The sequence below is a fragment of the Dipodomys merriami genome, unplaced genomic scaffold (genome assembly GCF_024711535.1).
Source record: "Dipodomys merriami isolate MVZ:Mamm:240054 unplaced genomic scaffold, mDipMer1.0.p SCAF_7, whole genome shotgun sequence".
In the NCBI taxonomy this organism is placed as follows: Eukaryota; Metazoa; Chordata; class Mammalia; order Rodentia; family Heteromyidae; genus Dipodomys; species Dipodomys merriami.
Window position 1 is genome coordinate 13904399 of NW_027206290.1, and position 72089 is coordinate 13976487.

At 39.0% G+C, this 72089-nt stretch overlaps 3 protein-coding genes and 1 non-coding gene across 5 annotated transcripts; 2 read left to right on the top strand and 2 right to left on the bottom strand.

Annotated features, from left to right (window-relative positions):
* Positions 1 to 6421: 6421 nt before the first annotated feature.
* On the bottom strand, positions 6422 to 45844 carry LOC138817052 (uricase). The gene is made up of 8 exons (XM_070007453.1): positions 45714 to 45844; positions 31974 to 32192; positions 29347 to 29463; positions 29172 to 29250; positions 12871 to 13057; positions 11248 to 11371; positions 9139 to 9222; positions 6422 to 7635 (listed from the first exon to the last, which is right to left on the bottom strand). The coding sequence occupies exons 1-8, from the start codon at positions 45741 to 45743 to the stop codon at positions 7561 to 7563; spliced, it is 915 nt and encodes a 304-aa protein (XP_069863554.1). The 5' UTR covers positions 45744 to 45844; the 3' UTR covers positions 6422 to 7560.
* LOC138817381 (small nucleolar RNA SNORA51) lies at positions 42401 to 42527 on the top strand. Its single transcript, XR_011368838.1, has one exon. It is a non-coding gene; the product is annotated as a small nucleolar RNA SNORA51 (small nucleolar RNA).
* An 818-nt stretch (positions 45845 to 46662) lies between the features above and the next one.
* Positions 46663 to 60211, top strand: Dnase2b (deoxyribonuclease 2 beta). 2 transcript variants are annotated; one of them, XM_070006731.1, is made up of 6 exons: positions 46663 to 46899; positions 50804 to 50981; positions 52525 to 52606; positions 56585 to 56746; positions 58152 to 58349; positions 58919 to 60211. In XM_070006731.1, the coding sequence occupies exons 1-6, from the start codon at positions 46688 to 46690 to the stop codon at positions 59266 to 59268; spliced, it is 1182 nt and encodes a 393-aa protein (XP_069862832.1). In that variant the 5' UTR covers positions 46663 to 46687; the 3' UTR covers positions 59269 to 60211. The 2 variants fall into 2 exon arrangements, with proteins under 2 accessions (XP_069862832.1, XP_069862833.1); XM_070006732.1 differs by having other exon boundaries at positions 56639 to 56746.
* Positions 53191 to 53904, bottom strand: LOC138816710 (deoxyuridine 5'-triphosphate nucleotidohydrolase, mitochondrial-like). Its single transcript, XM_070006730.1, has one exon. It carries the CDS (start codon positions 53750 to 53752, stop codon positions 53258 to 53260), a length of 495 nt encoding a protein of 164 aa, XP_069862831.1. The 5' UTR covers positions 53753 to 53904; the 3' UTR covers positions 53191 to 53257.
* Positions 60212 to 72089: the final 11878 nt, after the last annotated feature.

The window sequence follows — 72089 nt, forward strand, 5'->3', positions numbered from 1 at the left end:
GTCTCCAAAGACCTAGAGAAATGGCATTGATTAATTCTGTATGCACCCTGTCTCTATTCAAAAATGAGTATTCAATGGCATTCAAAATAGTTGTGGGAGACTAATGAAAGGGAAACTCGTGATACTTTCCTATTTTAATGAAGAAGGGTATGGGTCAATAACAGCAAATAATAGTAGAAAATAAAGTTAAAAAAATCTGCGGCTACATTCATTAATTTGATCCAATTAGGTTGACACCAGTCTGCTTAATTACCTATCTGGGTGAATTTCCATAATGAATTTTAATGCTAAGGTGACTTCCTCTGGCCTCTAGAATGTGTGTAGGTTTTTCATCAGTATTTGATATGGTGTGGGTGCAAAATGCAGAGGAAATTAACACAGCTTACTCAACACGTAGTTAAAAGGACAACTTTGGAGTTATGAATCCACAGTGGATGAGGAAGAAATTTTGGTATGGGAGACAGCAGAAGACCTGGATTCTGAATGACTTGTGCAAATTTCTTCATGTCTCCTGCTTCCACTGATGCCCACCTACTACAAGTAGAAATTTATTTCAGCCAGCAATTTCTATGATTTCCTACGAATGCAATAATTTGAGCTATTGGTTGAGTGATTTGAGCTATTCAGTTATCTACAACATCATTTCCCCTTCATGAATGTTCTAAGATTTTGCTCTGATTATGGTTCTCATTGCACCGTACTAGGAGCAGCTGTTTTTCTTGAGACTTCTCAAGTTTGAGATTATATAAGCCTACAGCTCCAAGTTTAAACTACTCCTACCATGTCCCTGGTGGAAGTGTCTCCTAGGGACAGGACCTTAGAGTTGATGGGAATTGAGAGGCATACAGTTCCCGGGTCACTGAGAATGGGACCATTCCTGTTTCCACCCTTTAGTTACCAGACTCCTGTGTCTGTCTACTTGTGCCAAGTATTTAAGAGAACATTGCTCCCGTGATTGGCACTTCATCATCCCAGCATTCCAATGAGTTAGCAGCTTTGAGATCGTTCAGTAAAGGATAGGACAGCTGGATGATATATATGCTCCCTCACTGTGCTGTAAAGCAGGTCTGCCTTGTCTGAGTTATATTATATGGAATGCTGTTTACTGTGGGCAAGAATGGCAAACTCATATCCAGAATTTGTACTCATTTTAGTCAAGATGAATCATTGTCCCTTTCAGAGAAAAAGGGATGTAGAGCTGGGGGGACAGGTGATTCAAGTGACAGAACTTGTATAGAAAACATGATGCCCTAAGTTCAATCCCCAGGACTGAAAACATAGGAGGTGAGGTGGGAAGAGGAAGTGGCAAGTGGCTCAAAGTGAGTGTTAAAACTAGGCTAGCCTTGAGCTCAGGGACAGCGTATAGGCCCTGCGTTCAAGCCCCATGACTGACAAAAATATATATAGTGGATCAATATTTTCAGCATACTGTCGAGTAACTGGCTAGTCCTTTTGAAGATCATTGCCATATAAAGATCTCACCCAATATTGTCTGGAAGCTTGAGTACTTTCTAGGAATAGTTACTGGTAATGAAAAGCCAGAACCCTTACTTCTGGCCCCTACTCCTATTACCATAGCTATTTTATTCCAGAGTTCAAAGTGCCAGCATTGAGATTGCCAGTGACAGAGGCTTTGGTGTATTTTCTAAAGTTTTAGTCATTGAAACCATTTCTCCTTTACTGCCATCCTAACACCCACCCTCCCCTTATAGCTGTAAGTATGAGAAGTGCTAGATAGCATGGGGATTTAAGTCATTTGAGTCACCTAGCCCCTCCTTGTACCTATCCCTTGTCTCTTGTTTCCATCTTACAATAGATTGCTGTTGGGTCCACCAGATCCTAACACTTAGTGGATTTGGTAGAACCCAGATCCCGATGAGCAATTCAGGCTATGGAGTCTGTTGATATCTCATGGCCAAACATGTGTCTTTACTGAGTCCTTGTAATACACCAGAAGCTCTTTCTCAAAATGGCAAATATTTTTCAGCTACAGAGAGCAACAATCAGGAAAATTAGAACTAGATGCCTAGTATGTCTTGTCCTGTTGAATCTTGTCATAAGCCTTATACAACATATTCTCCATTCAGAGACATTTCTAATTACACCGAGTCAACTGATTGTCTCAAGCAAGAAGAGTGTACTCACTCTGCATCTACTGTAGAGACTTTTACAGCTCTTGGTCAGACATAAAACTGAAAGCCTTCCTTGTCAGCCAATAAATAGTAATATTCCAAAGTATAGAATATGATTCTTCTGCAACCTGAATAATACTACCAGGTACTGCATTTGAGGGACAATATTGTGTTCTTTATATTGAAGGAGATATCTGTAATGTTCTAGATCAGGGGTCAGAAAAATAAAGAACAGGCAAGTAAATATTTTACACTTTGTGAACCGAATAGTCTTTGTTGCAACTACTTAACTCTGCTGACAGTAACCACAGACAGTACATAAACAGATGGACTAGAATATCTATCAATAACAGCTTATTTACAAAAACAGAGAAGATTTTGTCAATCCCTTTCTTAGACCATTGGTTTCCTAAAAGTTTCACTAATGGGGTGAATCCTTTGTGGGTACACATGTCACTTCTTCGTCATCCAGTGCAATTCACATGTTATTATGAATGTAACAGACCAATGTGGTGGGATGTCCAAATGATACAGGTCCTACACAAAGGCCATGAGAGCTGATGCATTTCTGGAGCTAGACCCCAAATGTATGTAACTGCCCATCCCATGTGAATAAAAGCTACTTTCTTTCCTCTTTAAATTGAAATACTCATGGCTACTATTCATACTGTTGCATAGTCTTTCAGATAAAATATATAATTGCTGGGCCTTTTGGCTTAAGGCTCCTTCTCTCCTTTAACAAGCCCAATATGTTTCTGGCTGGTCTACCATGTAAGTTTAACCTATTTACATGTTTCATGACTAGGAAGTTGAGATAGATCATAAACATTTGTTTCACTGTAGGCAGAAAGCTATGCATAAGTAAGGGGTGTGTTAGCTCTTATCAAAGAAGAATAAACCAGATCTGCAAGCCCAGGGAACTCAGGAAAAGCTGAGGATACGTGACTTCAAGTGCATCCCTTAGGACTCTCACCTTCGTGTGAAATGCTTGTCAGGGTTGAGAATTTAATTTTCCTTGGTGCTCTGTTCTTCTGATAATAAAAGTCTGGTCCCAATCCTAAACCTTTGCAGCCATGTAGATGTAATGTCTCTTTACAGGCTTCCAAAGAGGCCGTATTGCTTTTATGCTTTGCTTTATAATGGTAATTAATCACCCTTGGCTTTTCATTGTCCTTTTTTTAAAAAAAAAATACATTAGTGGTTCCCAGCACTATGTATCCAAATGGCATGGTCCTAATAATAGCTAGTTCTTTTAGATTTCTCAAATATCCCAATCCAATTCACCTCTGGAGAAAATATGAACAATTATATCGTATTCCAGGGGTTCATTGTAAGCTTGCCAGAGATTATCAGGTTCCAAGACCCCACTTTAGAATCTCCTTCCTAGAACTAATCCTAGTATCACAGGTCAGTTTCCCAAGAAAAATACAGTGAGATCCTAAGATTTTTCACACAAGAAAGTCACCAAGAAGCATTCTCTGAAGCACTGTGGGGAGTGAGAGAATGAGATTTGGGCTGAGGGAGTAGCTGAACAGTTGTGGTAGGGCCCTCAGCCAATCAGAAGTCCTTTGACTGAATTGGCCCTACAGAGTTGTTCAATGAAGGCAAGGAGATCAGAACTTTGCATCTCTCACGTTGATTAGATGCTAAATATGAGCTGCTCTGGGGAGCAGCTATTAGCTTGGGAGAGACAGCTTCCTTCAGTTAAAGACAATTCCTGCACAGGGATTCAGCTATAATGCACCTGAAGGCCAACACTTCCAGTATATGAGGGACTAAGTGCTCTGGGTCTCAAGAACCAACACAAATGTCCATGTCTTTTGCCAGAACCTGCAAATGTGACTTTGTAAGGAAAAAAAAGGCTATTTCCTTTTCAGATGTCATTAACTATCCTGAGATTAAAAAGATTTTGAATGTCCAGATGGAGCCTGAATCCAATGGTAAGTGATCTTGTGAGTCAGATGGGAAGAGAAGAAATATGACCAAGAGATAAGGATGTTGGAGCCATGAGCCATAAAGAACACTGGAACAAAATCTCCCCTATAGAGTCTTAGTAGAAAGCATAACCCTGCCAACCATGACCTTGAGTTGGACGTGTGGCCTTTAGAACATATATTTCTGTTGTTTTATGCTACCAAGTTTATAATAATTTGTTATGGCGGTCTCAAGAAATGACTACACCCAAGATTATTCTCTTGTGTTCTAAAAATATTCATTTCTCTTTGTCTTCACAGGTGAGCAGTATACTTAAATTCTAAGTTTTGCTGCATTTTCTGTGTGGCAAATTTCCACTGGACTCCTTTAGATTTTAAGGATATGGGGTAAACATTTTCTTCAGTAGAGGTTGAGGGACCTGGAGAGACATGAATACATATTTTTCTGGGAAGAGTGTTCATAGCCATCTATTCTCAACAAAACCTTAATAGGCTTCAAAACCCTCTAAGAAATTCTGAGTGTAAGTTTGGACAAATGAGAGGCACTGAGATCTAAGAGAAAAGAGAACAAAGACTAAAACATACAGAGTTTGTGTTTAGGCTTTGGGAGCAGGAATGTGTTAAGCTAGGAAGCTTGAAATGCATGTTCTTGGAATTGAGTTTGGCATTCTCCCACATGCAGGTAAGGAAGCATAGGTTAACGAGGCTGAACAAAGGCTTCCACAAAGGCAAACTCCACCCAGCACCATCTGAAGGGCAGGAAATTCGTTCTGGACAGCATATAAAATTTTTCTTAAAAAAGGATTCTAAAAAAGTTAAATTTTCTGCAGGTAAAACTTGCAGGTGAAGCCAGGCGCCAATGGCTCATGCCTATAAATCCTAACTCCTTAGGAGGCCAAGACCCCAGGATTGTAGCTCAAAGCAAGCCCAGGCAGACAAACCTAACAGACTCTTATCTCTTATTAACTATCAAAACATAGCAAGAATTTGTTCAAACACTGATGGCTCATGTCTGTAATTCTAACTGCTCAGGAGGCTGAGCTCTGAGGATTGAAATTTGAAGCCACCGTGGGCAGAAAAGTCCCTGTGAGACTCTTACCTCCAATTAACCACTCAAAACCTGTGCTGCGGTTCAAGTGGTACAACACTAGTTTTGAGCACGAAGAGGCTCAGGGACAGCACCCAGGCCCTGAGTTCAAGCCCCACAATCAACAAAATAATAACAACAACAACAACAATAATAATCCAGACGTGGAGCTCTGGATCCAGTGGTAACTTTAAGTGAAAAAGCTAAGGGACAGAATCAAGGTTCTGGGCTCAAGTCCCAGTACTGGCATGTGTGCACACGCACACACATACACACACACACACACACACACACATAAATTCTCAATGACAAGTAAATAGCTTAAGAGGGAAGAAAAAAATCAGTTTACAAAATACAGAATGGTGGCTCATGCCTGTAATCCTAGCTACTCAGGAGACTGAGAACTGAGGATTGTGGTTCAAAGCCAGCCTGGGCAGGAAAGTCTGTAAGACTCTTACCCCCAGTAAACTACTCAGAAAAAGCTGGAAGTGATGCTGTGGCTCAAGTGGTAGAGTGCTAGTCTTGAGTAAAAAGAAGCTCAGGGAGAGCACACAGCCGCAGAAATGGCAAAAAATAAAAAATAAAATAAAATAAATAAGGAATAGGATGAGCACAAGTATGATGTAGAAAAAGAAACAAGATATATTTTCAGAATATATTTCTTGCTCTGAATTTATGGGATGACAGATGGGGAGGGATGGAGGGAAAGTATGATCAGAGAAATTCTGCTTCCCCAGAAACTGGGAGAGAACTACCCCAATGGCCTTCTAAAGCAAAATTCCCAAGTGTTTGTACAAATAACCTCACAGATGTTTACAGTTCAGGCCAACCAGGATTGTAGAGCCAAAAGCAGGTGAAACTGAAAGCCAGTGTTCAGCAGTTTATAATCCTATGAGAAATCATCTCTTAAAGAACAGGAGAGTGGTACCTGACCGTTTGCCAGACTAAAGGCTTCCCTTGCTGCACACTTGGGATGCAACATCCACTGGCTCATTTGTAATCCATCACAACAAATGTGCTGAGAGTTCAGGAGAAGCAAAACGCACATGTGTGTGGAATGGGCCAGACTGTAAGGTCTCTGTTCAAACAGGGATTTCTTTTCTAAAAAAAAAAAGTGTTTCATAAACAAGAGTACATCAAATAGGAAAGGCCCAATGAGATATGAGTGTGTGTATGTATATTATATAAAATATAAAGTATATACAATATATATGTTATATATATATAAAAAACCTTAGCCAGTTGATATAAAGACAACCTCTCAAATATGTATCTATAAATCAATTACATTTATTTATCTGATTATGAGAGCAGTAAATGTTCAATATTTGAAAGATTCAGAAAAGTACATGGCAAAAATAAAAATCAGTCATACTCCTATCATTCAGAAATTATTATTGCTGAAGTTTCATATATGTATGTTCTAGTCTTCTACATGTGTATTCACCCATTTGTCTATTCATGTAACATTGGTTCTTTGCACCAAAGAAAATGTACTATTTAAATTAAGACAATTTATACACATTTAACATCCCAATGTGTACTACTTTCCAAGGACTATGAAACTGATAAATCAATACATAAGGATCACAAAAGTATTATCAAGATAGAATTGCTAATGATACATATGCTATAGACCTTTTTATTTTTTTCTGGTTGTGGGTCCTTAACTCTAGGCCTGGGCACTGTCCATCAGCTCTTCAGCTCAAGGTTAACACTCCACCACTTGAGCCACTTCCAACTTTTTATGCTTATGTGGTGCTGAGGAATCAAACCCAGGGTCTCATGCGTGCAAGGCAAGGGCTCTACCACTAAGCCACCTTCCCAGCCCCAAGAACTTTCGAAAATTCCAAATATCTGCTTCATTGTGGCCACAAATGGTGATATTTTCATATGATTTTACCATATTTTCCACATTATCAGAAGCATCAGTAAAGTGAATGATTCTGAAAACTGTTCTCAAAATTATGTGTTATCCTCATTTATCCATGATGTTTTTTTCTTAATGGATTAATTCTAAATCTTCCTTAAGATAGGAAGTCACAGTACCACTGATGAGAAATATTTATGATGGATTGATTTACTGTTGAAGGAATTTTGACAATATTTTCTCTTGGCTCAAGATAACAATCCTGCAGCAGTGTAGTGATGAAATACTTTAACGTTTTCCTATGTGTTCAGTAAAGAAGTATTAACTTTCCATTGTTCTAATGCTGCTCAGCATTCTTAATGTAAACTACGTTCACAAAACCTGTTCCAATTACTAATAAGGTAACCTCCCAAATGGTTTGCTGAACACTAAAGATCAATAGATTGAAATTCCCATGTCTAACACAATCTATCCTACATATCCCAAATGACAAGGAATTCTTCAGCTGATGATGGCATCCTATTGGTGGCCACATTGTCACAGCCTTGAAGCCATCTTCCTCTTGACTGTTCCAGTAATTTTGCCATATGGATTGTCCAAAGGCAGCAAGACCTGTAGCAAAACCACAGACATTAAATAAGCCCTCTTCTTCCTCTGAAACAATGAAGATAAAACTTGTTACACAGGAAAATATGTGAAGGTACTTCAAGCATGGGAATGTCTTCTTTTCCTTGTGATCATTGAAAGGTGAGTTCATTTTTTCAGAAAATTAAGAGTTTTTTTTAAAAAAGATATTTGATCATTGGGATAAAATGCCTCTAGAGGAATGCATTACATATCACTGCTTTTTGAATAGTGCAGTCAATACAACTGAACCTTTTCTTGATGACTTGCTTTGTATATCAACCGTTGGCCAATGCCATAATCCAGCCATCGGATGCCCTCAAGAGCTCCATAGAGCTATTAGGACAATGCTAATGGTTCTAGACAGCTGTACTCAAAAATGTATCTACCTTTCCACTCCATTATTGTCAGTCTGTCTCTACTCCCTGTTTCTCATGTTGCCTTTACTTTGTACATACCCAGGCAATGGTCTGCATGTAGCATCAACCATCCCTGAGGCATTTGGATCAGACACTCAGACTTTTATGCAGTGCCTTTCAACCTGCAAGCCTCGAGGTAAGATTTAGGAGCAGGCAGGCTGTGGGTTCTGACTTCCTTAAAGCGAAGAAAAACTGTGATTTCAACTCACAGTGAGGTCCTGGAAGTGATCAGTTCAGGTCTGAGGCTCATGAGGCCCAGAGAACCTCCTATCTGTCTGGGCCTTGAACTAAGCACTATGCTAGTCATGATAACTAATCCTTTCTTTGTTTGAGGCCCATTCACTTTGCCTTTAGTGGAGAGCTCTCTCTCTCTCTCTCTCTCTCTCTCGCTCTCTCTCTCTCTCTCTCTCTCTCTCTCTCTCCCTTTCTCTCTCTCTCTCTCTCTCTTTCTCTCTTTCTCTCTCTCTCTCTCCCTTTCTCTCTCTCTCTCTCTCTCTCTCTCTCTCTCTATATATATATATATATATATATGTATGTATCTGTATCTATATCTAATATATATACATGATTCCTTTCAGGTCTCTCTCTTGCCCTACACCAAGAATTCATTGTAAAAATGCTTTCCATTCTAACTAAGGGAATGTGATAGGCACCATCCTTTCCTCTCAAATGAACAGTGCTTGCTTACACTGATGAGCAGTGCATGGGACCAGGTTGCCTCCTCTGCAACTCAGGACTCCAGCCTTTCCTTCCTCCACTCTGTCTCCCGATGGGAGAGTAATAAAGCTGAGGCCTACTGTGGCCCTCTTCCAAGATCTCAAAGCTATTTTCTGGGGCACACTTGGTTCCTTGTCTTTATTCTTTCTGCAACTTCCAACATCCACTTCTGTGGGACTTCAGCCTCAGGCATTGAAAGACCCTAAGTCTATGAGATCTTTAATCACTGCAACTATACATATTTCCTAACACAGCCATTGTTAAGATTGGGCAATGATATTATCATTGCAAGTTTACAAGATTTTGAGTGAATGAAGCAGAAATGTGCTTGGAATGTTTTTTAAGGTTTTCTTACCTCTTCCTTGTTAATCAGTCCCATTTTGGACATGTCTATGTTAAAGTAGTGAATGTTTGGCAGGCTGATTTCCATATCTTCGATCTGGAATCCAAAATAGTATGTATCATAGGAGGCACACGAGAGTCTGTTTCTCTCACTCCACCCACTCTTCACTCCTTCTACCCACTTACCAAGTACTCCAGATCCTGCTCTGTCTTTGAGACACCTTCTCATCCACCTCTAGTGTCCAATGCTGTGCTCATCCTATCTTTACATAGTAAGTCCATTCCTCTCCCCTTGTATCTCCAATAAACCACTGAGAAAAAGCTGGAAGTGGCTCAAATGGTAGAGCACTAGCCTTGGGCAAAAAGAAGCTCAGGGACAGTGCCTAGACCCCAAGCTCAAGTCCCGAAAGTGGGGGAAAAAATCACCTGACTCTTTGGAGTGTTGTGCCAAGTCATGTATTATGTGAAGAGCTGTCCCCAGCCCATGGTCCATCCCATCTTTCTGTCTTGGGCTCTCATGAGTACATACTGCAGCTTGCATGTCAGTTCTCATCCACACCATACCTTCTACAAACATCTCCCCTTTTGCTGTTTGGAGGCCAAAGGCTGTGTATACCAATTCACATGATTTTCCTTCTGGAGAGTGGGTCTCCAGAAGTGGTTTGCCCAGTTTCTGGAAATAGTTGCAGGCTATTTGGACAGGAAATGCTGGAAAATGAGCCAACTTGTTTTTGTTTTTGTTTGTTTGTGTGGATTTTTTTGCTGGTACTAGAGGGTCTCATGTTTGCTAGGCAGTTGCTCTATTTGAACCATACGTCCAACCCTTTTTACTTCAGTTATTTTTCAGAGTCTTGTGGATTTCCCAGGCCAACCTGGACCATGATCCTCTTATCTGTAGCTCTCATATAACTGGAACCACAGTCATGTACCATCGTGCCTGACTTGTTAGTTGAACTGGAGTCTCACTAAAGTTTTTCCCAGGCTGGTCTAAAATCATGATCTTCAATCTCTGCTTCAAATACCTGGAATTTTAGATGTAAGCTACTGAAAATAACTCTTCCACCAACCCTAACCCTGTGCGGCTGGCACTTTTCTCCTTCCCCTGCATAGCCATGGCCAGATTTCTACAATAGTCTCCCACAGATCTCCCCACATGTGATCCATCATCCTTTTTGCTCATCACACTACTGTCAGAGATCTTCCTTGGGAACAAATATGGCCAGGCCGCAACCTGTTTAAGTTCCTCCATGGTTCCCAATGCTCTTAGGATAAAAATGCAAACATTAAGCCCAGAAGGAATGCTTAGCTGGTTGCTGCTTCATGTCTAAGCTCACTTTTGAAGATTCAACGGGTGATTGACCTTTAACAGAAAATAACTACATCATACATGTAATTTTTTGTATCTATATCTACCCTGCAACCTCAATTAAGAGTGTAAGTTTAGCTTACCCACACACACATACACACACACACAAGTGCACACATGCACACATGTCTCTAAAACCTTAATGCACACACCTGTCCCCTCCAGAAAATCTGACTGGCCTTTTTTTTACCCTACCCAAGGTAGACTCTTCCTTTGTATTTCTATAATAATGTATAATCTACTGGATTGTTTACTTATTTTCTTTCTTCATTGAATGATGAGCTCTTTGAGGGCAAAGACCATGGCTAATTTATCTCTGTATCCCTTGTGCACTGCCAGAGAAATAAGAACCAATAACATCAAATAAATGATGGATGGATGGGATGGATAAATAGAAGAAATCTGTGTACATTTATCTTTCCTTCTCTGTATCCCTTGAAATGTAGAACTTCCATATAATTATCAATCAAGGCATTTAAGTGTCTAGAGTTTGAGGCTTAAATCAGTGGCAGGTTGAAGGAACTCAAAGAATTTTCAACAAAACTAAAAATTGATAGCAGTGGCCTGTGTTTTTAGGTTGAACAGATTTTTCCCTTTTTTCTCTCTCTTCTCACTTGCTATAACAAGCTTTTGAACAACAACAGATGTCATTTCTCATGTGTCTTCCACTTTCTTATTTTAACTCTCAACTCCTTCTCAGAGCTGACAGGAGACACAAGTTTCTTAGTCCTCACAATGGTAAGTGACAAAACATACCTCAGGAATCTGGTTCAGGGAGAGCACCTGTATGTCATAGAGGGTCTTCTGCACAGAAGGAGAGTATTCACCTTTGTCAAAGGGACCAGCAAATTTCTCTAGAACAATGTTCCGCACTGTGTCCCTGAAACACACAGAAGGAAGCCGAGCCTTCTCATAGAATGGTATTTTAGGAAGACATTATAGAGCTAAGAAGTAGTTACATTTCTGTCTCCCAGAAAACATTTCTCTTGATGGTTGTAGAAAGGATTATTATCCTGTAACCCCAACCACCTCCTCATCTTCCTCACCCCTCTCCCCCCAAAATAACTTCCCATTTCTCTCTCTCTTTCCTCTCTCTCTCTCTCTCTCTCTCTCTCTCTCTCTCTCTCTCTCTCTCTCTCTCTCTCTCTCTCTCTCTCTCTCTCTGTCAACACACATACACACACACTCAAAATCATTGAATGGCACTAAGCTATTCTCTTAGATTGGTTCTAAGGCCAAATGCCATTCATTTCAGGGCAAATTCCCCACCATGTTTGAAGGAGGTCCTAATGAAGAGACACCCAACCCGGAACCCTGTCACGACTCACTGGCTGGTTCCTGGAACTGTTGCCAGCCCCTGTGCTATGCAGTTTATGTGATTATGTCATTAAACTCTCAATGTAACTGGGACAGGTAGTATTGTTATCTTCAGACTAGAGATGATGAACCTGAGTTCAAAAGTTAAACAATCAACTCTGAGTTCCTTTCTTTCTAGGAATGGCCCAGAGGACTCCCCCAATGCTGGCATGTTAACTCATGCTCTTTTCAATATTTCTCACTGCCCAGGAAAAACATTTGAAATAAAATAAAGGGAATAGAGGGTTGAGGAGAGGCTCTCTGTAAGCATTTAAAACCTATCACACAATAAAAAGATCAGAGCAAAAGTGGGAGGAAGTTATGTGAGGGAGGAGATAGGGGGAGGGGAATGGATTCCAGCTCATCGCAGGAAAGAAATTTCTGGCAATTAAAGCTTCAGCAAAGGAATAAGATAACCTAGTCAAAAAGCAAGCTCTGGGAGTTCAGAAGCCTAATTATTCCTTGTCAAAGACAGAATAATCATCCTCATACCTTTTGCATTTGTCGTTTACAAAGTACTTCTAATGAACACCATATCATTCTGAGTTTAGTCTGGGGTGACCAATTTTCCCAGTTCGCCTGGGACCAAGGGATTTCCTGGGTCATGGCAATATCTGTGAGAAAGCCACAGGTCGGCCCCCCGCATTTAGCCATCTCCACATCACAGTGAGGTACAAAGGCTGGTTTCTATCTTCATTAACGTGTGCCCCTGAATCCAGCAGACTGAGCTGGGAATTTGTTATAACTACAAATCCTCAGGGCGCTGGAGGTGGGCTCGGTGAGCTCTAACAAGCTCTCGAGTAACTCCAGTATATACTAATTCTATACATTCTAGTTTGAGAACCACTGATTTAGTAAATTGAAAAACAGAAGGGATTTCTGACTGACGAGGATGAGTTGAATGGCCTCTAGGATTCCCTTTTAGAGCTAAGACTCCACAACTGTGGGCACCTGGGAAGAGAGCAAATACTACCTGTCCATAGGTTAACCTGACCACAGGTTAGGTCCTAACATCATTCATACCAAGCAGCCTCAAAGTCCACATCTTTGTTCTGGTGATAGCGCCATTTGCAGTACACTTGGGTGGCAAAACACCGGTCCTTCACTTCAGGGAGGGTGGTGAACTGGTCCTTGATGAATCCTTCAAATCCAGACTGGGTTGTTTTCAAGACCTTGAGGTCTTTGATTCCAGAATGGATGACTGGAGGCCCTGTTTCAAATAGGAGAAGGAGAGGCTTTAACAAAGCAGTGTCTTCTTATGAATGCTGAACACAATGCTGAAGATTCTGGCCATTTAAATATGAAATATTTCAATGTTGCAGCCTGGTGCCAAAGGCTCACACCTGTAATCTAAGCTAGTTAGAAGGCTGAGATCTGAGGATCTCAATTCAAAGTCAGCCTTGGCTGGAAAGTCCATGAGACTCTTATCTCCAATAAACTACCAAAAAAAAGAAAGGCAGAAATGGAGTTATGGCTAAAGTAGTAGTGCTAGTCTTGAGCAAAAGAACTACAGGGACAGTGACCAAATTCTGAGTTCAAGCCTGAGGACCAGCATACCCACCCACCCACCACTACCTCCTCCATTATACACAAAAACCCATAGTACAATGTGCTTGCACAGAAAATTATACATCTGTATTTCCTGACCTCCTGTGTCCTCTGAACTCTGAGTAATGAGGACGCTGTGCCTTCCTACCTAAAGTTCATGACTCTCTTTCCTCTCCTGATTTAAGAAACTGAAGGTCTAAGAATAAATTCCCATACAATTCTGAAAGATACAGAAATTTTAAGCTTCTCTCAGTCAAATATACCATAGCTCTCAGTCAACTACCTTACATGTTTTGAAATTCATCACATTCAAGCGGTAATCATATTGAAGTGTGTTAGTAAGCTCCTCACAAGTAATTCTCTTTGCTATGAATCTTCTATTGGGGTAGCCCTCGGTTGGTGACTGATGACTCCAGTCACCACTAGACCCTGATGCCAGCTCAGTGTACTTGAGGTTATGAGCTCAGACAACCTCATGAATGGTTAGCAGTGTGGGCCTGGCTGAGCCTAAAAAAAGACTGCGGAGATAAATCCGGTGACTCACAGGCCCACATATACCTCAACTGATTTCCATAAAGGCTTCTGTGTTATAGCTGAAGACTTGAGGTTTGGACTGAAGTTGCTTTGGACTCAAGAAAAGGAGAGTTAAAAGCCATGAAGGGATGATATGGCTCTGGCGCTTCTTTGGGTATCTTCTTATAAAGTAACAGAACTACAGGGAAGGTAGTAGGTGGCAGACATAATCTAAAGAAGCTACTTATTGTCAGGTGCTGGTGGCTCACACCTGTAATCCTAGCTACCTGAAGGCTGAGATCTGAGGATCCCAGTTCAAAGCCAGCCCATGCAGGAAAGTCTGTGAGACTCTGATCTCTAATTAAACACCTGAAAACTGGAAGTCTACCCAAGGAAGAGAGAATCACTCCCTAACTTTATTTTTCTATGAAGCAGACTATGCTGCAGCTCCAGCAGTTTAGTGGAATCTGAAGAGAACTTGCACCTGATGGCACACAGAGAAACTCCAGGTATTCTGCTCCATGGAGATGTACTCTTCCCAAGGAGAAGAAGCAACTGATATAACATGTAGACAGAGGCATGGCACACTCTTTCTTGAGTATATGCAAGTCAACCTCTGAAGGCTTTCAGAGATGGGAGAAATTGGCTGGACAAGTCAGAAGTATCATAATAAGAAAAATCACAGAACCCGGAAACTCTGAAAATGAACATCACCTTGAACTAATTTGTATGTCCAGGTTAGTGGGACAGGTGACATTCAGGGAACACGTGGAAAATCCCAATAACAAATGTCAGGTTGATCAAGGTCATCTATTTGTAATTTCTAAGTTGGTCCTGACAAATATCTATCCTTCTTGGCCTGCTTAGTCTCAAAGTTATGGGTCAGGAGTGTTAGACATCACCACATCCATCGTATGAAAAACAAGAGTATAACTCATGACCCTCAACTAAAGTCAAAGGAAGTTCTTAAAATCCAGTGGGTAACATCACCTATGTGGTTCCAATTGCTGCGGTTTATTTAGTAGCTGTAGAGTTTCAGAGCAAGGTAAATAATGACTATATTTTGGTATTTTCAAAAATACCACCTACCCAAGAAAGCAGTACCCAGGGGTTAGCAGTAGATCTTCCAATTAAATATGTGCTGATTAAATCAAGTGCTCTGTTCAGTATTTCAGGACAATGTGGTAAAATAGAAAATGTACAACAATTATGTTTAACTTTCTAAAAGTCTTATCTGAAGAATGATCAAAAGAAAGATACCAGCAATGCTTTCATGACTTCAGTGGGACATGTTTATCAGATTCAAAATATATAAAGACATGGTCCCTCACACAAAAATAACTCAGTATTTTAGGAAGTCTAAATCTCAAACTCAAAAGGAGTGCAGAAGCTATCAATAGGTATTTGCGAAATGAATAAGTGTAGCCAGATTGATTCATGCATTTGCACGAAGAGCCTTGCAATGGAGTCTTCTTCCCGTCTCAACAGTTCACCTCCATCACTCTCTACGGTCTCTCCTTCTGATGCCCCTACCACACAGCCAAGGGGAAGGGCACCAAACCTTGGTTGAAAGCCTCCTCTCTGAAGGCATGCCTTTGGTTGTTGCTCGAGCCTCAGAAGTCTATATAGTATTGTTGGCAGGTGATTGTTACTCATTGGCTCATAATCACATGGCTGAAAACTAACAGGGATAAAGTGGAAATCCATCACCACATTATGAGATTCCTTGCTTTTCTACCTCCATTCTAGATCATTCTCCAACTGTGCAATGCTTTCCCCTTCCTTGAACTCTCCCTCATTTCTGTACCATATGAGGCTTTTCAAATGAGAAGGTTGCCACTTCCCATTCCACAATATGCTCTGAGGGCCTCAGAGAGAGGCCCCAGATGAACATACCATCTTCCTTGGGCTGAAATGGAGATGGAAGCATCATTCCTGTATGTCTTGGAAACTTTTTGTCCCTTAAGTTTTTCATATTGAAATGCAAAGATCCCTTAAAGGAGGTGTCTCCAGCCTTTGTGAGCTAATAATTGTAATCTGCCTCTTCTAATACCCCGTCTAGAAAACAAATGCTATTGAAGTGCAACATGAATTTGTGATTAGTAATGGAGTTAAAACAAGTAGTAGAAATCCTTGGGGAGGAGTAAAAAGGTGAAAGAGAATGTAAAGAAAACTTTGCCTACCATACTTTTTCTAATGAGTCCGGCCTTGATCCTACATAAGCCAATCAAATTTTAGCTTCTCCAGTAGTCTTACTAATATTAGCTAGCAAACCTGATCTGAGTGTAGCAGTGCACTCCTGTAATCCTAGCTAGGTAAAAGGTATAAGTTGGAGGATCACAGTCTGAGATCCACCTGTGCAAAACTCAAAACCCTATCAGAAAAAAAAAAAAAACTAAAGCAAATAGGGCTGGTAGCATGCTCTACTGGTAGAATACCGAATACCTGCTTGACAAGTGTGAACTTTAGTACCACTGAAACAACAACAAGAAGAAGAAAAAGAAAGTTCCAGAATGCAGACCTAAATAATAGTTCCATTTGGGAACTTGGATTTCCCTAAATTTAAACCCTAGTGCTCTTCTTGCCTCTCCAGTGTTTCTTTTTATGAGCATTATACACCTAAGAAAATTACTTGACTTTTTCCTACTTTGATGTTCTCATCTATAAAATAGCAATAATAATCATACTTGTTTACTGGGGTTGATCACTGCCTGGTGTAATGCACGTGAAGCATAACATGGCTGCCATATAAGAAATGTTCTATGAAAGTCATTATAAAGATTTTGTTATATTGAACTTTTTGCCTTCAGCTTCAAACACTTGGAAACCTCTCCCTGTTTTTCAAAGGCTCATTGGAATTTGAATAAAGCAAACAAACAAACAAAAAGAAAAACCTTCTCTTGTGCCATCCTATCCACCATTGGCCCTAGGATGAGGCTTATCAACCTTGGGGCACGTTAGTCCTGCCAGACCAAATTAAAATGATTTACTTTTTCTCTAAATCTGCAAGTGGAGAAAATGCAAAACACATTTGGCATCAGCTTGCCACAGAATAAAGGTCTCACGTTTCCAAAGACAGTTAACTACTGTCACAATGTTGGAAGCTCACACACTATCTACTCTAGTACCTCTACCATGTCTATGAACAGTATTCACAAAGACTATTCTCTTTAAATGTTAAGCATAATTTTTCCCCTGGCATGTAATAGACACACTGGATAAAATAAGAGCATTTTTGTTTTTTTTTTTTGTCTCCCCATGTTGGCAGTGCCCCAGCTTTCTGAACACTGGTAAGAACCTCAAGCTTTCAGCTTTCAAATTCATGGGGCCATCAACTAAAAATATGATGTTAACCATACTCTTAAAAAAAAAGGACCTGGCTTAAAAACAAGAAGTAATTCAAGTGGGACACCGGTAGCTCACATCTGTAATCCTAGCTATTGACAAAGTTGAGAGCTGAAGATCACAGTTTGTAGCTAGCCTGAGCAGATACATACGTGAGATTCTTATCTCAGCCAGCAAAAAGCTGCAAATGGAGCTGTGTCTCAAGAGTAAAACACCCAGCCTTGAGCAGAAAAAGCCAAAAGAAACCCAGAGGCACTGAATTCAAGATGGAGTACTAGAGCGCGTGCATGCGTGCACACGGAGTTACACCTAGGTTACTTCCCATTAAACCACTTCATCAGCTTTTTACCCCCTACCATGGCTATTGAGTAATGCAAAAGGGAGATTTTTTTTTCACATTTCATTTTGCTAGAACATAATCCTTTCTAGCTCTTAGTGTCCTCCTACACACTTAACAGATTGTGGTTTAACTCCCCGAGAAGCATACATCTACCCTTTAGCTCTCAAAAGGAAAGAAATTCACTGTGAATTAATAGAAAATAAGCCCAGCTCCGTACCTACGCATCAGGTGTCACAAAGCACAAAGCTTTACCGAGCCAAGAAAAAAAAAAATCCTGTCATGTAGAGGATAATTGCTTCCACATTTAACACCTCCAAAAAGGACACAAATAGCTAAAAGGAAGATATTTTAAAACTATATTAAATCATCCTACTAGAAAAATCTCAAACTTGTGAAGTGCTAGGAAAAAAGTGAAATCAATTAACTGTCGCTTGTCTCTATGAGTCCATTTAGCTTCCACAGTGAGCGCCAAGCTACCTATGTGCAATTCTGGATGGGGAAAGATGACATCAGCCAGATGGAGGGGAGCTTATTGGCTTGTGGTACAACTATATGATGCTCAAGATGACTTTCCAGGCAGAACCTCGTGTCTATCCAGACCTTTCCTTATAAAGAACCCTGAGAGCTTTAATCTCAGCATCAGAGAACATGAACAGTCTTCTCAGCTACAGCCATCTCTGCACTGGGGTCTTCCATTCGCTGCTCACATATCTGCCTAGTATAGAGCCTCTTAAATCTCTTCTCCTGGACTTTTTTCCTGGAGCCTGAACTCACACTGTCCCTGAGCTTTTTGTGTTCAAGGCTAGCACTCTACCATTTGAATGACAGCTCCACTTCTGGCTCATTTGTTGGTTAACGAGAGATGACTTTCCTGCTCAGGCTGGCTTCAATGATCCTCAAGTCTCAGCCTCCTGACTAGGATTACCGATGTGAGCCACTGGCAACCAGCTTCGCCTGGACTTTTATTTCATCAGCCCCTTCTCATGTTTACCCCCCTCCCCTCCACACACTAGCTTTCATGTCAATAAATGTGTGGGTTTTGTTTTTTCACTACCATAAGGCAGTTTCTCTTTTTAAAGATCTTTCCTCCATCTTCCATTTCTCTATTTAGCTCCGCTTTAGTTGGGTTTCTATAATTAGTGCCAGAATGCAAGAAATTTGACGCTTAAAAGACTACAATTTTTAATTTAAATCCTGCAGAGGTTTGGGGGGGCATATTTAATTTGAATTAGTGACTCAACTATTCCACTGACATTAAGACTTGCCTAAGCTTGTAGTTTAACAGAGACACTGAGAAAGAGTTCAGGAAATTCAAGTCCTATACAACACCTAAACCAGTAACCTGAACCCGCATCATATACGCAGAGCCTCGCTCTACTCTCAGGATGTGGAAACGCACAAATATCAGAACCATTTTTAGTCTTTCGGGTGAATCCGTTACTTTCTTTTTTTTCCCAAAGTCTCTCAAAGAACCATCTAACTTTGAAACAGCTGTACATTCTTGTCGATGCAAGGATGTATAGCTCAAAAATGTAGCTTTAAAGGAAGAAACAGCAAGATAGTTTTTAGAGCAATTTCTAGCTCTGAAAGAGTGCCTGAGATTCCGCTAGTTAACCATAATTGTTCAATTCCAAAACAGAAGTGAATCCAGTTCACTATGAGAAATCCAGTCACATATCCTGCTGGGAAGAGTTTTGGTAGTTGCCTCGCTGAATGTGTGATTAAGTAGCTGTGTATAGGGAGGGGCAGGATTGTCACCATTCTAATCAGATCCTAACAAAGGCTCTAGCCAGAAATTTGTCACAATAGCCTTGAATATATGCCTCTGTGTGTGTGTGTGTGTGTGTATGTGTGTGTGTGTGTGTGTGTGTGTGAATGATTTTTATCACTTATACCCATATAAGGACACCTCTTATGACAATGATTGTAATATTGACCCGTCACAATTTCTCCATTTTTACCTCTTAGATTTTAAGCAAATTAAGATTTTAACTTTGCTGCCAAAGCAGCAGCAGATAGCCCTACTCTCCAAAGAGGAACAGAGTACAAATGTCACCTTTGTGTACATTACCCTGGAAGATGCACGTATTCATAATCAATGCACACAGTTACCTGCATGCTCTTACAGAAACAGATGTCTCTTTCCCTGCTCTGATGCATGCCAGCCCCACATGCTGTCAGAGTGGGACTGAGCTCTAGATGAATCAAGCTGGAGCTTCTGGGATCACCGCCACAATGATAGCTGTACTCTGAAGCTTTGTGGCTTTCTGTAGAAAGTGGGGGGGGGGGGCTGTAATTTGATTATGCTGGCTAGTCTTTTCTCTCTCCAGCAGCCAGGTGATTAGAATTCAGGCTGCTACCAACTCCTGGTAATTCCTGGAAAGAACAAGAGTGTAAAGAGAAGCCTGTCTTTGTTTATGATCAGCAGAGCTCTGTACTTACTCACCTCACTTCCACCTCTGTGGCTCTGCTAAAAGTTACCAATCATGTCTGCTAGCTACATAGTTTCTCTTTTGTCTTCATTTAGCAGGAAGTTCCTAACCCTCCTAACTTCTTAACCCTCCTGTGCCAGAGTCTATTCCCTTGTCCTCTCAGGTAACCATGTAAGACTACACTGAGCTGCCTCTCCTCCAATCAGGCGTGGCTGATTCTCTCTAGATGGGCAACGTGCCATTTTCAGACCTGACACTCATGAGTGAGGATTTTCCTCTTTCCTTTTTGTCCTAGAAGCTCTTCACCTCTCCTTAACTGTCTGTCATGGAAATCTCTCAAGATGACCACCAAAAGCACAGGTGAAAAATATATGGTTGCAGCTGGGAGCCAGTGGCTCACACCTGCAATCCTAGCTACTTGAGAGGCTGAGATCTGAGGATCCTGGATCTAAGTCAGTCAGACAGGAAAATCGGTGAGACTCTTGGTACCAATTAAGCACCAAAAAGCTGGAAGTGGAGCTGTAGTTCAAAAGGGGTAGAGCACTAGCCTTGAGCAAAAAATTTCAAGGACAGTACCCAAGTCCTGAATTCAAGCCCTAGGACCAGAAGATATGTGTGTATTTGAAAGATCTTTTTTTTTTCTTTTTATCCTATTATATATTACCTTCTACATAAACATGGAAATTGTCATAAAAATACATGGTTGCTATTTGTATCTGTATAACTTTATGGAGCAGAGGAGTAACCCTCATTCGCATCATCATCAACTCACATAAAAATACTGCAGTGGACTTTTATAAACAGAACAAACTCCAAGCCAGGTGGCAGTGGCTCCCACGTATAATACCAGCTATTCAGGAGGCTGAGAACTGAGGATCATGGTTTGAAGCCAGCAGGAAAGTGTGTGAGACTCTTTTCTCCAATAAATGACCCCCATAAAAAGCCAGAAGTAGAGCTGTGGCTCAAGTGATACAGTGCTAGCCTTGAGCAAGGAAAGCTCAGGGTCAGCACCCAGGCTCTGAGTTCAAGCTCCAGACTAGCACAAAAAAGAAAGAGAGAGGGAGGAGGGAAGGAGGGAGGGAAGAAGGAAGGAAGGAAGGAAGGAAGGAAGCAGGGAGAGAGGGAGGGAGGGAGGGAGGAGAAAGAGAGAGGGAGGAGAAAGAGAGGGGGGGGAGATGCAGGGAGCAATGGAGGGAGGGAAAGAGGGAGGGAAGAAGGAAGGAAGTGTAATAGCCAGCAGGACCCTGTGCCCTAGCCCGCTAGAGGGGCAGGGTGTTGAGAGGCTGCATCTGTCAAGAGACATCAAGAGTTGTCAAGAAGTGGTTGAACAAATCAAAGAAAGATTGGACAAATGGGATTGCATGAAACTTCAGACCTTCTGCATGGCAAAGGACCTAGCTAGCAAGATCAATAGAAACCCACAGATTGGGAGAAGATCTTCATTAGCCATACAACGAACAAGGGTCTCATATCTAAAATATACCTGGAACTCAAAAAATTAAATCGCCCAACCACAAATCTTCAACGAAGCAACTGCCCAATAAATAAGTGGACTAAATAAAGACTTCAAGAGAGACTTCTCTGAAGAGGAAATAAGAATGGCCAGTAGACACATGAAGAAATGCTCAACCTCTTTAGCCATAAAAGAAATGCAAATCAAAACAACATTGAGATTCCACCCCACCCCAGTTAGAATGGCTATAATCAAGAACTCTAATAACAACAGATGCTAGAGAGGATGTGGCCAAAAGGGAACCCTACTGCATTGTTGGTGGGAATGTAAACTTGTTCAACCACTTTGGAAAGCAATATGGAGGTTCCTCAAAAGACTCCACATAGAGCTCCCCTATGACCCAGCAATCCCACTTTTGGGCATTTACCCAAATGTTTACAAACAAGACCACACTAAAGCTACCAGCACCAATATGTTTATTGCAGCATTATTTACCATAGCTAAGATATGGAACCAACCCAGATGCCCCTCAGTAGATGAATGGATCAAGAAAATGTGGTATATATACACAATGGAATTCTATGCCTCCATCAGAAAGAATGACATTGACCCATTTGTTAGGAAATGGAAAGACTTGGAAAAAATTATATCAAGTGAAGTAAGCCAGGCCCAAAGAAACATAGGTCCCATGGTTTCCCTTATCTGCAATAACTAGTATATGTCTAGGACAAGGAGAAGAGATCAAAAGCTATGCACATATGACCATATAACCTGATACTAAGCAAAATGAACCCTGATAGGAACTCAAGAGATTTTATCTTTCTTTTCTTTTTAATGTACTTATAATGTACTATGTGATTTTTTTTGTTTCATTGTATGTTCTTCCCCCATGGTACAACCCCTGTTTTCACTGTATTTGATTCTTGTGTCCTGCATCTTGTGTATAAATTTTTCTAATTGGGGGAGGGAAAGGGAAATAACAAAATGCTGAAATAAGGATACAGGATGACCCATTGTGACAATGAGATGTACAAGACACTATGTTGAAAACAAACTTTACAACTTTGTGGAGGGTTAGGGTTGTGGGGAGGGAGGAGTTGGGGAAGTGAGGAGGAAAGGGATGGTAGGGGGAAACAAGGAGGGGATGACAATGCTCAATAGGAAATGGACTTATTACATTGCTCATGTAACTGTAACCGCTCTGTATAGCATCTTTAAAATAAAAAATTTTTTTAAATAAAAAAAGAAGTGTTGGACAGTGGGCCACTTAGGGGAGGGGCGTGAGTGGAGGTTGAAACCATTAAACCCTTTGGAGTGGGAGAGGGGCGCAGCCTACATATAGGCTGCATGTTCCCAGGAGCTGGGTGTAGAGAGACAGCAGGAGGAGAAAGAGGACAAGAGGCACCTACCAGAGCAGAGCAGGGCAGGGCAAGCCTGTGGAGAGGCCTCTAGAGAGGCCTGTGAAGAGGCACCTACCAGAGTAGAGCAGGGCAGGCCTGTGGAGGGTGGAGAGGCCTGCAAAGAAGGAGGAAGGAAGGAAAAGGAAAAGTCTTCTACTTTGGGGCTTTGGAGCTTTGGAGCTTTGGAGGTCTGGGGTTGAGAGGTTTACAGACCAACTAATAAAGTTGAGGCTGCCCATTGGAGGCTTGGAGGTTTGGTGGTTGAGGTTCTGGATAGCTAGCCCAGGACAAGGTAGTTGCAGGCTACCTGGTGTAATTAGTGTAACTAAAATTCTTTTGTCACCTTTAGCCATGCCTTGATGGATTGTCTAGCTCTTTGGAGGTCAGGAAGGAAGGAAGGAAGGGAAGAAGGTTAGGGAGGGAGGAAAAAATGAACATCTTGTATTGAGCCTTTACATATGAAGCAATTTGTTATGGCTCCTGTTGCTGTGGTAACCCTGAGTTTGTAAAACACATTTTTTCTCCTGTTTTCATGACACCAATGTTTCCAGCCTTCCTTATATCTTTTTTTTTTTTGGGGGGGGGGGTCCGGTCGTGGGGCCTGAACTCTAGGCCTGGGCCCTGTCCCTCAGCTCTTTAGCTCAAGGCTAGTGCTCTACCACTTGAGCCACAGCACCACTTCCAGCTTTTTTCTTTTTTGCTTATGTGGTGCTGAGGAATCAAACCCAGGGCCTCATGCATGCAAGGCAAGCGCTCTACCACTGAACTACCTTCCCAGCCCCTTCCTTATATCTTTCTGACCAGTCTTCTAAACAGCCTAACCCTTAAACCAAGGGATTTTCCTAGGCCCTCTCCCCATTTTTTATGTTTTCCTGGAATGATCTCCTTCCCTATGATTTCCTCTACTGTTCATCCATATTCCAAAACTTGACTGCATCCCTCACCTTTATATATATAAATTACATTCTCTTCAGTAAACACCCCACCCTCTCACTTCTCCTTTCCTCTAAACTTCTGTTCCTCTTCAACCTCTATAACCAATAGATTATACTTCCCATATGCCTCTAGTATAGATAGCCAGCAAGTTCTCGGTCCCTCCGGCCCTGCTTCTATGGATGGCTGCAGATCTATCACTTTCTCTCTGCAACTAGTCTTCAGATGTCTCACAGCTACTTGCTTTTGGGGTCTGTTTGCCACAGTTTGATCCGAATTATTGAACCAAAGAAATACACACCTCACTCACCTAATCACTGATGACTTTGCTTCTCTGTTGTCATGCTAACTATAATTCCAGCCACTTTTTTTTTAAATTTTTTAATTGTAAAGATACTATACAGAGGGTTACAGTTACATGAGTGAGGTAATGAGTACACTTCCACTTCCTCTTGAACATTGTTACCCCCTCCATAATTCCAGCCACTTTTAAGGAGTACTTCCTGCTTATAGGCCAGACACTAAGCGGAATGCTTTAATAAAATGAACACGTATTTCCTTTATTTCTCTGGACAGCTGTAGAAGTGAGGCTTGCCATCCTCATGAAACCCACAGAAGTAGTGTAATTCACATGTTATCCATTCCATTGTTAGGTAGTAGAACTCATATCCAAATATAGTCCTTTCTGACCCCAAGGCCCTCAGGATTAACAACTGTGCAGAAGTGCCTTGCGAAACACTTCAGAGGACTAAAGGAATCAGACGCACTGAACACATGCCTGCTCATCAAATGTTTTGACCTTTCAACAATTAGACATCTACTTGCCCAGGACAGGACTGAGTATTAGGCAGTTGCTAAAGAATTTTCATTTACTTCTCTCCCTCCTTTCTGTATCCTATGTCTTTTTCCTGAAGTCTTTCCTTTCCAATTCCAAATATTTTGAATTGTTTACAAAATCCAGTTGGAAGGTCAGGTATCTGTGGTTCTTGTCTTTATTCCTAGCTGCTTAGGTTGCTGAGGTCTGAAGGATCAAAGTTTGAAGCTAGCACGAGCAGAAAAAAAAAAAGTCCATGAAACTGCATCTCCAAAATGACAAAAACTTGTGCTGGAGATAAGGCTCAAGTAGTGGAGCATCAGCTGAGCAATACTCTTGAGCACAAGGTCCTGAGTTCACCAAAAACAAAAAAGAAAATTGGAACATTTCCTCCTCCCTTCCTTGTAAAGTGTTTCAGACTACCTTGGGAAGTTAGATTTTTATACAACTTTGTTCACTCTGCACATCTTTACTCCCTTCCTTGTGGACTTAACCATTCAAATTGCAATAAATCCCCTTAGAGGTCTGTCTCCTGTAATTTGTCTACTATGAATTCACTACTGCCATAGAAAGTTTATCTCTTTATCTATAGAAATTCTCAAAATTCTCATATCTAAAATATACTTGGAACTCAAAAAATTAAACCACCCAACAACAAATCCTCAAAGAAACAACTGCCCAATAAATAAGTGGGCGAAAGACTTAAAGAGAAGCTTCTCTGAAGAAGAAAGAAGGATGGCCAATAGACACATGAAGAAATGTTCAACATCCCTAGCCATAAAAGAAATGCAAATCAAAACAACATTGAGATATCACCTCACTCCAGTTAGAACAGCAAAAATCAAGAACTCTAACAACAACAGATGCTGGAGGGGATGTGGACAGAAAGGAACCTTACTTCATTGTTGGTGGGAATGTAAACTTGTTCAACCACTTTGGAAAGCAGTATGGAGGTTCCTCAAAAGACTTCACATAGATCTCCCCTATGATCCAGCAATCCCACTTTTGGGCATTTACCCAAATGTTTACAAACAACACCACACTAAAGCTACCAGCACAACTATGTTTATTGCAGCATTATTTACCATAGCTAAGATATGGAACCAACCCAGATGCCCCTCAGTAGATGAATGGATCAAGAAAATGTGATATATATACACAATGGAATTCTATGCCTCCATCAGAAAGAATGACATTTCCCCATTTGTTAGGAAATGGAAAGGCTTGGAAAAAATTATATTAAGTGAAGTAAGCCAGGCCCAAAGAAGCATAGGTCCCATGGTTTCCCTTAGTTGCAATATCTAGTATAGGTATGAGTCAAGCAGAAAAGGTCAGATAATGTGATGTTAGGAAAATGAACCCTTAAATATGTATTTTAATGTTTTCGTTTCTTTAATGCATATGTTTCTAACGCATTTATAAGATTATTTCTTTGTTGCTTTGTATGTCCCTCCCCCACAGTGTAACCCCTGCTTTCACTATATTTGATGTCAGTATAACATGTGGAGGAGATGGGGGCAAACAAATCGTTTAAGGATTCAGGTGGACCTGTTGCAACAATGAGAAGTACAAAATGTCATGTCAAAACCAGCTTTACAATGTCGGTGTGGGGGGGAGGGGGGTATAATTGGGTGGGGGGAGGGGGGAGGCTGGGAAGGGAGGTGAAGGGTAAACAAAGGAGGAGGCTGCAATGCTTGGTAAGAAATGTATGCATTATCCTGCCCATGTAATTGTAGCCCCTCTGTACAGTATGTTCTCAAATAAAATAAAATAATATTTAAAAAAATTGCATTCAAAAAAAAAAAAGAAATTCTCAAAATTGAATTGTTGAGGGCTGGGAAGGTGGCTTAGTGGTAGAAGGCTTGCCTCACATGTATGAGGCCGTGGTTTGATTCCTCAGCACCACATAAGCAGAAAAAAGTCGGAAGTGGCGCTGTGGCTCAAGTGGCAGAGTGCTAGCCTTGAGCTGAAGAGCTCAGGGACTGTGCCCAGGCCCAGAGTTTAGACCCCACTACCAACAACAACAGAAAAATCAAATTGTTGAATGAATAGTATATGAATGAATGGCACAAGTTATTTCCATAAGCGCTTTTAATTGTAATCAGCTCTCTTCAAGTTTAATTCTAGCCTTTGCTGTTATTTTACATAATTAAAAGTGGGGTGAAGACTGTTCTGTGTCCCCCAAAATAGTTGAAAGCTACGCTGATCACATAGTAGCCACTAACCACATGTGGTTATTAGACACCTGAAATATGGCTAGAGTGACAGGCTGTGGTATCAATATAAAATACACACAAGTTTTCAACGGCTTAAATTTTCAAAGACTGGAATATTCTATTAATGTTTAATTATATAATAAAATTTTGGATACATTAGGTTAAATGAAATATATTATTAAATTTTTCCCTTAATTTCCTTATTTTTTTCAATGTGACTAGTAGAAAAATATTAAAGTGCATGTGTAGCTTGGATTGTATTCCACTTGAGGCTAGCTCAGTTTCTTGTTTTATGAGAGTAGTTAATGTAGTTTAAATTAGAAAACACTGTCCTCCCAAGAAGTAAGAATTTAATTTTCCTTTCCTCCAAAGTTACATTCTGGAACAGAGAAATAAAAAAGGAAAAAGAGGGAAAGAAGGAAAGAAGGAAGAAAGAAGTGTAGGAAGAAGGCAGGGAAGGGAGGGAGGGCAGGGAGGACATGGAGGTAGGTAGAGAGGAGACAGAGAAAAGGAGGCGAAAGAAAATGATAGAAGGGGTGACATTGATCGATATGTGTTATATACAGAAATAGACATGTTAAAGTGAAACCTCTTTTTACAAGATATAACAAAGAGAAAAATAATTTTTTAAAAAAGAATGGAAGGGAAGAAGGAGAGGAAAATAGGGGGAAAAGGCAATTTTAACTAATATCTCAAAGCGTTTCATGTTTGAGGATTAGAAAAGTATTTCCAATCTGGGCATCAATGACTCACACTTGTAATCCTAGCTTCTGAGGAAGCCAAGATCTGAAGATCACTGTTCAGAAGTCAGCCCACACAGGAGAGTCTATGAGAATCTTACCTCCAATTAATCACCGAAAAGCCAGAAGTAGAGCTGTGGCTCAATGATAGAGCATAAGGTCTAAGCACAAAATCTCAAGGACAGTGTTCAGGCTACTGGCTTGACCATAAACACACACACACACACACACACACACACACACACACACACACACACACACAATCATTTCTAACTGAAAACATCAACTATTTATTCTCTTTTATACAGCAATAATTTGATAACTGTTAATCAAACACAGGTAATGTCCTTCCTATGTCTAGATACAGATAGTTAAAAACATTAATTGATGGCTGGTATATTTGTGCTTTCTAAGAGGGCTTTATCAAATGAAACTCAGAATGCAAAGTGACCTTCTATATTACTGACCTGTAGTATTTCTGATGGCATTTGCCATCTCAGAGTCATACTGAAGAAGGCTAAAGAAAAAGGGAAAAGGAAGAGAAATAAAGGCATATAGAAGAAGGAGGGAGATAGAAAGGAAAATAGAAAAGGAAAAAGAAAGCCGGGTGCCAGTGACTCATGCCTGTAATCCTAGCTACTCAGGAGGCTGAGATCTGAGGAACTCAGTTCAAAGCCAGCCTGGACAGGAAAGTCCGTGAGACTCTTATCTCCAATAAACCACTAGAAAACTGGATGTGGTGCTGTGGCTCAAGTGGTAGAGCGCCCACCTTGAGATGAAGAACTGAGGGATAGCGCCCAAGCCCAGAGTTCAAGCCCCATGACTGACAAAAAAAAAAAAAAAAAAGAAAAGGAAAGAAAAAAGCAAAGAGCTCAGAGTCAATATTCTCAAAGTCAATATTACAGCTTATTTTGTTTTTATTGAATTAAAGAGATTTCTTCCATCTTTGACTTCTTTAAAAAGTCTGGTCTAAGTCTTAGTGATGTCTAAAACTGTGTTCTGATGACCTCAACAAATTAGAATACAAGCTTTGGAATTTTAACATTTGCTTACTTTAATGATCAGTACTGATATAGTCTATATTATAGTAATGTTACATGATTGATTTTTAAATGACTTGTAAATAGAATTATGTAATTATCCTTTGCATTTAAAATGAGTTCATTTTCTTGAAGTTATAGTGCTATTAATGATTTAGTTAACATGCAAACAAAATGTTGGGAAAAATTGATTGTTATTTAGTAAGCTTTTCCTATAAAATACTATAATTATAGCATGATATGGTAAAGAATAACACCCAATATTGGTCAGAAATGTGTATTCTTTTCATCTGGGGCCCCACTGAAACCCTCACTTCTGCCTCACTCCTACTTAATGTCTAGTGTTGGCTCCAAGATGAAATTTTATTTTATGGAAACAGGTAATTCTTTAATGTAATCGACTGTCAATGGTTCATTCCTGTCTCAGATTTAAAAGTCTTAAAAATGCCTTCGTTTTTTTCCCACAGCAATGTTTAGGAGAGGCATGGGGTGGGGGAGGGGTCCCCTGAAATCACTCTTGCAGAATCAAAACATGAAAAGTAATTCTTACCATTCCTCATCTGTTCAGCCTCGCAGAAGTGGGTTCCAGTGGGCGTGTGAATAAATGCGTGGACATGCTTGACACCATTCTGAAAGTCAAGGGGGACATTGTTTTCCAGTCAAATTTCAGCATTACCACAGCACCCATTTCTTTAATTCAACTGGGAACATCGATGAGAAATAACCTTTTCAAAACGCCTCCACGGGACTTCTTCCACATAGACGTGAGCTCGAATGACATGGTTAAAAGAAGAAAGAAAATGCTCACAAATGTTCACAGCAAAGTTTTCTATGCATTTTATCTGTAAAAAGAAACAAAATATTAGTGATCAGAGATATTTGCTTTCCCTATTTGAAGGGATCCTTTGTTTCTTGTTATTTTATTTTATTTTTTTTGTTGGTGGTAGTTTTGACACAAGTTCTCTGTGTAGTCTAGACTGGTTGCAAACCTGTGATCTTCTTTCAGAAACTGGGATTATTGGTGTGTGCCACCACCACCAGTTCAAAGTTAAGTTTTAAAGCCTAAGGGAATTCTCTTTCCTGAGCAGTAGCTCTTCAGAATGAGAGGAGAGCTGAATTAGAATGAATCTCAGGCACCGTATCAGTCTTTATCCCAATTTTGTACTAAATGTCCCAAGTACAGTCCCTTGGTGACCATTACCAGGTGAGACTCTACCCTACTTTGAAAAGCACCCTTGAATGGTAGAAAACTTACCAGAAGAAGCAAAAACCAACCTTCAGTTCTTTTCCAGGTGAGCTTAGTCAATGACAGATTACTGAAAAACACTCTAGGCTCTGTGAGATTTGTGAATGGTTCCCAAGTTTCCCAAGAGAAATATATCAATGAAGGGTCGCTTCCCCTTCCTTGCCTTCCACATGAGCCTTCTATTGATTCCTTCCAGCTCCCCATCTTCTCACAAATTCTCCATAGTAATTTCTAGGCAGTATTTTATGGTCCTAGCACAATTTGTGACTTATTAATGATTTTGCCTAAAAATTTAGGTGGCTTATTTGTGCAGGTTTCCCAGCCTAGTTCTGGTTTATACCTGTTATTCCAGAATTAGTATGATAGGGTCTTATTTTGATCTCAGAAATGGCCTGGTTCCCATTTCAGATAGTCCTTTGCTGTTTTGATGAAAGTAGTTAGGACTACATTGTTAAGATCCAAAGGAATGACGGGGCTCTTTTCTCACTTTAGGACCCACTTGTAGGGTAAGTGTAGCCTGTATGTGTACAGGCTTTTGGAAAAAAAGTTAGCTGTTAAGAACCAGATGGCATTCTGATGATTAAATTTAATTTTAAAAATTCCAAATTTGTGGGCTGGGAAGGTGGCTCAGTGGTAGAACACTTGCCTTGCATGCCTGAGGCCCTGGGTTCGATTCCTCAGCACCACATAAGCAAAAAGAAAAAAGCTGGAAGTGGCACTGTGGCTCAAGTGGTAGAGCGCTAGCCTTGAGCTGAAGAGCTGAGGGACAGCGCCCAGGCCCAGAGTTCAGGTCCCAAGAACAGACCCCACCCAAAAAAAAATCCAAATTTGTATCTACTGTATAGTAATTTTAAATGTCATAGCCTTTATTTTTAAAACCATTAAGTCTCTGAGTTTTAACATAGCACCATTTTTTTTTTTGCTAGAGCCAAATGTACATGGAATGTTTCAACTTTATGTATATTGTTCCTGTTCACATACATAATAAAAAACTCAGTTTTCCACAAAAAAATAGCCTGGACAGGATAAGGAATTATATGGTTGCCCTATTAGAAATTAATTTAAATTTGTTTTAGTATCCATTTTTTCACTTTTCTTTAACCTCTCACACGGTACAAAAAATATAAGAAATTTTGATACCTAGTCCTCTTTCCTATCATAGTACAGGACTATTTGAAAATGTGTTTTTGTTTGTTTGTTTTTCTTTAAGACAGCAATTTTTCCATAGCTCTATTTACTGTGTCGTTCTGATTAACAAGAGAAAGGTTCAGAGCAGAAACAGGCCTTGCAGAAATTACCCTGCAATTAGTTTATTTATTGATGTATGATAAACGCAGATCTCATGCAAAGACACAAACATATAACCTTTCCAGTCTCCATTTCTTGTTTTTTTAGACTTCTCGGAAATTGAGAAATTATCTTGAATTGCCCAGAAACCTGCAGGTGGCCCTGCACAGTTCCATGTACATTGAAAGACTCTAGAACCAGAGGTGCTAAAATACCTTGTGCCTTCAGGTCTGGGTCACTCTTGGAGAGGACAGCTAACCACTGCATACAGGTAGTAGTTGGTAATGGAACTGAGAAAGATAGAAGGTCATTCCAGTTTGGAAAAACAGATTTTGGTAATAAAAGGAAATGTCTTACACTCAAGGTTTTCTTCTGTAGTAATAACGGGAAGAGAAATAGTAGAGCTTTTTTCGGGAGCTTAAAAGCTAAGGGAGAGTGCATAGGCCTTGAGTTTAAGCCCCAATATTGGTTCAAATAAACAGAAAACAAAAAAACCCCACACAACAGACATGTTATATTTTATTCTGAACATTTATTCTAAGACATTGATTTCCTATGGTCCTAATTTGAGATGACATGTTAATTTGTCCAATAGATTCTCTCCTAAAATATTAAAGAGGAGGAAATAAAGATATGAGGAGGTTTTTTAAGGCAAAAACAAACTTCTCAGTATGGCTAAGAATTTTAGAGTAGAAAGGAGATTTTTTAAATAGAGTAAATGCAAAAATAGGCTAAAAGGAAATGAGAACTTAAAGATAGATAGTACCACCCCCATGTTACCTTATAGTGAATTCTGCAGCATCTAAGAATGGTACATACCCCCTTGAACTTTGCCAAGACATGCACTGTATTCTTGATGGTGTCTGTAGGGATGATGTCTGAGTTATCTCCATGCATATAATCTTTCTTGGACCTCAGAGTCAGTTGCACCGAAGTTGTCACCTCTTTAATGCTGTGATAATTTCCATCTCGTTGAATATGGAGAACTTTTACCATATCCTTCCCATAGCCAGTTCGTACAAACTCTACTTCATCATTCTACAAGGAGAACACAATTCTTTTTACTGAAGAAGATTAGATGAAGGAAGAAAGCCAACTGAAATTTCTATAGGCATTTCTTTGAAGAAGAATGGGAATTTGCAAGCCAGGCATGGTGGCACATGTCTATAATCTCATTTACCAGATCCTCTGAAGGGATTTCTTTAAAACTAACTAACATCAGGTAGGTTGAAGATTGAAGAGTTCAAGGCCAGTCCGGAGAAAAATTAACAGGATCCTATCTCAAGAAATCAAGCCAAATGGTGCATGAATACTCCCAGATAAGTGGAAAGATGACAGTAGTAAAAGCATAGCTGGGAGTGAAGTGCTATATACTACCTGAAAATTTAAAGCAAAAAGAACTGAGGGTGTGGCTGAAGTAGACTGACTGCTTAGTGGGCACAGAGGTCCTGAGTTCAAAATCTCAGGACCATACACAAATAAAGAATGGTAACCTGTATAGGAAAAAAAAAAAAAAAAGTGAAAATATGATTTCCCTGAAGACACACAAGGAGGGTTTTCTTGAGAATAATTAAAAAATAATAATAACAGAACTTCTGGGTAAATACTATGTTAATTTGCTTGGCTTTATTTACTCTTTGCTCATCTCATCCTTGTGACAGCTCTGGTACCACCATCCTCACTTTCCAGAAGGAGAAATCAAGGTGCCTGAAGTCAACTTGCTCCAGTTCCCATAGCCAGTCAAGGACAAGGTGAAGATAAGCTGTTGATTCCAAATTGTAGAATGGCTACTATGTAAACTACTTTTCTTCTATAAAGTTCCCTGACTATATTAACTGGAAGTAATTGCTTGCTCTCTTTTTCCCTCTAGAGAGTGATAATGTGGAGAAAATGGCCTGAGATGAGCACTGCCTTGTCTATTTGCTGCTGGAAAGGGGAAGAGTAATCAGTGACAAGGCCCAGATGACCTTTGGAAGTGCAGAGCCAGGGCCATCTGGCTAAGGAAAGAAAAGCTATGCTTTTCTCCAGAAGTTACCTAATAAAGCCTAGTGATTTCTTCATGAGAATCTCTGTCTGAGGCTGGAGCCTTAGCCTAAGCATGTCCATTTATACTATTAGAATCTACAATACTTGTTGCTGGGCTTTATTGGTGTTTGAGAGGAGAGGCAGGAGAACAGAGGGACTGAAAAACTTATCCTATTTAATATGCAAGTTGAACATGAAAATGGTAATAAAAGTAGGTGTCAAAAATTAAAGTAAATCCAAACCAGCATGCAGTAAAAGTCTAAGTAGAGAGGCAGGGAACCTCACCTGCAAATAGTAGTTATTGTGTTCACATATACTAAGGGCTGCCTAAAAACAAAAGAAAAAAGTCTGCTTGTGTATAAAATCCTCTGAGAAGAATTGCTATTGCCTTAATCAAAGTGGAGGCTGGGAGGCTGTCTTTAACCTAGATAAAACAAGTTACAGTTGATCATTTAACTCTGATCATATAAAATAATAGTGAAATGAACTCCAGGAAATGGAAACAAGAAGCTTTGTTGCTATTTTTTGTGTTTTCTTTCTCTTGTTTGTTCGTTTACCTGTCTTTGGGAAGGGTAGGGGGTACAAAAAATGGTGAGACAAAGGGTGAACAAATGCAGTAGTGATATTCACTAGACACTATGTTGACAATAAAAAAAATTGAGAGATAGGGAAGGGATGATGCTGTTCAAATGGAAATGTACTCTTCAACTGACATACATAACTATATCCTCTCTGTATAGCACCTTTACAATAACAACTAAAATGCATAAAAACATACTTCAAAGTGTCTAAATTTCTCAGTAGGAGGCTGAGGGAAAACTTTTGAAAAGCTACCTCAGAAGCCTCTGATCCAACTTTTGGGAAGGTCATCTTTAAGAAAAGGGTGAATTCATAGGGCACTTATCCAAAAGACTGCAAGTGGTGTTACAGTAAAGACCCTTGCATACCCATTTGTATTGCTTCACTATGTACCATAGCCAAGTCATAGAAACAGCCCAGATGCCCTTCAGTGGACAAATTAATTTTATATAGTGCATTTTACTCATTTGACAGGAAGAATAATAGCACATCATTTGCAAAGAAATATATAGACCTGGAAAAAGTTATTTTAAGTGAAGTAAAATCTAATTGTGCATAATAATCTAAGTCTGCATATATCCACAAACATGCTGACTAAATTACGATCTATGCAGCAGAAGATTCCGGTGCTATAACTCCGTTGAATAACAAACTCACAGTTTAGCAAAATGAATATCAGAAAGTTGGGCCATGTGTTATGGAGAGATGAGGTTAAGGAGAGGAAGGTTGATTAATGGAGAGAGGTTCAAGGCACATATGTGGAAATGGAGCTAGGAAAATTGAGGGGATGGGTGGGGTTGGGAGAGATGGAGGAGAATGATGAAAGAGGTGACACTGATCAAGATGCGTTGTACTCACAAACCCCTGTGCACAACTACTTAAAGATAATTCTAAGAAAAGAAAAGGGTAAATAAGAAACTGTGCAGAGTAGAGCTGAGGAATCCTTAGTAAGAAGTGCAGCATTGATGGGGAGAGAGACACTGTTATATGGTTGTAATGGTTTGGGAAGCAGTTCATACCCAAATTTTGTCTTACCACTTATAGTTTTGTGACTTGTGACAAGTGATTTAATATCTCTGAGCCTCTATCAGTACCAATGGAGGTAACCACCTTTACCTTGTAAGGCTGCTGGAATTGGAAAGGCCTGGTTTCACACCAAGTAGCAACAGTGACTAGTTCAGGCTTGGCTGTGGTAATGGCAGCAACACAGGTAGTAAAGGGAACATGATCGAGGATATCAGTTTGGGGAAAAGAGCACTATGGAGGCAGCAGGAGGAAGTCTTGGCATGTCTAGGCCACAAGGGATTCTACCTGAGGCTGTGGCCCCTGAACTGCGTGAACTAGGATCCAGGACCAAAGGTCCTGAGATCAAGTTTTATCATCTCCAGCAAGCAACTGGATTCACTACATCATCCTCATATTCCTCCTGCTCCTCAGCCCCATACCCTGTCAGTAAATATCCATGCGGCAATCATTTAGCTTCTGGAAGCAAGTGGTATCAGCATGGCAAAGAGAGCCAACCTTCATGTCCTCAACCATCCTCACTCTCCAGCTTCATCCTGGTCTGTTTCTGCCTTAAAATCTGCTTCAAGTCTCTCAAGCTTAATTGTGGCTGCTTAGGTTCAGCATGCTTTCTCTGCCTGTAGGTCTTTGAATTTTCCAGGATTTTCTTTTTTCACTCTTTCTTTTCTTTGTCACCCAACCACCAACCTCTTCTAGTCATCTTTCAATCCTCCCATATCAGTTCCTCCAAATCCTCTGCCCCAACCCTTCAAGTATAGAGTAGGTGGCCTTTTTATGTGCTGTCAACCTGCTTGTTATTGTTGTAGAATCTTTATCACATTGTACTGTCATTGCAGCCTCATGTGCCTGGTTAATTCGGAAGCAGTAAACTGAAGGCAGGAACAAGTTCTGTCTTGGTCACCATAGCAACCCCAGCACTCAGCACAGTGCCTGGAACATAAATAGGTGCTTGAGAAATGTGTCGTGAATGAGCGGATGGTAATACAAGCCACCCCCAGTTCTGTGTGGTGACACAGAATAGTCAATGAAAACATACAAAAGACTTCAATACAGGAAGAGCTGATTTAGCTTGGATTCCAAACAGGAACTTCTACTTCCTGGGAAAGTGAGGAATAAGAACTTATGCCTTCTACAAAGGAGGAGGCTACAATGCTTGATAAGAAATGTACTCATTATCTTGCCCATCTAATTGTAACCCTTCTGTACAGTATTTTCACAATAAAAAAATAAATAAAAATTTAAAAAAAGAACTTATACCTTCTGATCATCACAACCTGAGGATTAGAAGCACATAATAGTAGATAGATGGATAGATAAATAGATAGATAGATAGATAGATAGATAGATAGATAGATAGATAGATAGATAGATAGATAGATAGATAGATCACAATAGGCAATACATGTATATACGTAAAGACATATAATCACAGCACTTGAGAGGTTTAATGCAGAAGGATTGAAAGGTCAAGGCTAGCCTGGTCTACATTGTGAGACTGTCTCAAAAGTAAACAAGCAAATTCCATGTACCTCTGAACAAAGCTTGAGTAATGCGTTTTACTGAAAAATGAATCAGAAGAAAATGAGCTTAGCCATCTGAGCCTGGAGCAAGGTAGAGCAAGATCAGAAAACCAGAGAATCTTTTGGCAGAACTTGACAGCAGATGATGGCCCCAATAAGAAATGATCCTGTTCTCCCCAAATTCTGTAGTTGGAGAAAGCAGAAGTCAGTGTCAGAACCCCATTGTGTATAATATAGACAATGGTGGGGGAATCTGTGCCCAAAAAACTTGTACCCTGGTTTGTCTCATCTGAAGTGTGGGCAGGTGGGTGAGAACATGGTTTTTGGATCTAAAGTCAGGCAGCCTAGATAGAATCTTTCTCCTGCTATCCATGAGCTATGAATAGAGGTACATTTTTCCTGCTATGCAATTGCTTCTCAGTCTCTCAGGATTTATGTGAGTAGTACATAATTTAAAAGACAGAGCATTTAGAAAAGCACCTGGTAAATTGTAAGTGCTCAATAAATGCTACTTATAATTATCACTGATAAATAATCATTCTATGTCAAATTTTGCAGTACATGATCAGCTTGATTACTGATACAGACAAATATTTACAGTATACTCCAAACCAGACAAGTAGGTAAAAACAAGAGGGTGCTGCTCTGCAGGGCCTCCTTTTGATTTGTTTTGTTTTGTTTTGGTGGTACTGGAGTTTGAACTTGTTGAAGTACTGAGTCTTGCACTTTCTAGGCAGGCACTCTTCACTAGCCCCTTCCCTTTCTGCTTCTGTTATTTTTTCAGTAGGTTTCCACATTCATGCCTAAGCCATGGTAGACTTCGATTCTCCTATATATACCTCCTAAAGAGGCTTATGCCACTACACCCCGCTTTTATTGCTTGCTAGTAGTTTGCCTGAGTAGCTTCAAAATGCTATCCTCCTGATCTCCGCCTCCTGAGTAACTAAGATTACAGGCACAAGGCATTGTGCTTGGTTGATATAAACTACTTCTGCCAATCTACCCTTATTGGTCCATTTTAAATTGCCTAGTTTACATCATCCTTTGGTTGTTGCTCCTTAAACTTATATGGCTTGAAGAAACAAACATACAAGGAGGTTCAACTTCCTCATGTATGTCTCTGAGCATAATATCAGCAGGAATAAATATTTTCCTAGCTCTATGCACACGAAAAAAAACCCTTTGCTATATGTGATTTGAAATATAACAGGATGGAAAATGATTACTTCTCTGCAAGTAATGATGGAGAGAACTTGGAGATTCTCAATGATACTTACACATTTTCTCTTCTGCAATGAGATGGCGAGTGGCCTCTTATTTCCAGGTAATATTGAAGATGATTAGATTACCATGACAGGTCTAGGGATTGGGATCTGTCAGCTTCCAGAAGGCCCAAATGGATGGGGCTTAGGTGAAACTATGTACTCTATTAAGTGCCTAAACCTTTGTATATTTGTGGGAGACACAGTGGATTTTCCTGAGTAATGCACAGAGATTTCATTAGATCCCAGAGTGATTTTGGGGACCCAAATCGTTAGGATCACATTACACAGTCTGACTTTGTAATGAGTCTGACCATGATCCATGAAACAGAACAAGGGAGATGACTTGATCATGCTTGGTGTGTGACCTCCTGGGTTCAGTGAAGCAATATTGTAGAAGTTAAAAATCTCTGGACCCTGGGGCTGGGAAGGTGGCTCAGTGGTAGAGCGCTTGCCTTGCATGCATGAGGCCCTGGGTTCGATTCCTCAGCACCACATAAGCAAAAAAGAAAAAAGCCGGAAGTGGTGCTGTGGCTCAAGTGGTAGAGCGCTAGCCTTGAGGTGAAGAGCTGAGGGACAGCGCCCAGGCCCAGAGTTTAGGCCCCACGACCAGACCCAAAAAAATAAAAATAAATCTCTGGACCCAAGTGTACTACCAGTACCACTGATAGCCTTATGGCTCTGTGTAAGTCACTTACTTTTTTTATTCTTTCGCTTTTTGATCTATAAACTGGGATAATAGCAGAATCTATTTCCTGTAATTGTGAGGTTGAAAGTAAGTGCTTACACTGGTGACTATAGCACATATAGTAAGTGTCTCTCAATGCCAGCTATCATTGCTAACTGACTTACCAATCTGACCAGAATAGTGGTTGAAATATTAGGATATCAATTCTATCACTGTGTAGACACAGACTTATTTATCTTCTTAATAAAGATGGCTTAGAATGCCATGCCTTATAGATACATACTGTGTTATGCTATTTGCATGCTACTGATAACACAATTCTTCATCAATACAGGTCATATTTTGAATGAATCCCATCTGTTCTGACATCCTAAAGATAAATCTTTACACAAAGCTAATACTCTTCTACTTAGGCACTGTGCTTTTTAGCACCTGTGCCTTTATCCGTGCTTTCTTTCAAAATTAGTGTTCATATACAGATACTTTCAAGTACCAGACACCCTTTCCCATTTCCTAGTTAGTCAAAAAGAAGTATGTTTCTCGAGTTACACAGGCAGAACTTGATTTCTAGTATGTCTGTGATCTTAACTTCTAATCAGTACCCCTCCTTTCTGCTTGGAATGCTCTATCTTCCTCTGCCTAACCTCCTCATAAAGCACAACTCTTGCTGCCTTTGAATTCCCATTGTCCTGTAGTGGACAGGCAGTAGCCACTGGGGGCTCTTTCTTCATTCATTATGTTCATTTGTGGGCATGTCTTAATATTCCCCAAATTGATGTCCTGGAATCCTCCCAGGTTTGGCATAAAGCACAAATCATCTTTATTTATATCCCTCATAGTGCTTGACAGTGCTTGGTCTATTGTTATAAATTATTTGTCCAAGATAAAGTTAAAAAGAAAAACATTGTTTTTAGCATTAGCCTCTTTTCAATAATGAATAGTAGCAGAAACAGTAATATTATGACACAATCTCCAACTACTTAAGCCTCTATTACACATTCTGATTCCAGCATTTCATACTTCAACCACTGAATTTCTTAGTTCTCCTGGCACAAGAAAATGAACGAATTCTACCTGCTCAGACACACTGAAAACAAATACATAATCTTTACATGAAGCCAATTCTCTTCCACTTAGACACTGCTTTCGAGCTTCGTTGCCTTTATCTATGCTTCCTTTCAATACAAGTATTCATGTATTGGTACACACAAGTTCAGGTTGTTTTCAGCGCCCTTCCTAGTTCTTATTTGTGTGTGTGTGTGTGTGTGTGTGTGTGTGTGTGTGTGTGTGTGTGTGTGTGTGTGTGTGTCCGTCTCAGTGCTTGAATTCAAGGCCTGATGCTGTCTCTGAGCTTTTATTTTGCTCAAGGTTATCATTCTACCTCTTGAGCCACAGTGCCACTTAAGGCTTTTTCTGTGATTAACTGGAATTTTCTGCCCCCGCTGGCTTCAATCCTCAGATCTCAGCCTCCGAGTAACTAGGATTGCAAGCGTGAGCCACTAGTGCCCAACTCTTAAAATGTTCAACCTACTATGTCCTCATTTAAGTATGTTTTAATTAGAGAAAAACTATTAGGAATGTCTGAAGCAAGATTAGGGGAAAATTTTATAAATGTAAAGTAACTAGAGATTTCTCTGAAGTCTTAGAAGGGTTTCTATAAGGGTGCTCTCTATCCGCCACAAGAGAGAATTTTTTTAAAAGTAGCTATTTTGAAGCTGTCACACATATTTATATCACATCCATGTGATATAAATGTCACGATTCAGTCGCAGTGTTCTGGGATAGAGGGAAGAATTGTGCATGAAGACACCCTTTCTCTCTGTCTTTTCAATGTGCAAAGGAGGTTCTGCCAATAGTCAGTGTCTCTTTCATCTGGCTATTTCTTTGGGCATTTGTAAGCAAAAAGATTTCAGAGAAAAATGCTGAACTAATTTGAGAAAAATGAGCACTCATGTGAACAATCTTCATATCACTTGAGGATTTAAATAATAGATGAGAATGGTAAGAATAGTAATAGTAAGTAATCATCTTAAAGGCAGGTGGGCTTTTGGGGGGGGAGGTGCCTGGGATCTATTAAATGTTAGGTGTGCCCCCTTTTGGAACACATTGATATCCAGAAGAAAATGTCTTGTTGCTTTAACCTGTGAGTGGCTTATTGCTACCAAAGGGGATATGCATTACGTTCAAAGTTGACTCTAAAGAGAATTTGTCAAGCAGATGTTTCAACAGCAATATAAAAACTCATCTGCATAATTATGGTGGAAGGAAAGGGTAACCTGTTACCTAATGAAGACTCCAATTACAGGTGCTCAGTTATTTTACTCTTCTGCCTGTTACCAAGGAAGAGAATCTCATCACTAAGTGCCAAAGTTCTAATATTCTTGTCAGGCTTTCCAAAGCATTAACAGTTTCAGGAACAAGACTTTCTAGAACTGAACCAAAAGCAAACAAAAATAAAGAATTGGTGGAGGCTTCTGACTGTAGTTGTAAGATAATTTTATTGAAATACACAAAACATAGTTTCTGGGCTTTGGAGGCTCATGCCTGCAATCATAGCTACTCAGAAGACTGATCTAAGGATTGCAGTTCAGAGCCAGCCCTGGCAGAAAAGTCCATTAGCTTCTTATCCCCAATTAACCACCAAAAAGCCAGAAATGGAGCTGTAGCTCAAGTGGTAGAGCACTAGCCTTGAGCAAAAACTCAGGGACAGTGCCAGGTCCTGAGTTCAAGCCCTAGGACTGGCACACACACACACACACACACACACACACACACACACACACACGAAAGGTATTGATTTGATATATCTCAGGAAATTAACATATGTTATTTCCTCTAGTCCTTCACAAGAACCCTGTGAAGAAGGTATAATTATTTGAGGTTGTCAAAGAGAGACACTTGGGCCAGCCAACCATCCAAAGTAACAATCACAAGAGAAGAGAGGTAGTGTGAGAACTCAGTCCAAGTGCCTATAGATGATGGGCTCTTACCCCTGTAGCTCTTACCCCTGTATCACAGTCCTTCTACCCACTTTGATCTGCTCAAGAAATGTCATTAGAGAGAGCAAGCACTGACCCCAATAGGAATGAACAGGCCTTATTACTGACACTTGTAGACACCAACACTGCCTTCACTGAGTTGGCAGAATCCCTAGTCTAAATTAGACCAGTTTTTTTTGTTTGTTTTTTGTGTGTTTGTTTTTGCCGTTCATGGGGCCTGAACTCTGAACCTGGGCACTGTCTCTCAACTCTTCAGCTCAAAGTTAGCGCTCTTCCACTTGAGCCACAGCGCCACTTCTGGCTTTTTCTGTTTATGTGGTGTTGAGGAATAGAACCCAGGGCCTCATGCAAGCACTCTACCACTGAGCCAGCTTCCCAGCCCAAATTAGACCAGTTTTAAAGATGTCAAATGAGCTTCCCAAAGTCACACAGAAGAACAACGTAAAAGGTCTTTCTGACACTGAGGAACTATCAGGTAGAAATTTACCCAACACAAAGATGTGCCTTCGCATAAATGACTACAACACCAACAAAAAACATAGCTAGTAAGAGGCAAGCCCAAGCACTGAACCAGATCTGCCTGGTTCTTTTCACTCTAGTTAACTCTCTGACAAACATTATAATAAAATTCTTTATGAGGCTTTATCTTATAATTACCCACCTGTCTTTCTCTAATTAGATTTAATTCTCCTAAATTCCATATAACTCCAACTAGAAGTCTGTGAAATCCTTATATTCAATTCATATATTCACACGCTATACTGACATAGCCCCCTCCATCTAAGTGACAAGTACTGAGAGGTCTGAAGATACAACAGCAAAGAAGGCAGATACTACTCTGTCCTAAGAGCGATTATATTTTAGAACCACCTTCTGTGAAGAATCGCATAGTTAATATTTTAAGCTTTCCAGATTGTAGGGTCACTGTTTCAACAATAAAACTCTGTCATTACAATATAAAAGCAGCTGAACATAATACATAAAGAAAGGAGTTTGGCTGTGTTCCAATAAAACTTTATTTATAAAAGCAAGCTGTGGGCCAGATTTGGTCCCCAGGACTTTTTTGATTATGGTCTACAGAAAGACACAGAAAAGTAGTCAAGTAGTTAGTAACACATTGTTGTTAATTAATCAAATAAAAAAACCCACAGACTTCCTGATCTCACAGACTGTGTTCTTACACTGACTGTATAAAAAGAGGAGGCAGAATAAACCTATGCCACATACACCTCAGTCTAGGCCTTTGTCTGGTCTGTATTGTGAATGGGGAGACATGGGATGGGGGAAAAAAAGAAAAACTACAGTGAGTTCTAGGGATATATTTCAGGGAAACTTAAGCCAAATTGGGAAAGAGGCTGTGATCTGAGAAATGCAGATCAAAGCCAGCTCTAGAGGAAAGTCCAGGAGCAGCCACTGATCTCCCAAAAACAGCCAGAAATGGAGCTGTGGCTCAAGTGGTAGAGCAGTAACCTTGAGCAATAAAGCTCAGGGACTGTGCCCAGGTCCGTAATTACAACCCTAGGTTGAGAGGAAAGAAGGAAGGAAGGAAGCAAGGAAGGAAGGAAATGAGAGAGAGAGAAAAGAAAACAAATGGCTTCTAGGAAGAAGCAACATTCTCAAAGCAACTTGTGGAGGAATAGGAATTAGCTCAATACAAGTTTCCATTACCTTCCGCTTATTTTAATCATACTTCCCTTTAATCATATTTCTCATGTGTAATTAGTGTTTCTTAGTTTGCTTGTATTTTCTCTTTTATCAAAATAATTAAAGCCCTTTCCCTTCCCTTCTGTAATGCCAAGGTCGCAGGACCCCCCCCCCGCCCCCGCAAGAAGACCACCAAGAGTCAGACTCTACAGCTGTTTTATTTAAACGGGCTGCAGCTTGGGCCTCGTCCTACACTCCGACACAGCGGAGCCCAGGAGGAGAGCCCCAAGCTAAGGATTTGTAGGTCTTATATAGGCACACAATCAACCAGGTGTTTTGATTACCACCACGTGTTGCTTTGCTAGACAGAAACAAGCAAAACGTGGTGGTCACTGCCTCAAACTTTAACCTTTCACCTTCCACAAATACATCAGAGTTTTCCTTCAGTCTATCTCATTTTAGATTTTACTCAATCTATCAATAGTCTTGCAAAACTGAACTTAGATAAATTTTGTGGTATGGAAGTCATATATACCAAAAATATAAATAAAACCAGCAGCTTGACTCCCAGTAATGCTCAAAGGATGAGTGTACTTTGATGAAGGCAGCATAAACCAGAGTCTGGGGAACAAAACTTTATTTTAATCTCAAAGAAATCTTCACAGATAAAGCTTCACAAGCTTCTGAGTCTTAGCTATAAGACACATGAGAGAAAAATAATAGTAAACCTATAGTAACTTCAGCTGTTAGAAACAAAATATAAAATTATATTGAATATATAGTCAGACATGTGAGCAAGAAGTAATGTCATAAAATTACCAAGTAAATCTGGAAATAAATAATGAAGCATCTAGATGGGTACTAATAAGTGGATTAAGAACAAATTAAACCCAACTCAAAAAATAATTCATAATTTGGATAAGATAGACTGAGCAACAGATTACTTCTCTACAGAGAAATTGAGAATTTAAAGGTCCAAATGAAGAATCAAGTACTAACACAGATATACAAGGAGGCAGACTATATGAAAAAGGCATAAAATATACAAGAAATATATAACAAAGGGAATGTGAACACATCAAGCATCAAATTGGAATGCATAATTACTGAATGAATGCCAACCTCCATAAAAATCAAGAGCTCACTTGCAAGTGAAAAATTCTTCCTTGTTCACTCTGCTTGGCCAAGTTACAAAGATGAAAATATTTTCCACTCCTTATAGAGGTCACTGATGTGCAAAGGAACCGGGGTATTTGTGAACCATTACACTAGTTGGGTTTCAAAATCCAGGGAATACTGTGAACAAACGTTCTGTCCAATTTTAAATTTCTTTGTCCACTAAGTTTGTGTGTTTCTTTTCCCAACATTATTGCACTGTTTGTTGTAAAAACCAGAACACACTGGAATCTAAGCTTTAGGGTCATATTGGAAACCCTCAACATCTAGTACAGTGTGGAATACAGTGGTGATTATATATGGAAGGTTATTGATTGACAAACAGCATGATAATATCAACACCACCAGGAAATAAGCACATTTATTAAAAGTGACATTTGAAAGAAAGCAACCCAATAATGTCTTTTCAGGCCTTGAAATAAAATTGGACTCAGCAGATGCAATCCTAATTCAGATATCTCCAAAATCAGTTTACAGGAAAGTAAGGATCATGTACTATTACCAGAAAGTATTTCAAACATGTGAGGAGAAGAAAGCAAGAATTCTTTTTAATCCGAATTGGCTTCAATCTACATAACTGCAAACAAATTGCTTGTATTCTCTAAATGAACCTATATGAATGAACCTAAATGAATCCTATACCCAGTGTGTTTTGTGATTACAAGTATAATATCAAAAAGTTACAAAAGATAAAGAAAATAAAATGAATATTGTTTCACTTTAATGTAGTTAAAGTGGATTGTTTGAGGTTTTTAAAGTCCTCTTTTGCTGAACCCAGCAAAAAAAATCTATGAAATTCCAACTGATAACCATGGGAAAATTGCAAGAACATTGTTTCTTGATTGATCCAGTTTTGTCTGTTCCCCATTGAAGGGTGTGAATCTACCACTTATAATGTAGCCTGGACATCAGGGCAGTGAGTTTAAAAACAAAACAAAACAAAACAAAGCTGGTGCTGGCTGGGCACCAGTGGCTCATGCTTGGAATCCTAGCTATTCAAAAAGCTGAGATCTGAGGATCATGGTTCAACACCAGCTGGGGCAGGAAAGTCTGTGAGACTCTTATCTCCAATAAACCGCCAAAAAGCTGAAAGTGGCAATGTGGCAATGTGGCAGACCACCAATCCTGAGCAAAAAAGTGCAGGTAGAGTGAAAGAGCGTGACTACTGGCAAAACAAGACAAAAACAAAGTGCTGCAACACCAACAATGAGCTCATTAAATACCCATAGATGCCTGATTTCTGAATTCAATCAGAATGATTCTGATTTGACAGTTGTGAGAAAAATCTCACAGATATGAAGATACAGTGAAATGTACACATAGCCCAGAATCTTCCTACCAACACTTGGTCTTAGGACAAATAGATCCATGAGCCCTCCCTTTCCCACCAGATTCTGAGAATCATAGCTGGGCCAGAGAAGTAGACTGATTTGCAAGGATTTGGTTTGGTTTGAATCCCCTAAAAGACTTGGATCTCTTGCCATAATCACAAGGATAGATTAGAGTCATCATAATTTCCAGACAGGGAGTTAACTGCTATTTATTTTGAGAGCTAACAATTGATTTAAGAGCACCATGAATTTAAACAAATTCTTTTCAAGTATCTACTCCTTCTTCTTCCCCAAAGAATGAATGAATCTTACCATTTTACAGTTGTTATGGAAATGGGCCATTTTCCCTTGGCGTTTGACTTCAGATTTCTTTTCAAGAATGAGAAAAAAGAGGATAGGAAAAGCAGATGTCTGTCAGCTTTTTTACCTAACCTGAAGAGAAGGTGGTCAATTTATTTGTTTACTTGGTTGCACAATAGCCAATAAGACAGACTCAAGGGCTTTTTACATCAAAGCTCTATACTGAGTGGCCAAAATCAGGGAGGTGGAGAAGATACGTCAGCATTTTTTATAAAATCCACTTTAATTACTCTTACTTTGAAACATGCCTTTAAAGCATTGTTTAACAATATGTCCTTAACAGATCATTATAGGTGATCCTAACTATTACTAAGGATCCTATTACTAAGGCACACAGTTTTGTCATTTCTACTTAATGTACAAACCACATGCATTTACCTTCACTCAGAAGAGAAAAACATTCAACATCTGTTCATCAACAGAGTTTCCCTTCTTACTGAACTTCACACACTCCAAACTGAAGAGTTAATAAGTATGGATACATATATATGGATTTATATAGTATATTTTACTACATATGCTATAGTAGATGCAGTATATTGTATACTAAGTACTATATATATGCTATATATAGTATATATATTATACATATGGCATATAGTATGTTGTACATGTACTATACTATATACTATACTGTAACATATACAGTAAATTATACTATATAATATACAAAGTACACTAAAATGTATTGCATATATTTAAGTGGAATATGTATGCAGTATATGTAGAGAGGTTATATATGATATACATATTTTTTCTCCATTTTTCCTCTTAGAACTTTTTGATGATTTTTGCAAACGAGCCAACAATTGAGCACAAAGGGCTTTAGAGTCACGCTGGGTGTTGTGACAGAATCACATGTTTACATGGGATTCATCTACTCTGAAAGTGCCTGAACTGAGAACTGCAGAGTTGAATAGAGTCAAATGTTGGAGCCAGCCCAACCTGAGAGAGATTTAAAGCTTAGACTCCACAACCTATGGGGAAAGTTCCCTGCTGTGACATGGAATAAGGGTAACAGAAAAATGAGAGCAAGACTTGTAAAGACAACTCTGGTTTTGCTCTTTCTTAGCCTGTTTGGAATCCTGGAGGCATCAACAATATCGTGCAGAAATGAAGAAGGTGAAGATGTAGATTGGTAGGTAAATGCAATGTAAAGATTGATTCATGCAGAATGAAAGCCAGAGTGTTGGAGGCTATCTGGCTGGCTGTGATGTCCTTAAGGAAAACTTTCCTGTCACCTCCTGACTTTAGAAGGAAAGAGGCTTGAAGTGTGACAATGGGCTCAGTTTCCAGACAGGGATCTGCTTCTATTGTCCCTGAGAAAGTATTGAGCAGCTATCTGGGGATGTCATTGGCCATTCTCAGCAGGACACAGCTGTGGGCTCAGAGTGGGACTGCACTGACAACTTCTGACAGCTGGCAATTTCTTTTATTTACATATGGTTTTTCCTAACTGTACCCTTTCAACATCCTTTCTGAGACTGGCGGATGACTTTTCTTCTGAAGCTGATGCGTGCTCTTCTTATGAAGAAGGAGGGCATGATGACGCACAGCGCTGTTTGGTTAACCTTGGTTTGTTGGTCAGTACAGGCAGTTAGTTGTTGGAGTGGCTGGGAGCTCACTTGCCACTTGTACGGTAGTAAAGAGACCAATCAGAGTTGCATTATATCCATGGCTTCTCCTATAGCTTTGGTCACTTTTCTGCTCTTTAATTAAGGTGTTTAATATTGTCATGATGGCTGGCACCAAGGTCTGTGTGACCTTCCGGCTAGAGAACACAGATCTGTTCACTCAGTCTGTCAGCACTTCCTGCACTCCTGCCTGGGCCTGTGCTGAGTTTTGAAGATACAATGTGAACAAAACAGAGTTCTTACCCTGAAGGATCTTACAGCTGTATCAGAAAGGTATAGGTAGAGAAATAAGGGAGCATATTATCCAGATGACTTCTCTAAGGAAGTAGTTTTTGAACTAAATTGTAAGAACAAGAAGGAAGTCAGAAAAAAAGAAGAAGATGTAAAACCATCTCAGGCTAATAAAGATCAAAAAGGTAGTACAGAGGCAAAATGCAAAGTTGGGAGCTGCTAAAACTTTGGGAAAATGTGCAGAAATAACAGGAGGTAAGGTTAAAAAGGAAGGTCAGAATCAGAGGGTTACTCATGCATCAGGAAGATTGATACTATGTCACTTGCAGGGAAATGGATGAACCTAGAAAAAAAATCAAGTTAAGTCAAGCTCAGAGGGACAAAGATGTATGCTTTCTCCCATAGCTAGAATTTAGACCTAAATTGTTTATATATATATATATATATATATATATATATATATATATATATATATATATATATATATATATATATATACATGTACAAGGTCATATGCATATCTACACAAACATGTGGTATATGCAGGGGAGGACTCCAATGGTGTAACTTCTTTAAACAACTAATGTACATTTTAACAGTCACAGACAGCAATAGGACTTTGGCAGTATTGCAGGTGAGAGAGAATGTAAATGGGTGGTTGTAAAGTGCAACAGTTTACTAAGTGGTTAACTAGGAAGCTGGAACATATGTTAGGGGAGGAGAGTGTTATAGTCTGGGAGAATGGAATAGACCAATTGAGAGATGAAGTCTGATGACTACAGTCCTAATAGTCAATGGATACATGTGAAAATGTAACTAGGTAAATTGAGGGTATGGATGAGGTTGGGAGAGATAGAGAGAATGATGAAAGGGATGGCATCCATCAAGGTGCATTGTGTTCACAAACTGACATGTTGAATTGAAACCCACTTGTACAATTACTTAATGATCATTTAAAACTAAGTTAATTTAAAAATATGCTCAAATTAAAAGAAGAAGAAGATCTGGATGGTAAGGAACTTCCTGGGCTGAGCTTTGGGGTTTGAACTTACAACAGGGAGCTAATGAAAGGCTTTGAATGAGAGGTGAGAACTTGTCAGCTTCACATTTTAGGATGCCCATTGGCAGCACTATGAATGGTGGATGGAAGGGAACCAGTCTATAGTTACAGACAGCAATAGGAGTTTTGCAGTATCACATGTAAGACAATAGGAAGATTTGAGTTAAACAGGGGGTAGTGAAAACACAGAAAAAGTCATTCTTGAAAGACTTAATAGGGGACAGGCAGATGGAGTGAAGAAAGAATAATAAGAAAGACTTAAGTTTCTGGTTTATGTGTCTGTGTAGCTATTTCTCTAGTAGAATGGGATGAGAAGATTTGTAGCAAAATGTTGCAAACTTGACTCTAAAATATAGATTCGGAAGTTTCTGGAATATCTTTTTGTTTGAGTTTATCTGGACCTCAACATAGAAGTCTGGACTAGAAAAAGATAAATATAATTGAAGATGGTCACCTTCAAAAAGTGTTTAAGAGTACTGCCATAACACATTAATAATCCTCCAATCCTTCACTGGTTGGCTACCAAAAGTGCTTTATAAGTCATTTATTTCCTTGAGACAAAGTCTCACATTGTAGCCCAGACTGGCCTGGAACTCACAATCCTCCTACCTCTAGCTCCTAACTGTTGAGATTAGAGGTGAATACTACGATGTCCATCACAAAATTTGTTTTTGCTACAATTGAATATATATATGTATATTCATTGGCCATACATATGTCAGAGAATATAAGCAACTTGATGCTTAGCAGCTACAAATTACTAAAAAAAAAAAAGTTCAAGTGCAGAGGCCATCATATCAGCAACAAAGAATAATTGCCTGTTGCCTGCCACATGCAAGGACTTGGGTCTGTGACTGAGAAGAGGAGGACAGGAACAGGTATGTTCAAATAGAAGCATATGACTGAAGAAAATAGTGAGTATGAAGCTCTTAGGAGCAGACAGTATGTGTATTATAATATTTAGTTCACTGCGATTTTAGGGGTTAATTGTAGGATTCATGTTACTAGAGAATATTCGGCTAGATCAGTGATTCTCAAATTAGGGCAATTTTGCCCTTGGGGGATTTTGACATGGTTTAGAGATATTTTCTATTGTTGTAATTTTGGAATACTATTGGTACCTAGAGTGAATAGCTGAGATCTTGTAGTACACAGGACAGCTTCCACAGCAGAGAATGATCTAGATGGGCGCTGGTGGCTCATCTTGTAATCCTAGCTACTCAGGAAGCTGAGATCTAAGGATTGAGGTCTTAAGACTTCTTGGGCAGGAAACTCTGTGAGATTCTTATCTCAATTAAATGCCAAAAGCCAGAAGTAGAGCTGTGGCTCAAGTGGTAGATCACTAGCCTTGAGCACAAAAGTTTAGGGAAAGCATCTAGTCTCAGAGTTCAAGCCCCAGAACTGAACACACACACACACACACACACACACACACACACACAAGAAAAATCCAACTCAAATGTGAATAAAGTACATTGAGACTCCCTGAGCTCATGGATCCAAGACTGCCTGTTCACTCTGTGGCTCACCTGTCCTTCCTGTAAGATAATCAATAGAGGTATTCAAATAGGAAAAAACAGAAAAGGAAAGAAATAGCCAACTAAGTCGATCTTATGCCCAAATAATCAATGCAGAACATTTTGGAAAAGTTAGCTGAAGATGGCTTAGGCCAGAGGTTCAAGGGATCCTCCACCTCTCTTAAAGCCCACAGATATACACCATATATTCAGCTGGCCAGCTGCAAAGATGTGGGACAGAAAGTTATTGTGGCAGAAGAGAGTCCAAGACTAGTTCTCTAGTCCCAGTATAGCCCTTAGCCTTCTCCTTACTGCAACTATTAGGACAAAGGAAATAGAGTAAGTTGCTCTCAATGTACATGGACTTCTACTTCAGTAATTCAAGCTTCCAAGCAAATAATGTCGTAGAACATATCCCGCTCAGACTCGTATCTCTAGTCCAGGAGGAAAGGAAAAGGCAGGGTAAGAGGCCTAGAGAAAGTCCTTTCCTTGGATTCCTTCTCTGGAATATGAGCAGATTACAAGTGTTCAACACAATAACCCTGTAACTAAGAAATCGGTTAGTAAGGGATAGTAATCCATGCCTATTTTCCTTGTTAGGTTTATCTTTTATAAGGTACCTAAAGGACAAGACAAGGAAGGTGGAGAAACTGGGCTAGAGTATCTGTACCTAGACTCCACAATTAGAAGATGGAGACGGAGTGAGCAACTAATGAATACCAACAGAAGTGCATTGGGAAGGACCTTACAACAGCTATATGAAGCATATGGCTCCAAGGTACGTTTCAGTTGTCATTTATTTGAATCATACGAAGTATATTAAACAGATTCTATAGCTTTTCAAGGTCCTTTTAGGGAAATTTTTTTTTATTCACCCACTCTACCCCCAATCCCAGTTACTTGAAGAAAACTAATTCCAAACTAGCCCAGGATAACTCACTGAATCAACCTAGGACCTAAGAAAATATGTCCCCATAATCTACGGTAATGCCAAATTGTTGGTTCACTTGACACCAGTTCAGTGGTATCACTGGGCTTGTATATTGTCAAGTCTGTGAGATTTTTCATTTATCAGTAACTTCTCCGAACATGGAAGTCTACAACCCTTTTAACCTGAGTTGGCTATTATATTCTTGGTTAGAAAAATAAACTTAATGTGTTGAAAGAGAAAAGAAAAAGTTCCTGACCAGATCTTCCCAGAATCCTTTCACATTGCGTCCAAAGGCACACAAATGGCCTCTTACCACATTCAGGGTCTGCTTCTTGGATAATTATCAGATTTCTTCAGAGAAAGATGCTACACATGTCATTCTGTCTCCATGATTAATGATTGGAAAACAAGTGTATGAAAATAGCATACTTTACTGGATATGATCAAATACAGTAGCCAGGAATGCTACTCACTATGCTGCACATCTTTAAAATGCTTTTAAATTCCATCTGATAATTATGTAACTGCAAAAGACTCGTCATTGATTTTTCCTATTTTAATTATTTTACTGAGATTGTTTTAAAAATATCAACATTGTTAGCTTTGATAAAAGTCACTGCCTGAATCATGACACAAATGGAATAGAAATACCCAGAACAAATTCAAACAAGTTTCTAAAACATACAGAGATGCTCAAAATAATAACCTTATTATGCATTAGGGATTTAGATGTTTGGAGAATTGACTCACATTTTGCCTTATCAGAGGAAATCCAATGCTACCCGTTAGTTTTCATCACTTTTTCTAAGAAAGGAAATGCCATGTTAGAAAAGTAGTGGTACTTTAAGAAATGGCTTAAAAGGGGGAAAACTCCTATATCAGAGAGGAAGAGGTTAATGAGAGCCCTGGTTAAATACAAGCTATACCTATTCAGAGAAGAACAAAATAGTAGAAATCTGATCCTGATTGTTGCATTGCTGTGCCTGTAATATAAATAGAAACAAACTCCAAGTGTAATTCTTAATTATTCCTATTTCATTTCCTGAATAAACTATTCAGTACTCCTGTATCATATACAGGAATATACATATACTTGTTTTCTAATCAACCCAGAAAAATAGCAATATTGCCCTCACATAGAATATAATGCATAAAGCACCAGTCACATGACTCAAAAGCAAGCATGTTTGAGCATAGCTTACCCTCCCCTTCAATTGTGCAGGTCGTAGAATTCATTATGATATAGGAGGATGATTGTCTTTTCATGGGTATCAGTGAAAGTTCTATATTGATGGCTGGGCAGCTGATTGAAGTATTGTAATGACTTGTGAGTCATTTTTTTAATTTATGTCCTTATTTATGTCATTATAATCCTAATATTTTCCTATAGACTAATAACACAGCCTATCTCATATACAATGATGGGGTCCCAAAATCTATGAATTACAGCAGAAAGTATGGACACACCAAAGGTATGACTATGGTTCTTGGTTTCTTCTGCTTATTAGCAATCAACAGTTTTTAAGTCTTTTATCTTGATCATTATGTTCGGCAAAAATATAGCCTTTGTCTTCAAGAGATTTTTGACTTATTAAAATGGGTAATTTCTGTATAACAAGTGGGGTAAGGTAATTATATAAATTGACTTGGAATAAATGCCCTTTTCAGAATCCTATTTTATTTTTTAATATGTTTATGAGCAAAATCCTATGTACAAACTACTTGAATACCAACTAATATTTATTTATATTCGATACAGTCACATATGTGTGTGTACACACAGACACCAACAAATCTATATTATATACATGTATGTATTTTTTTTTAAAGCAGAACCGAGATACTCTTTATTGAATTAAATTGTACATCTGATTTTTTAAAACTTGTCAAGTATTCACAAAGCAGATAGATTTTCATACTAGCAATTTCAGAAACACAAAATAAGTTTCCATATAATCCCGACAGAAGTAACCTTTCCTTCTAACATTAAGAAAATAAACTATTTTTTACAAGTTAAAACTATTAAGTTTACTATGGTGCAAAACATCAAAAACACTTGACGCAAAACCTATTATTTTTTAATAAAAAGTATGCCTTTTCATTTTCTATTCTTGGCCCAAATTTTAATTCTTTCCAGTAGAACCAAAACCTCCTGAACCCCTTTCAGTATCATCCAAGACTTGAACTTCTTCAATTTCTGGATAAAAAATCTGCTCACAAATGAGCTGAGCAATTCGATCACCCTTTTTCACTTCAAACTTCTCTTTGCCAAAATTGAACAAGATAACACCAACATTTCCCCTATAATCTTCATCTATGACACCAGCTCCTACATCAATGAAGTGTTTTGCAGCCAAGCCAGAACGTGGAGCTACTCTTCCATAGCACCCAGAAGGAAGAGCTATCTGAATGTCCGTCTTCACAAGGGCTTTCTCCATAGGTGGTATTGTATAATCATAAGCACTGTACAGGTCGTAGCCTGCGGCGCGCGCCGACCCCCGGGTCGGGGTCGTGGCGTGCTCGGAGAGCCTCACAAAGCGCAGCCGCATGTCGCCCTCCTTAGCAGGTCGAGCCCGCTTGCAGGGGGAGCTGGCGGGGGTCTCTTTTGAGCAGGGCATGGCCAACCGGGGAGAGGAAGGAAGGAAGGAAGGAAGGAAGGAAGGAAGGAAGGAAGGAAGGAAGGAAGGAAGGAAGGAAGGAAGGAAGGAAGGAAGGAAGGAAGGAAGGAAGGAAGGAAGAGAGAGAGAGAGAAAGAAGGAAAGAGGGAGAAAGAGAGCACATGTATGTATTTATGTGTATGTGTATGTTTAATATGTACATTCACCTTTCAGTTAGGTCTTTTGGGTTATAATCTACAGTAAATAAAAATTCACGCTTCACAATGTGCAGCTCCATTTAAAATAAAACTTTTTGAAAAAGTGTTTTAGGTTTTTATATAACAGCAATTTTGTTGCATATTATTAAATATAGTACCTTTTATTATAGTAATCTTTGTCATTGTCTCTTTAAATTATGCCTATATAAATGCACATAATAGAAAAATTCAAAATACTACATAAACACATGTAAACTTTTCCCTACTTTTCTAAAATACTTATGCTAAAACATAATTACTACTTTCTAATTGTTTTTCAAGTGACCATGTCATGAGTAGCTATCTGTGACAATAAATAATCTTTATAAGGTTCCAAATTCAAGTGCCTTCAAGGAGCAAGCAAGTAAAGTGATCAGGTAGACTAAACTGCAGGTACCTAGAAGTTGCATGCAATGTCTAAAGGGAGAAGTTACTTCTCACCTTGTCTTATCTGGATACAGTTTTCAGACGCTATTGGAATTAGTCTGTGGAAATTCACCCCAACTTTTAAAGGTTGAAATCAAAGTTTTAAAAATGCAGGCCACTACTTCAGATGGAATACTCATGTCACTCAGTTACACTAGAGTAGGGGATTTTTGTTGTTGTCACTTTAATTTTTAGGTTTAAAAAAAATGAAGTATCAAAAATTTCCTTGTTACTCTTAAGTTAAATATCTGTAAGTCTCTTGGAAGGCATTTCTGTGTTAAATGAGATTGAAATGACTTAAGCCTTTAGGTCTTATTAAGATTTCAAGTAGCATGTTTGGAACTGGTCACTATTTGGAAAGAGAAGCAACATCCTGCCAAATTGAAGACTACTTTTTAAGTAATAAAAGAGAAAAGGCTGGCATGTAAACTTTTAAATAACACTTCATGTGGTTCTGTATTTACTTTAACTGTCACAGTAAAAATGATTTCACTTATATAGGCAGTCTTATGGGTCTGGCTAAAGTTCCATAAATTACATCAAAATAAAACTCAATTTTATTTTATCCTTTTTGTATTGTGAAACTGGAAACTTGATGACATTGTAAATTATCAGCTGGCTTTTCTGAATATAAAGTGTGAAAACACAGAACAGTATTTTGATCTATTTGATGATTTTGTGGGGTTTTGGAAGCATTAATGAGCATGTACATAGAAATAGTGACTGCTTGAATACTGTACTTATTTGCAGTCTTTCAGTACATCAAGATTCTTGTATATTTTAAGGGTATAATAAAACACATGTGAGTTGTATTTAATAAAAAAAATATAATGCAGACCTAATAAAACTTATCTACAAGCTCCATTTGGTCTTTAGACTGTTGATATACAACCCATGATTAAGAATGTAATTTGTAATGGCTGTCAAAAGTCATGGGAATTGAAATTTTGATTTAGTCAAATTCTCCTCCTGATGGTCCTATTTACATATAACCATTTTTATAAAATGCTGTATCTCTCTAATATCTCCTCAAGAAACCCCTCTCCACATTTCTACTCTACTCTAATAGTTGCTGCAAGGGTTTGGGAAAAAGAAAACAAGGTTTAATGTGAAGTTGGGGGTTGGGGAGGGTGGATCTTTTTAACAATAGATACCCTAACATCTGTGGCATTCATACTGGGATTTGGGAGTCCAGCTAAAAGAACACATTCATGTGGGCAGAGGGGAGTATTTGAAGGTTATCCAGATCTGTTAGGCAACAGAACTTTCAAAATTTTCCATGGTGACATAGGTATTGATCCTATTTCTACCCAACAGTATGCATTTTTGAGGCATTTCTCTTTGAAAAGGAAATGATTAGTGGGCATTTGGCTTCCACTCTGACAATGACGCAAACATGAATAGATTTTAGGTGTGCATGTTATATGCAAACTGAGAAGACTAGTTAGCATACCAAACCTATGCTGATACATTTTTAAGCACAAAAATAGTCAGACACCTGATGGATAAAGCTCTTTTTGCCATTGCAATATGATGAAAACCTTTCTGTTTTCTTTCCTTTCTGGTTTTCATTTTAATATGCTCTGGAGAGTTTTGCTAAACATTATTAACAAGGATAGTTTAGCATGACTTCCAGTCTCTCTCTTTTTCTTGCTCTCACTCTTTTATCTTACCTGTAGAATCAGGTAACTCTTCAACAAATGAGCATCTGATTCTTAAAACACAATGCTGCAAGAATATTTCCTCATGAGATATTGTCTCTTTTACCTCTGTTTTTAAGAAGGCACTTGAAAATAGCTCCTGTGCTTCCCAGTGAAGACACTATCTGAAGCTTGCCAGGTGACTATATAGTTTTAACAAGGACAAATTCCAATTTAGCAAATTTGCATTCTGCCAAAACAAATTTTCCTTGTAGTTTCAACATGCAATTCATCTTAACTCTTCCCAGGGCACCTTCTCTGGCTCCCTTTCTGTGGTATCTTATTATCAATAATGGGCATTGTAATATGTGCCTGATTTCTTTTAAGTCTTTGAAAATTGAGCATGATCCTTGTGATTATTAGCCTAGTAAAACAGTAGCCTAAAGCATAAACAGGTTTAAATGTTACCATTTTATAAGAAGCTTTTTATTCCCCTTCTAATTTATCTGCATTAAATGTATCTTTGATAGGTTTGCTGCTGTGGAACAGAATCCAGGGTTTCTGGCTGATTCATTCTATTCCAGGGTTTCCTCCAATTCCTGAAGAAGGCTATGATTATCCATCCTCAGGAAAACGAAATGGGCAAAGTGGCATCTGCATAACTTTCAAGTACAACCAATATGAAGCAATAGGTAATACAAGAGTGTATGAAAAGGAGACAACAATGTTAAAGAAAGAAGTGGGAAGTGTACTAATAAATATGTCATCTTATCTGTTAATCTATTCATAGACCCTTTGATACTTAGATTCTAAATACTGGCTCCACTGTAGTGAGACAATGAAAAGGCTCATTACTGGTTCTCAGTTCCACTGTATTGAGGCTGAACAGTAGTATAGGCCTGTTGATTACAGACTTCCGTATTTTTCATGAGGGACAAGAATACACCAAATGTATATCAAAGTATAATTGCGTGTATTGTGTAAGAAAGAAATACTGGATTTAAAATATGGATTTCATCTTTTTTTAAATTTTTGCAGCCCAAATGTTGCTTCTGTACTGCCAACATCATACCTCTGAAGCAGAAAACCTCTTTTAAGATCTAAGGGCAAATAGTCCAAAATACTTGTATCTGGCAAACTATGGTGTGGGAGGAAGAAACATAGTGATATCCATTTAATGAGCAAGTTGCTAAATAGCAGACTTAGATCTGCTAAATAGCAGATTTAGAGGCTAAATAGCCTCTAGATATAGGGGGTTGAAAAAATGTTTCTTATCCAATCCCCATCTTATGACAAGGGTCACTGAGCTCTCATCTAAGTCAAGCTCTAGTCTAAATATTTAGTTAGAGTGTTAAGTACCATAGAGATAAGGCTTGTATTCTGGTGAGTTGACTTTCATTGAGCTTAAATAATTAGTATGAGGATTTGTACTTTTATATATGTGTGTATATATGTATTATATATAATAGATATGGAAAACATGCAGCCCCTGAGTCCAGATTATATAAACATGAATGTTATCTCCATCAATTTATAACTGTAGACATGTCACATGAAGTCTTCATTTATCTATTCAATGAGGATGATGGTAACAATCGAATCTACCTAAGAATGAGGTTGTCCTGAGAATTAAATGAGAAAAAAAACATGTAAAATATACAGAATTACATATGGGCTCAATAGGTGTTAGTCACCATAATAAAAACCATTTGGAGGGCATTGCCTAAACTTTAAAAAATAGTGTTGGGAGCTGGGAAGGTGGCTCAGTGGTAGAGTGCTTGCCTTGCATGTATGAGGCCCTGGGTTCAATTCCTCAGCACCACATAAGCAGAAAAAGCCGGAAGTGGTGCTGTGGCTCAAGTGGTAGAGCGCTAGCTTGAGCTGAAGAACTGAGTGACAGCGCCCAGGCCCAGAGTTCAGGCCCAGGACCGACAAAAAAAAAAGGGTGTTGGGGGAGAGGAAATGTTGTGTATGTGTAGAGGAAAGGGGAAGGTGTTGATTTTTTAATCTATAGTAAAAGCCATAATAGAAGTAGGTATTTCCATTTATGCCCAAATTCTCCACTTTTATTTACTGTTTTTTATTCTTTTAATTCAGATTCTCAGCTGTTGGTCTGCAACCCAAACATCTATAGCTGTTCTATTCCAGCCATCTTTCACCAGGAGCTCGTCCACATGCCTCACCTGTGTGCCAGGTCCAGCTCAGCCAAGATCCCTGGCCGGCACCTCACCACACTGCAGTCAGCGCAGGGACAAAACTTCCTCCATTTTGCTAAATCTGATTCTTTTCTTGATGGTATGAACCTCATCATCAAATACCATGTTTTATAACTCTCCTGTTGGACTTTGCCACCACTGTAGTACATATTTACGTTTGTCTCAGTTATTGTGAATACCTGGCATTTCCCCCTACTTCCTTTCTAACTTATCATTCCCAATTCACTGTGCACACTGCCTCTCAACTGATCATTGACCAAATCAGTTTCTACTAGTTCTTCACAAACATTTCTTTAAACTTCCCCATTGATTTCAGGAAAATACATTTAAGCACAGATTTATAAAGATCCTAGAACTGACCTTATCCATCTCCAAAGTTCTTTTCAGGGCAAAAATACATTTTTTTTCTCTTGATCTGTGGAAAAGATGACATTTGTGGATACCAACATTATCAAACTAATGATGACAGTAGCTTTTATTTGCTTATTACTTTAGGATTTAGGAGCTGTTAACCTATCCATTATCTTAATTATGTTATATTGTTTGTGATATCAGGGCTGAGTGAAGATTTCTATCCCTTAGGCTATTTTCAGTGACTTATGGAAGTGCAAATATCAACCTCACTGATTTTCTCTTTCTGAACCTTAGACATCTTTGCAGCTTGGATGGCTCAACAGTTGAAGACACATTTGCTAACAGAAACCTGGCAGCGGAAGAAGCAAGAACTCCCTTCAAATTGTTCCCTTCCTTACCATGTCTACAATATCAAAGCCATTAAGCTTTCTCGACAATCTCATTTCAGTTCTTCCCAAGATCATGCCAAATGGTGTATTTCCCAGAGGGGCACTAAAAACCGCTGGACATGTATTGGAGACCTAAATCGAAGCCCGTACCAAGCTTCCAGAAGTGGAGGGTTCATTTGTACCCAGAACCGGTATATTTACCAAGCATTTCAAAGACTAGTTTTTTATTATGAAGATTGTGACTGGGCACTGTGACTGTAGCTGGGCATCGTGGCTCATGTCTGTAAGCATAGCTACTCCAGAAGCTGAGATCTGAGGAATACAGTTCGAAGCCAGCCTGGGCAGGAAAAATCCAAGAGATTCTTATCTCCAGTTAACAACAAAATTCTGAAATTGGAGCTGTGTTTCAAGTAACAGAGCGCTATCGTTGAGCAAAAATGTTCAGGGTCAGCTCTCACACCTCAAGTTCAAGCCCCAGTACTGGCACGCGTGTGCGCACGCATGCGCGCACACACACACACACACACACACACACACACAGACTGTGAGTAGATTTGGTGTAAAGATACGTACACTTGCTGAGAACACTTATAATAGCATTTCTTGCATTAGAACCATTCTTTATATAGTAAAAGCCTCTAAATATACTCACAACTAAAATAATTTTGTCCGTGTTTATCATTTAGTCTTCTAATTGGTTGAAACTTAGTGACTTTGTATTTATGGTATCATGGACATAAACTATGATACATGGCTAACTGATAACAGGAGTAATAAAGGGGAAAATTATTTTTTTCAGATTGCTCAACTCCAGTTGTCTGTGGATGGGCTGATCCTGTGAATTAAATTTCATCTCTTCCACAAAGACTCTGCTTTTTTTATTAATAATTTTTTATTGTGAAAATAATGTACAGAGGGGTTACAATTACATGAGCAAGGTAATAAGTACATTTCTTATCAACCATTGTTGCCTCCTCCTTTGTTTCCCCTTACCATCCCTGCCCTCTCATCTCACCCCCTACTAAAGTTGTAAAGTTCATTTTTCTGACATAATGTCTTGTACATCTCATTGTTGCAATGGGTCCACCTGTATCCCTATTTAAACAATTTTTTCCCTTCCCCTCTCCAAATTATACCAACAACAAATACAGTGAAAACAGGGGTTATACCATGGGGGAGGGACATACAAAGCAACAAAGAAATCATCTTATGAATATGTTAGAAACAATCACAATAAAGGAAAAACATTTGAGTCCTTATCTTGGGGTTTATTTAGCCTAACATCAACTTATCTGACCGTTTCTGTTTGTCTCAGACATATACTAGTTATTACAAATAAGGGAAACCATGGGACCCATGTTTCTTCGGGCCTGGCTTACTTCACTTAATATAATTCTGACTTTCCTTCCGATCCCTTTCTGAAGAAAAACAACTATCTTTCCATACTTTCAAATTATTTGATCATATTTTTCCTAAAGTTCTTTCTCATTGGCTTATGATTTAGTTTTGTTCGTTATTTTTGTAGTTGCTACTTATTAATTCTATGGTCTTAGGCCATTCATTTCAAATTTTTGAGCCTTGTAATTTCAGTCTGTGAAAGGGAGAAAAACATCTAGGTAAGTTCAAATATCTAACACATCACCTGGCACATAGATGGTACTCAAAAATATGACCAATGCCTACTTAGCAAAAATAATAAGACAAAAATAAGTTCTAGAAATTAGCAATATTTTAAAAGTTTTGAAGTTAGGTTAAGAAAGAAGGTAAAAGATAGGCTGGAAAGGAAGGTGGCTCAGTGATATAGTGCTTGCCTTGCATGCATGAGGCCCTGGGTTTGATTCCTCAGCACTATATAAGCAAAAAGAAAAAAGCCGAAAGTGGTGCTGTTGCTCAAGTGGTAGAGCACTAGCCTTGAGCTGAAGAGCTAAGGGACAGTGTCCAGGCCCAGAGTTCAGCTCCCATGACTGCCAAAAAAAAAAAAAGAGGGGAAAAGAGTAATCTAACTGTAACCTATGATTCTGGGAAATAAATGTAGCCTACAGAAATCAGAATCAAAGCTAATGAACTTAACTTCAGTAAGCATTCTTATCCCTAAAAACTATCAACAATAGTAAAAATACTAATTAGTAACTCCTAACACTAATAAACTTTTGAGAACTAATTGCTAAATAAAGTTTGGGATGTAATTCCCAACTTCAGGAAGCTTACAATCTAATAAAAATAATCAAATATTACCTGAGATATACTTTCTGAGCATTTACAATGTCATAAATACTTCACCCATACTTTTGTATTTAATCTTCAAAACAATTCTGCCTAGTGCAAAATGTTTTCATCCCAATATTACTGACAAAAAAATGGAGGCTTACAGAAATTCAGTAATCTGCCTAACACACACACACACACACACACACACACACACATATATATATATATATATGTATATATATATGACTTACACACACATATATATATACATATATATGTATATATATATATATATATATATATGACTTCTGAACCAAGAGACAATAAAAGGAAATATAAGAAAACACCTAACTTAAGCTCTCAATATCAATAAAAACATCATGGACCTGATGGCTTGATGACAAGCAAAGAAAAAATATTTATCTTCCTTCAGAAACAAGTAAAAATGATGAACATCTTGTACACTATTTAGATAACTTACACACAAGCAACACTAAAATAACACTCATGTATAAATAATTCTCCAAAACTAAGATTGTTAGAATTACAAAAATTTCATGATACTAACTTTAAAAGCAAAGAGTCAAACTTAATCCTACAGTATGAAGAAGCATAAGTGAGAAGTAAAACAAAGGTACAGTGAACAAACTCTGTTGAACTAAAAAAAATCCATAATACGTCTCTTTTCTGAAAACTTATGTCCAGATCTCTTCCTTACATATCTTACACTTCACTCCGTCCTTAGCTCTCTTTCTTAAACTCTTTTAAATGACATAATTTGAGTCTTTAATGTCTTTGAATGTCTATGTGGCTCTACTGGGAGGCTACAGAACCTGTAAGAGGCAGAGCTTACTGGGAGGTCTCTAGGTCTCTGGAAGTGTACCCATGAAGATATGTTTATAGGATCTAGTCTCTTTCTCCCTCTGTCATCTTTATTTCCTGTCCATGGGGTGAACAATTTTACTCTGTATGTGCTCCTGCCCTCATGTGATGCCACAGTACAGGCCCCAAACCAAGGAAAGCACAATTAATCATGGACTGAAACCTCCAAAACCAGAGTTAACTTTTTGTCTCTATAAGTTGACCATATCCGATATTTATTATAGCAATGGGAAATTGACTGATACAATGACTTTGATGAACATTTGAAAAACACATATATTAAATTTGTGCATGGCAAATAGGTAAAAGAATATCAGATCCAAAAGAGATTATGACATTGGCTTCCCAGGAGATCTTGAAAAGACTTGTAAAATGGGTTAAAGCAAATAATGCCAAATATAATAAGTATAGACGAAAGATTCTTCTCTTCAATCAAAATACAACAAAACACAATAGTCACCACAGAGGTATAGGCCAAAGAAAGGGTAATGTGATTTAGTAGCAGATACTGTAGACTTTGATTCACAGAGATTTTGCAGAAATTCAACATAACTAAACAAAGTGATTAGCTAGATTAAAAAAAAAAGAAATGAATACAGTCTCCAATGTGTGTCAAAATGAGTGAGGATATAGGCTCTCTAGCTGTTCAATGTTGGTCTACCTGTTACCTTTGTAAGAAGTATAGAAGAAAGGGGGGAAGTGTTTGTTGCTTTGTATGTCCCTCCCTGATGGTATAACCCCTGTTTTCACTGTATTTAATGTTGGTATAATTGGGGGAGGGGAAGGGAAGAAACAAAATGTGTAAGTAGGGATACAGGTTGCCCCATCATAACAATGAGATGTAGAAGACACGATGTTGAAAAATGAACTTTACAATTTAGGTGGGGGAGGGAGGTGTACTTGTGGAGATGGGAGGGAAGGAATGGTGGGGGGGGGGAGGCAACAATGCTTGATTAGAAATGTACTCATTACCTTGCTCATGTAACTGTAACCCCTCTGTACAGTATTTTCACAATAAAAAACTTATTTTTAAAAAAGCTATAGAGACAGTAGGAAGAATAGTTGAAAGACATGAAAATGTTTGTTTCTGAGCAACTTCCTTAGGAACAGTATAAGTCCTTCAAATATATTCTTTAAAACATTAAAAACAAATTAGATGCCAGTAGCTCATGCCTGTAATTTTAGCTACTTAGGAGGCTGAGATCTAAGGATTGAGATTCAAAGCCAGCCCGAGTAGGAAAGTCTAGGCGACTCTTAGCTCCAAGTTACCACAAAGGAAGAAAGAAAGAAAAAGAAAGAAAGAAAGAAAGAAAGGAAAGAAAGAAAGAAAGAAAGAAAGAAAGAAAGAAAGAAAGAAAGAAAGAAAGAAAGAAAGAAAGAAAGGAAGGAAGGAAGGAAGGAAGGAAGGAAGGAAGGAAGGAAGGAAGGAAGGAAGGAAGGAAGGAAGGAAGGAAGGAAGAAAGAGAAAGAAGAGGGAGGTAGGGAAGAAGGGAGGGAGAGAGGGAGGGAGGGAGAGAGAGAGAGGGAGGGATAGAGGGAGGCAGGCAGACAGAACTAGAGCTATGGTCAAGTAGAACACTATCCTTGAGCAGAAAAGCTTAGGAACAGCACTCAGGCCCAGAGTTCAAGCCCCAGAACTAGCACGCATGTGCACACACACACATACACACACACACACACACACACACACACACACACACACACACACACACACACACACCATATGTGATAGAGTCTACACACACTATGGTTTCACAAAGGAGTCGAAAACTGAACCAGAGTCCGCTCAAACTTAGTACAATTTTGTTGTCTATAAACCTGTCATGGATATGAGCTCTACAAATCTACCCAGGATGCTCCCTCCACTTTCCCCACCTCTTGTTCACCATTTCTTACAGTACTTTATTGAAAATCCTCAAACTCACCAAATTTAACCACACCTCAAATTATGTACTTGTGTTTTTCTTTTTTATAGAAAATGTTTCTCCAGATGTACATATAACTGCTCCCTTCCCACCACCAAAGCCCTCAGCACTAAATAATACTTGTCTTGTTGATCTGTCCATTGTTTAGAATAGAGTGTTGAAGTCTCCTAGTATTACTGTATTGGAGCCTATCTTTATCTTTCTAGCTAAAAGGTTTATTTCATGAAGTTAGATGTCACAGTGAAAAATAAGACTTTAAGCCAAGCAAAGATTAAACTCAATGGGCAAACACTGAGTATTCTCAAAGTTAGAGAAGATGCAGGCAACAATTTAAGGAAGTTAATCTCTGACAGGATCTGTCTGAGATTTATAACTAATTTGAATTTAATCATGTGCCTTCAGCTGTACAATGAATTCTTTTTTATTTTATTCCATTTAAGGAGGCACTTATAACAATCCTAATAGGAGATAATGAGGTCCTGGCTTAAAATACTAACAAGTAAAATAAGAAAAGGTTTTTTTTTAAACCTGTCCAGATTTCATATCCAAATAAATCATATCTATAGTTGCTTCCATAGTAGGAATTCAACAGAGTAGGTACTCAATAGATATTTTTTACATATAATAAAATTTTTGTTTTTGAACATGAAGTATTAGTGTTAAGAATAACTACAGATTTGCAATGCTTTTAGATTCCTTTGTCATCAGTATTACACAGACACTGGCTGATTACTGGTAGGTAGAAAAGCTGTCCTTGGTTGTAAACAGATGACTTCTCTGACCTATATGATTGAACCTTATTGGATTTATGCTTCATTAGACCATTTGTTATGACTAGATGTAACCAGACCAGGCCTGTATGAGGCATCCCTATAAAGGAATTAAAATGATGTCTTATCCATCTTGCCAGCACTTAAATGAATATAGTGCTTTCCAATCAATCACTTTAAAAATGGATATCGTCAAATGAATGTAGGTCTTACCAATTAGTCACTTTAAAGGCTCATCCTCCGTCTTCCCTCATTCCATCCTTCCTGACAGTTCTTTCTAGAAAAAGTATCCTACTGAAAGATAACTGCCAAATCCCCTTTAGAGTATTAACACAACCCTCTGACTTAGTCCTGGTAAGAGGTCAAGGTCCTGACTACCCCTAGCCTTACTTCACTCTTCCTTAACTACCTTTCTTTTCTTCTTTTTCCATATGTCCCATTTATTTCTAACATTGCATACTTTTTTGTTGTTGACTTCTTGCAATTTTTGCAAAGTTCTTTGAAGTAAATGTTAAATATATCCATGTAATTTGAACCAATTAAGTATAACATCCCATGAGATCTTAGCTGAATTTAGGAGAGAACATAGTAGAGAAAAAACAGATTTGGAATCACACAGACATGATAGAGAACTTGGCTTGGTGACCTTGAGCAATTACCAGTTGTGTGACCTTGAACAAATTACTTAACCTCTCTAAGCCGTTCTAAACCTAATGCAAGAATGTTAATAACAAGAATGAATAATTATGTGAAAATAGTGCAGTGCCTAGTACTTAACAACTTTCTTCTGCCTTCATTTTAGATGTCCAGAGCAACAATCATTATTTTTTTTTTGGGGGGGGGGGTCCAGTCATGGGGCCTGAACTCTGGACCTGGGCGCTGTCCCTCAGCTCTTCAGCTCAAGGCTAGAGCTCTACCACTTGAGCCACAGCGCCACTTCTGGCCTTTTTTCTTTTTGCTTATGTGGTGCTGAGGAATCGAACCCAGGGCCTCATGCATGCAAGGCAAGTGCTCTACCAATGAGCCACCTTCCCAGCCCCACAACAATCATTATTAACCAGACTAATTAATCATATTAATTTAGAGGTTGCGGGAAGCAAGTGCACTGTGTATATCACATTCTAACCACTCAATTTCTTGAAGAAAGCTGTCTAAAAGATTGACATAAATTGCATAAAGGAACTGCAAATAGTATTCAAAATTTTCCTTTTCTCCATGGTAATAGTGTTTTCTCATAAGAGACAAATGAATAAAAGCCCATTTTTTTTTGCTATATCTAATACTTTCAGAATCAAGAGAAAATGAACAGAAGACATTCTCAGAGAAGATTAAGACACACCCATAAGCCTTACACTCATGAAAGTTCCTTTTTAGTGCATTCTACAAACACATTTCTGTTCCTGATACCTCGTTAACAAGCAGACTAAAGGGCGCTGCTGCAATTATTTGCAGAGCAAACAGGCATGAGGCCATGGGAGCAGGGTCTGGAGGCCTCAATTCCAGTTCTACCACTTTGCAGCCACACAGCCACAGATGAGTTACTTAAGTCCTCCAAGCCTAAATTTCTCCATCTGTAAAGCACTGCAAATCTGTAGTCATTCTTAACACTAATACTTCATGTTCAAAAACAAAAATTTTATTATATGTAAAAAATATCTATTGAGTACCTACTCTATGTTGAATTCCTACTATGGAAGCAACTATAGATATGATTTATTTGGATATGAAATCTGGACAGGTTTTAAAAAAAAAACCTTTTCTTATTTTACTTGTTAGTATTTTAAGCCAGGACCTCATTATCTCCTATTAGGATTGTTATAAGTGCCTCCTTAAATACATATAAAATTCTTACACAAGGTAAGTAAAGAATATATGTAAGTCAGGCATGGTGGTACGTGCCTATAATCCTAGTACTTGGGAGGCAGAGACAGGAGGGTCATGAGTTTGAAGAGAGCAGGGATATGTAGTGAAACTGTTTCAAAAAAGAAAAATGACTAAGCAAAGTGATGGGCTGGAAAAAAAAGAAACTAATACTATCTCCAGTTGTACGAACAAAACACATGTCAAAATCAGTGAAGAAGTTGGGCACTGGTGGCTCATGCCTGTAATCCTAGCTACTCAGGAGGCTGAGATCTGAGGATGGAGATTCAAAGCCAGTCTGGGCAGGAAAGTTCTGTGAGATTCTTATCTCCAATTAACCACCAAAAAGGCTGGAAGTGGAGTCAGGACTAGAATGCTAACCTTGAGCAAAATAGCTCAGCACATAGACCCTGAGTTCAACACTGACTGGAGAAAACAAAGGAAAGGAAAGGAAAGAGAGGAAAGGGAAGGGAAGGGAAGGGAAGGGAAGGAAAGGAAAGGAAAGGGAAGGAAATATACAAAATAAATATCAAACCCTGTCCTCTTAGGATGATATATATTAAATAAAAATTGTGTGCTCTAAGCCGTGTTTCAAAGCTGCATCAGCTGAAGTGCACGTTGTGTTTGGTACAAAGGAGGACTTTGTATCAAAATAATAAGCAGGCATGTAGTGTTCAACAAATATTTGATCGTTTGTTTTGGCTTTAATAGAAGTACTTTGTGTGCCCAGTACCTAGTCTGGAATTGTCTTCATAACCTTTGTAGATAAGGAAGCTACCAGTATTCTTGGTCCCAGCATTCTATCTAATCCCAAGATCCTATCTCTTTCATTCACCTGTTTTTCTTCATTTCCTGCAGTATCAGGAAGTTTCCAGTGGTTTGGCATAACAGCAGCTCTCTGTAGGAGGCAAAATTTTGTTATATTTGGACTATGTCAATATTCTACTATATTCAAGAATTGGTGTATGATGACAAGGTGTTTAGAACAGAATGGAAGGAAGAGGAGTAAGTTAAATGATTATAAACTGATATCCACGTAATCTATCTATAATCTCCTGATAAAGCTTCTGTCTCTTTGGGTGTTGGATGAGAAGTTGGTTATTATACTTGGAAGCCACTGACTCATAGGGAGGAAGGGTACTGCTAACCTTGAAGGCAGAGATGGGGTGTGTGTTGGGGCAGGATACTTAGGGAGAAAAGCAGGAAAATGAAAATACTACCTCTTTGTATATGTTATAGGGAAGAAATTCATTAATTAATTAATTTTGTTAAAGTGATATCATAGAGGAACTATTTTGCGTGTCTTTCCTATTTTTAGCACAAAATTTTAAGATAACTTTTACTGGTTAAAAAAGAAAAATATATATCACAATATATATTACAACATACAACCACACAAGAGGAAAATGTTCATTTTTTTTAATAACAGATCAAGTTGGGCACTGGGGCTCACATCTGTAATCCTTGCTACTCAGGAGGCTGAGTTCTGAGAATCGTACTTCAAATCCAGCCTGGGCTGGAAAGTAAGACTCTTATCTCCAATTAACAACCAAAAAGCTGAAAGTCACACTGTAGCTCAAGTGACAGAGTGCTAGCCTTGAGCAAAAAAAAAACTTCAGGGACAGTGCTCAGGCCCTGAGTTCAAGCCCCAAGTTTAAGCCCTAAGAATGACACCAAAATAAAAAAGCAGATCAGTGGTTGGGGCTCTATTGATTTTTTTACCTGATGCTACAGATAGATACATACATATACACATAGATTAAATAGATAGATAGATAGATAGATAGATAGATAGATAGATAGATAGATAGATAGATAGATAGATAGATAGAGAGAGAGAGATAGATAGATAGAGAGATAGATAGAGATAACTATCATCAATCTATAATACACATTATCAAATTTACCAAATTGCTTTCTTAAAATGAGCATGTTTTATTATATGTAAATTGTATCTGTATGAAGTTGATTAATTACTTTCAACATTTCTATCATCACCCAAACAAATACATGGATAGGTACATACTAGGTACATACTTTCAAATATTTTTCTTATTTTTTCACACATATTTGTTTACACAAAAGAGATATTGCTTTTTATTAAACAGGTAACTGATTTGTTACCTATTTCAATGTTCTACTCTCTTATATGAAAGTAAATTTTACCATAAAAAAACAGGAAGAAACACAAGGAGAAACTAGGATCTTATTATTGACAATTTAACAAGCCATTGCACTCTTAATAGGGCTTCTCTATGTAAAGATTATATTGCAATATTTGCCACGCATATTTTAATAGCAACTAAGGGCTAAAATACTCCTGCTGTGGTTTCCTCATATCTGCCTCTGAAAAGGTAACCCCATTCAATTTTGGTTTGGGGGTTTGTATTTTTGTAACTGGTGCCAGCTTTTTGCATCTGAACATTTTCAAGACTCTTTAAAGGAGAGGAGTACAGAACTTCTTTCAAGGCCAACCTGTCATTTTTCTGGAGTTTATAATTCTGAATCCCTGAGAGATAGCTTTCTCTTCCCTGCTCAAGACCTTAAGGCATAAGGAAGGACAGAAAGGATGTAAAGTCAAAACCCATTCTGCTGCTGACCTGGCTTCCAGCTAAAAGCCTGGCAAGCCTTGCAAGCAGCAGTGTTAGACAGCTGGCTCCTGCCTCTGCTCCTGCGTATACATGTGCACAGGTGTGTGCAGATGGCTCTTCTGCCTGAGGAGGTAGCACTTCCTCCTTAGGAAGTTAGATGAAGAGTTTAACGATGGGCTAATCTGCCCCTGGATAGCTGCTTCCTAGAGTGTAGGAATAAATGCTATCAAGACCCAGCCAGTTTTGCTAGGGACAAAATAATTTGGCCTAATAGAATAACAAAACAAAACAAAACAAAACACCTAGATTTTATGACTCATTCATAGTAGTTCCCAGTAACTCAGGACAACCTTCCCTTCAGATAAGGGTTTAATCAGACCTTCCCAATGACAGGCTACAGACTTCTGCTGGGAGGAAGTGTGCCTGGTAATTAAGGGCAGGTTGCTCTAAGCTACAGAGCTTGCTAGGTTTGTTCAACTATCCAAGAAGTCAGATCTGCAGCTACACCTGAGATCTCCCCTTAGCCCAGTTGGGAGCCTGCAGTCAAGAAGTTTTGAGTTCTTTTAGGCAGGACTCTGCAGAAAAGGATCCAGTGCGTGAACAAGTACTTTTTGTTTGTCTGCAGACACATTGGAAATACTTGGACACACCCAGCAGGTGTACACACATGAAAACACATGAGATGCAGGAGGGCGGGGCATGCTGGCAATAGCAGAGAAGTAAAAATGACAGAATGAAAAACTAGCATTCCCAAATCATAGCTGTCTGGAGCCATTTAGCATTGGCCTACAGCCCTACAGACCCCAGACGTTCCTCAGGGCACGACTGGATGATAGCATCAGACAATGATTGATGTCCAAAGTGAGTCATCAAGAAGAATAGGTCAAGTTTTGTACAGAACATTTTGTTTAAAAAGGCAAAGTATAATGTAAAACATTTTAGAAGAATCACTTTCCAAAATTAAAATTTTAAATTGGCATTGAACTTTATATTACGTTATATACTGGCTATTTAATATGGCTTCCACTTAAATACTAGATATATTCTATATTAAAAATCCAAGCCAGAGTATATATGCTTATCTTTCTAATATATAAACATATATACTCATACATCATGTGTGTGTGTGTGTGTGTGTGTGTGTGCGGTGTGTGCCAGTACTGAAGCTTGAACTCAGGGCCTACACACTGTCCCTGAGCTGCTTTTTGTTAAAGGCTAACACTCTATCACTCTATGGTCCCATAGCTCTACTTCCCACTTTTTGGTGGTTTATTGGAAATAAGAGTCTCATAGACTCTCCTGCCTGGGCTGGCTTCAAACCGCGATTCTCAGATCTCAGCCTCCTGAGCAGCTGGGATTACCGGCCTGAGCCATCAGTGCTCAGCTCTTGTATGTCTTTTTAAATCAAATGCTATTACTGATTACTCTAGATCCCATATCTCACAATCTATTCCAGGACTTGATGACATTGTTCACTTGTTCCTATGTATTTACTCACTAGCATTCTACTGGGTCTTTCTTTGAAGTCTCCCACAACAAAGATAATACAAGTAAACAAACAAAAACACCTGAAGGGGCTGGGAAGGTGGCTCAGTGGTAGAGTGCTTGCCTTGCATGCATGAGGCCCTAGGTTCGATTCCTCAGCACCATATAAGCACAAAGAAAAAGGCTGGAAGTGGTGCTGTGGCTCAAGTGGTAGAGTGCTAGCCTTGCGCTAAAGAGCTGAGGGACAGTGCCCAGGCCCAGAGTTCAGGCCCCACGACTGGACCCCCCCCCCCAAAAAAAAACCCAAAAAACAAAAAACACCTGAGACCTAGGCACCGTGGCTGTTCACACCTATAATTCTGGCTATAATTTTGGGAGGCTAAGCTTAAGAGGAGTACAGTTAAGAAGCCAATCGGGGAGAAAAGGTTGAGAGATAATCATCTCAACCAATAAAAAGTGGAACATAAAAAAATGTCACAAAGATTCTAAAAGCTACTTACTACCAATAAGGGTATCTCCTTTCCTATGTTAGGTAAAGAGTTTAAGAGCATAGACACTTCAATTGTGTGAGAAATTAAAGTATATTGGAACTGGACTTTACTTTTAATAAGATTTGATTTTAAGAAACAAAGGAGGTATATTTGATTCAAGATCTCTAAACAACCTGTTTCCTAAGCATTGCAAAACTATGCAAGACAGATGTCTCCTTATCTTCTAGAAGCTTTTGCCATAGCTCCCATGGCCTCCTGTGCAGAGCCATAATTTAACAAATGTGCTATGGGGGAAATTTATGACTCCTCCTGTTTGGTTATCACATTATCTTTTATTCTGCTTGTTATTTATTTTTTTGCAGGTCCTGCGTCTTGAGCTGACTCTCAGCCTTTTTTCTCAAGGATAGTGCTTTACCATGTGAGCCACAGCTCCACTTCTAGCTTTTTTTTGGTGACTAATTGGGGATGAGCCTCATCAACTTTCCTGCCCAGGCTGGCTTAAAACCGTGATTCTCAGATCTCAGCCTCCTGAGTAGCTAGAGTTTCAGGCATGAAATTCTACCTACCTACCTAATATGAGGTAGTGCCTACCTCATATTATCCTGTATAACTGCCAAGATGTTAACTGGTTTTCCTATGTCCCAGCAGACATTCTCTATCTAGACAGCCCCTTCAACACACACTAACATCAGCAAACCACATAGGATAAAAATTTCAGATGATGTCAGCTCTCTTTAGAAAGGATTCTACCCACTGGGATTTTAGCTCATATTATCTTCATCATTTCAACAGAAACATTATGCCTTTAAAATGTATTTCTTTAAACCAGGTTATCCTCTTAGTTACACTGGAGTTTAGGGTCCC

Bases quoted from the DNA above. Each gene is read 5' to 3' on its own strand.
- LOC138817052 (XM_070007453.1), bottom strand. From the start codon at position 45,743: ATGGCCCATTTCCATAACAACTGTAAAATG. The intron at 29,251-29,346 runs GTTATTTCTCAT...CTTGACTTTCAG, and splicing joins CGTGGAGGCGTTTTGAAAAG to AATGGTGTCAAGCATGTCCA. The intron at 9,223-11,247 runs GTATGTTTTGTC...TTTGGATTCCAG, and splicing joins CCCTGAACCAGATTCCTGAG to ATCGAAGATATGGAAATCAG.
- LOC138816710 (XM_070006730.1), bottom strand. From the start codon at position 53,752: ATGCCCTGCTCAAAAGAGACCCCCGCCAGCTCCCCCTGCAAGCGGGCT.
- Dnase2b (XM_070006731.1), top strand. From the start codon at position 46,688: ATGTTGGAGCCAGCCCAACCTGAGAGAGATTTAAAGCTTAGACTCCAC. The intron at 46,900-50,803 runs GTAGGTAAATGC...TTTCCTTGTTAG, and splicing joins GAAGGTGAAGATGTAGATTG to GTTTATCTTTTATAAGGTAC. The intron at 56,747-58,151 runs GTAATACAAGAG...CTTTTAATTCAG, and splicing joins CAACCAATATGAAGCAATAG to ATTCTCAGCTGTTGGTCTGC.